Source organism: Castanea sativa, chromosome 9, assembly GCF_040712315.1.
Source record: "Castanea sativa cultivar Marrone di Chiusa Pesio chromosome 9, ASM4071231v1".
In the NCBI taxonomy this organism is placed as follows: domain Eukaryota; kingdom Viridiplantae; phylum Streptophyta; class Magnoliopsida; order Fagales; family Fagaceae; genus Castanea; species Castanea sativa.
In genome coordinates, this window is record NC_134021.1 from 37,211,736 (window position 1) to 37,275,302 (window position 63,567).

A 63,567-nucleotide genomic window follows, 5' to 3' on the forward strand; every position below is an offset into this window, starting at 1 on the left:
AAACTTACTGGCCACAGCACAAACTTCCCTGTTTAGCTCTCGATTTAGAGGAGAGTTCCTAAACACCACTTTATTTCTACGAAGCCAAAGACTCCAAATGGCAAAAGAAAAGTACATATTCCAATGCATAGACAAATCAGTCCAGATAGAGATATTGTTACTGTTTTTTTTCCAGCCACATACAAAGGTCCAGTGAATAAAATTCATGCAAAAAGGAACAAGCTTGCTAGGGAGGGTATAACCTTCTATAAAGAGAGGGTAATAGAAATTATACATGTGCTAAGTTCTTTTGATTTTTGGGCCTTCGTTTTTACCCCTAGGGAGGGTAATAGGTTAGCCCACAAACTTCCTAGTAGGGGACCTTAATGGGTTTTTTTATTTCCTGACGAGGAGATAGTGAGGTCCCCTGTGGCCCATTTTTTGTGTAAATTTTTGTCCCTTTTGCTTCAATCATATACGTCTTCCCTTCGATAAAAGAAAAAGGACATTTCTTTTCAAACTAGACATGAGATTTTAAGACTTTTTATAAACAGTGAATCAGTCTAATGAATAATGCATATGTGCAATCCCGTACAGAAGTAAGATCAATGATGAGCCAAAAAGAAATTAAAAATAAATAAATAAATCCATTGAGGGGCCTTAAGCAAGGATGCGAAAAGCCAACTAGGATCATTATTTAATACGAGTCCTGAGAAACAAAGTTCTTGCCACCAAACTAAAAACAACTTCAATGTTTCTTCGTATTCTATTTACAAATAGAGACTTGTTTGTGAAAGCTATCTAGCTAAAATGCCATGCCCATCTTGACATAATTGTGAATAGCTCATCAAGAGTTTTGTTACTCAACTAAAGTGCTTTCAATAAAAAGATTTTCCTCTCATTGTAACTATCAAATTTATCCAACAAATATAAATAAATAAATAAAAGTCATAAAGGTTGGGTTTCGTTAATAAAGATACGTTTAAGCCAAGGGTAGTGTGAATGGGTCGGGTAGGGTGGGGATGGGATGGGTTGGATGATTTTTTCAACTTTTTTTTTTCGGGTTGAGAAATTCTCAATCCAATTCACCTCATCGTATGTGTAGAAATCAAGTCAATACACTTGAGTTGGGTTGAATAAGGAAATTGTGCATACATGTTTTATTCCTTGTAAAAAAAAAGGTTTTCATAAATCATATAAGTACTTATTTTTTCAAGAATTTAATATACATCAGTTACATTTAAAAATTTTCAAATTTATTGTAACGAATTCGTAAAATAACAAAATTAATCAAACTAAAATTAAAATAAGGGTAATTTGGTAGAAGCTGCAAATGAATTGACCAATTACTACTTTTTTGTTTATCGTCTAATAATCATCTAAGCCGATGAAGCACGTGTTAGAGTTCAATTTTATCCATATATTATGGATTGTGTCAATTTAGTAATTTTAATTCATGAAGTTTGAAAAAGGTTGAATAATACCTTCGTCCTCGTTTACAATGGAAGTTGACGGTCAACATTTTAATATACTTTCTTTTGAACTCTTTGGTCTATATTCAGCAACATTTAAACCAAAAAGAAAAAAAAAAATGTATGACCACAAATAATTTCACACTTATTTTTATAACTATTTTATGCTGTAAGTTGTGATTGATTATTCATTATTTTTACATAATTTTTTTTTCACCACTTACAATTAGTCACATCGAATAATTGTAAAAATTGATATAAAATTGGTTATGGTCCTAAAATTTTTCTATTAAAAAAAAATGTTAACTTTATTTTATTTTTTTGGGTAAATTGCAAAATATATCCCTGCAATTTGTGGTTATTTAGATTTTATACCCTAAAGTTTGAAAATTTTGATTTTACATCATGATGTTTGGTTCCATTAGAAAAAACACACTCTTAGTTAATTTTTTGTGCTGACATTTTTTTTTTTTTGGCCAAATCATCTCTTAAATAACACAGTTTTGTCCAAAAATCAAAACACAAAACTCAGCTATTTACACGACACTGTTTCACTCAAATAAAAACTATTCCCAAATCCCTACTCCACGAACCCCAACTTCTAGAGAAATTATATAGTCCTCGTGGTGAATCATGTCACTTGTCCACCATTCTACTAAAAAACCCCTACTTGTTTAAAATTGTTTAGTCAATAACCAGTTTCTGTTAATTTTTTTTTTCTGACTCAGCAATTTTAAATATGTGGGATTCTTTTAGTGGAATGGTAGTTAGTGGAATGGTAGACCATGTCACTTATCTACCATAAGGACCTTATAATTTCTCCAGTTTCTCATATAGCAGAACACATAGACCATCCAAGCAGATATGGCGCTTGACAGCTCTTTGAAGTTTCAAAGGAAGACCAGGGATCAGGTTTTTCTAAATAAATGTCTTCGTCTTCATCTAATCTCTTACATATGAAATCAAATATAAGACTTCTCATTGCTCTAGGGGCCTGTTTCTTGGAAAACCACGATTTATTGTTTCCTTTGTCTTTTCCTTTGTTTTCTTGATTTCACAACTGTTTAGTACAATTTATTTTTCAAAATTTTGAAAATAGAGTGAGAATTTTAAAAGCTGGTTAGACTTCAAAAAAAAAAAATCCAATTTCAAACCCCTAAAACAAACAGACCTTTCATCTCCTTGAGTGCCTTCTTCTCTTCTTCATATTTTTCAATTGATTTTGAAGCTCTCTAGTGCATGTACATCTATCCCACTTCTATAAATAGTAAGTTCAATTCACGATATCTTATAATATATATTTAGGCATTAATAAAAATATATATTCATAAGCATACAGACTGGGATGAGCTTGAATGGGTTTGTGGGATCTGCTATCAGAAGTTGGGGTTCTTAGGAATTTGAGAATAGTTTTTATTTGGGTGAAATGGTATGGTGTAAATAGTTGAGTTTTGTGTTTTGATTTTTGGGCAAAACTGCATGATTTAATGATTTGGCAAAAGATAAAAACATGTTAACATGATAATGTGTCACTTAACAGCCAAAACTAACTGAGGGTGTGTTTTTGCTAATGGAACTAAACTTCAAGGTGTAAAATTCAAATAATCCTAAATTTCAAGGGATTTTTTTTAGATGAAAACTTGTGAACTCTTTGGTTTCATATTAATAATAGTTCAAGCTAATTACGGACTATATCATTCAATTTGTAAAAGAAGTTGACAAAAATATGTGTAGTAAAGTGAGATCGTATATGGTTGTTATTGTTATTGTATTGTGCATATTTTATATGGTACATATTGATATTTTTTATTTTAACATTAATTATTCTTGATTTTATATATTTACGCTACTTTGGTTCACTATAATTTTTAATACAACAATTCTAATTAAATACTAAAAAATGTAGAAGTTAAGGTCTTTTGAATAAGGATATAGACCGTTAGGCTGAACTTTGTAATTGTCGTAACTTTCGCTCTTTCCTAATCTATAATTAGCGTCACGTATTCTTCTATTTTTCTTCCTTTTATTTTAACCGTTAGTATATGTTAGCGCACAAAAATATAGGTAAATATTCTCTATAGACAACCTTGTTAAGAAAAAATACTCTTTTTTATTGATAATTTAGAACATTATGTCATTAAAAATATTTTATGGATTGCATTAGGGATGGTAAAAATGTTTTGCCTTGTTTGACTTATCCTATGTGACTTTTCCCTACCCCAGAGAGGTGATAAGGTGAAGATGGGCTTTGCTTCTCTGGCCTTGCGCCTGAATGTATATACACACATTTTATTTATTATATAATTAAATTATTTATACATATAATTTAATCTTTTATACACATATCCTAATTATAGTTTTTTTTAATACATATTCTATTACTATCTTCAAAACACTTGTTTCTCCTTCTCTCTTATTTCTTTCATAGTCACCCTTCCCTTTTTGTTTTATCTTTATCTCATCACTTGCTCTGTGTGAGTTTTTCACTTTCTGAACAGGGGACATGGTTGGGACAAGGGCATCCATGATCCAACCCCACCCTGCTATGTTATTATCCCTAAGGTTTTAATTGGTCGAGAGGATAGTGACTGTTAGTGTTTTTCATCCCGTGTATTTGGTAGAGAGGATGAAAAAGTAGAATGATTGAAAATAAATATAAATTTCTTTTATTTGGTTGGGGAAAAAAATTAGAGGATGAAAAAAAGTAATTTATTTGAATTTACTACTATGCCCTTATTAACAAAAAAGTCACATATGTTTAGTAGAAAAAAAAAAATCAGAACCACATATATAAAGTACTTAAAAAAAAAAAAACCCACCAAATCACTCCTCTCCTCCAAGCAAAAAAAAAACCTTGGAAAAAAAAACCTAGTAGAATCAATTGAGTTCATTAATAAAAACCGCACACCACCATCAACTAGAGGTCCATCAAGCAAGCGAGAAAGGCGTTAATTTGTGAGGGAGTTTTGCTTTGTTCTGTAGAGAATTTCTCTTCATTTGGGCCAATGAGAAGGACATCAATAGCTTTGATAAGCCCTTATGTGGCCAACATGGCCCCATCACTGACAAATCTGGTCATCTCTACCATTAAGGCCAAGTGGCTTAAGGAAACCCCAATATCTCTCTCTAAGTAAGTTTTTTCCTTCACGAAAAATAGAAGTTTTGTTTGTAAATTGTGTTTGGTTATGAAGAAATAGTGGACAAAGAAGGAAACGTAAGTTAATTCAAAGGACAATGTAGTAATTGTCTTTTCTTAGCGGGATTGAAGTTTGTGGTCTTATTGAAAATTACCCCTATTTTCTTCCTCTCAATTTTTCATCCTCCCATTTAAATATCAATATAAAAATATCTCAATTGTAATCCCAATGCAGTCTATTACCTTTGATAAAATAAAAAAATAAAAAGGCTTTTTATTATTTATTTTTATACTACATGGTTATACCTAATCAAGTTTTCTAGAATTGATTACATTGGAGGGCACAGTTTTTAAACAATCCACTAGTTTACCCGTGTAATTCTATAATGAATATAAAACGTAGCTATTCTCAGTTTTTGTCTATTACTTTTTGTTGTTTGGGAAATCAAAGCAATTGTAATGAATTGATTCTAACTAAAAGAAACCTCATGTCTAATAGTGTCCAATGAACCTTGGGGGTTAGCATAACCAAAGTCGGTGGCCTTGGCCGGCACGTCTCACCTCATGGGCTCTAGACTCCACAATAGGACGGGATTCCGATGGTGTAGTTTGTCTTATTTGTGTTGGAGCTTTCTGCTTCTTAATTTGTTATGGTTCCCTTTGTTTTCTTTTGCCTGTTATAATCTTCAGAGTTCAGACCCCAAAAACCAAAAAAGTACTAGAAAAATAATACAGTTTATTTTTCTATAATAAAAAAAAGAAAAAGAAATATGTGTGTGGGGAATAAAAATTAAACAAGTGAACCACAAAGTTGCATTTTGGGGAGGACTGCTTGAGAATCTCAAATCCCTATGAAAGCCCAACAAAGCATAATCTTTTGAACAAGGAATTGTCAGAGAATCAACCACACCGATGCTTGACATGTGTCATTGATGATTGCTCTCACACACAAGAAGAAAAAGAAAAAGAGAAAAAAAAGAAAGAAGCATAAACTGCCATAGTTTTCTCAAGTGGTACAAGGGACCCTATTGTGACAAATCCAATGATCAAATAACCCCAAATGGCTGTCCCTTTCTCTCCTTCCTCTGGTCAGAGCAATTTTTAACGAAATGGAAACTGGGTTTTGGTGGGTCACCTAACAAAATCATAATGAAGATAAAGTGGGGGCCACCGAATTATGATTATGCACATAATAATAATGACATTTCTCAAGGCATAAACATAAAATTGTTCCTAAAAATAATGACATTTCTCAAGGCATTACAGTCCCCCCACCCCCCCCACTCTCCCAAAAATAATCACATTTTTTCATCCATCTTATTTAGACTTTGTGGTTGCCAATATATATATATATATGTGTGTGTGTATGTGGGCTACACATCGTGATTACCGCTTGAATTGCCATTGGATTCTCCTAATACTCAGATGGGTTTTAACCAACATTTGACCAAGTTGGATAATAGTCTATTCTTTTAGTCAAGAAATTCTTTGCAGTGGATTGGAAACATCTGTACCCCATGTTCTTCCATGTTCAAATGCAATTTTTAATTGCACCATCTCTCTCCCATTCTAAAACTCAAAAGAAAAAAAAGAAAAAAAAGAAAACCTCTCTCTCTCTCTCCCAATGTGTGTGTATAGTGGAAGAACATATATACAAACACTTTTATTAATTACTATTTCTATACCAGCTTTATTCTGTAGAAAAGAAGGGGTACCAAGGAGGGTATCAAGGAATAAGAATTTTTTTTTGTCTAGCACAAAGCTCCACTCTGCAATAAAGTAGCATCATTGGAGTCCTTGTTTACCTTTCCCTAAATTGAGGGTATCATATATATCTAGTGGCCCAAAAAAGAGCTTACCAAATCTAATTCATATTCTTGTGTATAAGAAACTTTCTTTATTTCAAGAACTTTGTCATTGCATAGTGATGGTGTCACAAAGGTTCACATTCTTTTTATATAAAAAAAAATCTTATTTTAGTGTATTTATCTCTAGGTGACGACCTTGTTTCCTCATAGGTGCTTTAAAAGAAGGATTGGACACCATTAAATAACAAGCATTTGCTTTTCCACTTCTTGGCTTGCTTAATAATGCACCGAAGGATTGGAAGGAAGCACTTGTGATGCTTCAATGACACCCTACAATATTGAATTCATTTATATATAAAAACTCCAAAGTAATTGGTGCATGACACATGTTAAGTGCATATATTTGTTTAAGTCCTGGTTTTCGGCTAAGAATCATACAAAGTCAACCTGCTTAAAAAAAAACCTAGCTGCTTGCATCATTAATTTAAGGATTTAGGATAACAAATTTTATAGCTGTACACAAACAATAAAGAGGGAAAATGAAAAGAAAAGAAAAGAAAAGGCAAGCACAAAAGAGGAGGGGTTCAATTGGTCGGGTTTGGACCAAATATTTTCTTCTGCTTCTTCTTTTTGGTCTTCAAACATAGTCAAACCAATAAATGGCAAAGGCCCATAGTGATGGTGGTCCTTAATTTGCAAGAACACACAAAACTTCAAAAGGTCATTCATAGGATAGGAGCCTAAAACCCAGCAAGAAGTTGTTGGTTAATCAGTTAAATTTCAACATAATCAATAAATGATGCAATGTTAGTACTAAATATTTCTTTCTACTTTCCCATCCTACATTATTTGGATGCTCTCTGATTAGTTGGTGAAGACCTGTAAAGTCAACTTCAATTTAATTAAGATAGAGACTGAATTGAGATAGAGTTAATGAGTTAGATATGGGAATTGGGATGTAATTGTAAATCTTTAAATTACTTTTTTGTCATCCAAAATAAAATGAGTACTGTAAGCTCAGACTACAACATGCCAAGTCTGGATTACATGCCCTTTCCTAATCATACCTAAACTCTTTAAGCATGTATCTACAACCACATTAGATTAGAGGGAACCTTATTCACTCAATTTATTTGAAATTTGGTAGTGAACTATTCATCCTCCTCACCAGACACTTATTAGCAAAAGAGAGAGAGAGAGAGAGAGAAGGTCACTACATTATTGTAGGTTGTATTAGCTTTAGATCTAAGGTAAGATGCTAAAGAATAAAAGGGTGCACCTTTTACTTTCCTTTAATTCAAAATAAGATGGAGCACCTCACATTTGTAGTACTCACTATCTTGCATTAATGCATCAAGTGCTCTCAAGCATACAAGTATTTGAGCTCCTAAAACTTAAAAAACAAAATTTCCACCTTGCAAGAAAATTTAAATGAAAGGTAAATACAATAGTTGTTGTGATTGGTAACTGATATGATGTTCAAACCAGAGCTACTATTTGCTTTTGAATAAGTTTATGTACACAACTTCCTTTTTCCCTTTTTCTTTTTATAACTCTCCAATAGGGCAAGTGTGTGAGTGATAAGAAGTTTCATGCAGAATTATTGTCTATTGCTCATAACTTGCCATGTTAAAAAGTTGTGAACAAAGTTACAAAGAAGTGTGTATTAGTAATAATTAGTGTGTAGCCTCGTACATATATACGGATACAATTAAAGACAATCACGATTATATGGTTCAAATTAAACATTTTTTTAGAAGATGTTCAAATTATACATGGTATTAGCTTACACTTTTTTAAAACCATACATTTCTAAAATATGAAATGATTTCTCATATTATATATATATATATATATATATATATATATATATATATGATTTAGAATTTAATTGGTTTTATACTTTTTAGTTTTTGCACCTAATAATTTACTTGTCACAAAAATTAAAAACTTAGATACATAGTAGAAGATTGGACTCCAATTAAAAAAAATCACAATAATATGGTTCAAATTGTACATTTTTTAGAAGATATTCAAATTATACATAGTATTAGCTTACACTTTTTTAAGACCATACAATTTTAAAATATGAAATGATTTCTCATTTTATAGATACATGATAGAAAATTAGACTCCAATTAAAATCCAATTTAGAATTTAATTGAATTTGAACTTTTAAATTTTTACATTCAATAATTCACTTAACACAAAATTTAAAATTACATAGAACATATGGCGTAAAATTGAGAACCCAAGTAAAATCTAATTGAATTTTCTACAAGCTCTCTCTCTCTCTCTCTCTCTCTCTCTCTCTCTCTCTCTCTCTCTCTCTCTCTCTCTCTCTCTCTCTCTCTCTCTCGAAATTGTTTGCCTTTTTTTCCTCACATAATGGGAATTCTGCCCTGGTGAGGTTTAAATTCACTGAGCTCGACGTGCTATTTGACCAAAAATTGTTAGAAAGCAAAACTATTTGTTTAAGTATATATGTTTACGTAAAAAATGAGTGTCATGTGTACAAGACATGCATGCATAAAATAAAAACCGACAAAAGAATGAGACATGTGGCATGATATTATAAGTTAAAAAAAAAATAAGGAAGTTTTTAAGGAATTTGTGCAGATGACAAAGAAGATAAGTTCAAACAGTTGGAAGGAATTCAAAAGCCCAGTGATAACAAGAGAAGCTTCACAACTTTGAGAGTAAATTAGAAGAAAGTAAACTGATCCAAAATCTCTGGACAAGACCTTCGAAATAATCAAGAAAACACAATTGGAAAGGATCCCAATCTCTCAATTATAAATCTACATCGATTATTTTATTTTTTTGACAGAATTATTTCCCAGATTTAAGATTAGGCATTTCGTACTACTAAATAGTGTGATTTAGTAGTTGTCCATTGTTATCCTTTTGAAGTCTGATTAATTAAGGGCACTCACGGATCCCCATTCTGCTATTAAATTCATTTTATTATTATTATTGTTATTATTATTTTTTTAAAGATATGATAAGATTGCAATCTATGAAGTTTATTCTATGATGATTTTTTTTATTATCAGGTTAAGACATCAGTCAATTTTTGGTATATGCAAGAATCTCAAATCTCTTATTAGACAACATAAGACTCTACTAATTAAGCTAATTGAAATCCGATTATTTAATAATTTTGCCCTATCATGTGAATGCAGTTGTATCAATGACTTTAATAAGGTGCCGATGTGGTTGGTTATGAACTTGGTTTGAGTATTTGACTTCGTTTCTAAAAGGAAAATGGATCAGTTAATATATCAATTGAGATGACTTTTTAAGATCGATGAAGATGATGCTAGTAATAATAAGTAAGGATGAAGCCATGGGGTCGAGGTGCCACCTTCCTACACTATACTTTTTTTTTTGTGTTATTTAACTTATATTTCTACATTTGTATGTGTTATATATATATAGCTTTTCTATATATTAGGTTTCATTGAGAAGAAGTGAGTTCCAGTTAGCTCAATTAGTAAAATCTCTGATAGTTGAATAAAAGATCTGAGATTCAATCCCTGTCTACACCAAAAAGTAGATACTATAGGTTGAATCTCTCTCTAAAAAATAAAAAGGGTTTCATTGAAAAGAAATATTTCCTATTATAACAACTTTATAAAGGTTCAAAAGTTATAAAAGAAAAATAAGAATAGAAAAATAAATGAAAAGTATATTTTCACAATGAGAAAATTACAATATAGCTTAACATAGAGAATAAATACACTATTATGGATGTAAGGACATGATTGGCACCACAACCCAAATAGTATAGACAATGGCCCAAAAAGTCCAAAACAATGAATTTGTTAGAGAGTGAGCTTGATATTGAACGTTCAGTGAATTAAATGATGGACTAATTACTATCAGAACAAGCAAGACAAGCAGTTTGGACAAAGAAGGATGCTCCTTGGGCAAGTCCAAGGAAGGTTTGTTCTTATATTTATATATATGTGTGTGTGTGTGTGTGTGTGTTTTTTTTTTTCTTGGACTTATATAAATGCTCAAGTTCTTCATTACACAGTGCTTTTCTCTTTTTTTTAATCTCTGATGCTTACTCCTGTCATAGGGTTCTTCCCTTTTATATCTCCTTCTCTTCTTTCATCCCAGCCTTCCACGTGTAGATAAGATTACTAATTCTCTTGATACTTGTCCCGTCAGCACCTTCCTAAAATCTCTGTAGGTAGCTGTAAGACTGAAAACTACTACTTAGGTATTACTTTCACATTAATGTGGTCAAGAGGTTAGATGCAGAATATGTAATGTGGTGGTAGTAGCTTTATGCCCAGATCTTTCTCATCTCTCTAGTGACTCAGCTTTCATTGAAATTTATCATCCCGAGCATGGTTGCCCACTGCCTAGGGCTTGATGGATGGTTGGACTTTAGGCCTCTAATCTACCGCCCGAGGAGGAGTAGCTCCTCAGACAACATCACTTGTTTACTATGACTTAACCTCTTTTTTGGCTTAATAACTTACCTACCTTCGTCAACACTTATCTGTTTTTGGGGTATCTGATGTCCTCGGGTGTGGCACATGGCCCAATATCCTTATATGAGCCCTTCACCCCCTACAATGGATATGCTATCTTTAATTTTTTTTATAATCAATATGATATCTTTTATGGGTTCTCTAATATTAAAATACCATTTCATATTCACGCAAGTAACATTTTATTGTATAGATTGATCTTAAGTATGATATATATATATATATATATATATATATATATATATATATATATATATCATGTGTGTGCATTGTGTTTGTCCATAATATGTATAAATCTACATATGCCCGTGTGTATATAAAGACTAAAGTTAAATCTTGACCCTGTTATTGATAGTAAGCTATGGAAAGCAAATGCCTAAGTAATGACTTAGGTTCTAAGTTATCAAGTATCAAGACTAAAATTCTAATTAAGATTAGGTGCCATCAAATATATAAAAAACTAAGTAATTTATGTCAAGTCTCAATGTAAGCAGAACATATTGGTGCCTAAGTAAACAGTAAATACCGAATGAGTCGGTGAAGGAGAACTAAAGACCTAAGAAGACTAACTACTTATGGGCATGAATACTTTACAAAGCCTTACGAACAAAGAGAAACTACTATGGGAATACAATAGAAGGGTAATCTTATGGTCCGTTGGATTGAAGGGGAGAGAGAGAGAGAGTAGAGAGAGAGAGAGAGAGAGAGAGAGAGAGAGAGAGAGAGAGAGAGAGATAGAGTGAATTTAGCTCAAAATTAATTTATTTTCAGCCAACTCTACAGTCTCTACTTTATTCACATCTACTCCCTCCCCTCTTTCTCTTCTCCATCCAAACGGTCCAGTGGAAAGTTGTGCCCTCTCTTTAGAATGAGTTCTATTTTATTCTTGAGGCTTTTGGATGATTATTGACAATTATTCCATTCATGTGTCTGCCTTTTATTTATGACACTTATCGTGCTTCCAAGCATTGCTTGTAACTTCCATAACTACCCTGATGCCACTTGAATCTATTCTAGGCACTGTTACAAAAATTGATAACTATTACAAAAACCACCACGTTTCTTTTCTCACATTTTCTTCGTACCTATTGTTTTCCCAAATGTTGTGTCCCTATTTTGCCACTTGTTGCACTGGTGGCAAGGCTCAATTATTTTTTATCCAACATCTATTATTTGATATTTGTGTTTATTTGTTTATCACGTATTATTTGATAAATGTCCTCTTGATTAAGGCATGATTGAATCCAATCAAAATATAATCTATAAACAGTATGCAAGAAGTAACTCGTATATTATATGATAATTGTATGATTGTAGACCTAAAAAAATGAATGTAGAAATTAACATAGTAGAGAGCTCGACTAAATGATTAATGCCAAGAGTTAATAGTTCGGTTGTTAAAAACAAAATTGCCTAGAAACACGTTTGAAAATGAGGTGTGAGTTTCAGTTAAATGAACTAATAAAGTTTTTTATCGTCAATTAAAAAATTTGGAGTTTAAATTTCGCTTACACTGATTATTGCTTTGACATGATAATAAAAATTAAAAAGTAATTATCATGAAACCGACCATCATATTTTAAAATTTATCCTATCAATAGAAAATAAAAGTTGGAAAATGATATTGTTGGCTTTTCTGCAAGCATAAGTAGACATTAGAATAATGTTTAACTTAATTAATGGTATAAATGATTTGTTCCGTAGAAAAGGAAAAAGATAACGGCACAATTGACATATAACAATTAACAAACTTGGTTTTGGCAAAAAAATAAATAAAAAATAGTTGAAATGTTCTGGCGGTATCTGTACAATAATCATATCACAGTGATGACAAATTTAAGATGAATCCAATGATCACTTAGTATTTTAAGCAGATATGAAAGAGGCTTACCAACTTTTACCTCGAGTCCCTGATGGATTATTGGCGTGTACGGTTTCCATTTGGTAATAAAGAAGCTTCTACTCTGAAAACTGCTCAATTAATGGTTGCTTTTTTTTTTTTTTTTTTTTTTTAATTTTTTTTTTAATGGTTGCCTTAAGAGCTAAGAGGGTGGTCCATTGTAATTACTGGCATGGATGCCAACCTGACCCAGACTCTATGATTTTTTTAAAAATTGCACACCTAATATCATATGGATAGAGATTGAAAGCATTGGACCGTCAAAATTATGCATCAAATTTCAACCATGGGTCATGAATTTGACAGGTCTAATGCACAAGTGTATTATACTCAAGCCAAGTCTATATCATATTTATACCAGCTAATAAGTCCAACCTCTTAAAACTACTTAATCTTAAATATTACCCATATGTGTAAATGATCTATAATTTTGAGTAACTACTACCTAATCTTAAATATTACCCATATGTGTAAATGGTCTATAATTTTGGGTAACTACTACACACTCTTTCAAACTACACACTCTTTCAAAACCATCCCATCTTCCACTCTCTTAACTTGAAGCAAATGCTATGTGCATGACACATATCATGCACTAGTTTTCACCTTTTCTCTTTTCTGATTTTTTGGTTAACACTAGCTTCTAGAGTGAAGTAAAGCTGCCACATGCATAGGTCACCTACCACAAAATGTTTGCCCATTTGTGAGTGATGCTCATACGTTTTGTGTTGAGCATTATGTGCTTACTGTATTTTTGGATAAACTCATTGTAATCAATGTGTTTTATTTATTGTGCAAAAATATCATTGTACACTAAAAAAAAAAAAATCATACTTTTAAATAGAAAATTTTGTTTTAAGATGAAAAAAGGTTCATCAATTGAATTATTAACCTCCTATTTATTAACCAATGTGTCCAAAACTGTAGTAATCAATCAAGGCTACTATTCAAGTAGCAATGATGAACATATAGATCCAATTGGTGAGAATGTGTTACCCCCTTGATTAAGAATAAAGGTATTCTTAATGCTTGTAAATGATACCTGACTCTTTATTTTGGAACATAAAGTAGCTGCACCTACTTTCGAGCACAAGCCCACAAAAATCAATTGCATTATACCCTACAAATTAAGGCTACATAGTACTCTCCATGTAGATTTCCACAAATTATGCAGTTTTTGATTTCTGAAAAAAAAAACCCTCCAAAATGAGTTTAAAAGCTCTAGTTAAAAGAAGGAAAAACTGCAATTATGTACTCTACTTGTTTCTGTTCAATTATTATTGGAGTAAAAGTACATCATATATACTATTTAACGTGTTTAAATATTCTAAGAAAAGACATTTGATCTAAAACCCAAAAAGAAGAATAAACAATTCAAAAAAAAAAAGAAAAAAAAGACAGAGCCTTTCAAAGCCTACAAAAGCAGGTCAAAGCTCAAATACACACCCAGAGACAATGTTAGCTCAATTTCTTAACTTGTTACAATGTTCACAAAATAATAGAAGTGAATGCAAGCAAATGCATCTATCTTTTCTTGGTTTTATAAGATCAATAAGGACAGGCTGGAAGGATCCAAACCCAACCCCACTTCCATAGTAGTTCCATTATTATTAGTGAAGAAGAGCAAGAACACACTCTAACCTCTAATTAAAAAGTTGATATTTTTGCAACACAAACAAAAAACAAGCAGCAAGAAAAAAAAAAAAAAAAAAAAAAATTTAATAAAGCTTACATAAAGCAGAAAAAGGGAGACTTGGGTTTCCTTCCTTTTCTTGCTGCCTCTGCTAAGCATCTTTTCCTTACTTTTTCCCCTACTCTCTCTTTCTCTCTCATATTCTTTCCCTCCTCTTGTAGAAGTTTTTTTTACTGGGTTTTCTTTGCTTTGCCTTGCTTTGCTTGTTTCTACCTTCATTTCCTTGCCTTTGCCTCTGCTTCAACCAGAATTTGCTTCTTGTTTTGGTGACTCTTCTTTGTGAGTTTTCCTCTCTGGCATTGTTTGTTTAATCACAAAAGTTAGTTTGCTTTCCTTGCTATTAGTTTTCCTCACCTGGGATTCTCTTTTTTCATCTTGAATTTCCTTGGAGTTTGATCTTCTGGGAGAATTCAGGTGCTGAAATCCTTTCTGGGTTTTTGCTGATCATACTCTTTAGCCTGCATAGTAAAATTCTCTTTTCAATTTCTACTTGTTAACTGTTACAAAATTTTGTTTTTTTACTTCACTGTTCATATCTTATACACAAAAGTTTGAACCTTTAGTTAATTTTCTTGGCAATTCTGCTACTCTATTATATTGGGTTTCTGATTCCATGGGACTCTGTCATGGAAAACCCATTTCAAATCCACAAAACAAATCCGAAAACTCGTCAATTCCGGGCGAGAACGATCTTGTCCCAAATTCCCAGACCCCAAAATCCTCCAACTTTCCCTTCTACAGCCCAAGTCCTCTGCCTAGTCTCTTCAAGAACTCACCTGCAGTCAATTCTAGTGTGAGTTCAACTCCTCTGCGCATTTTTAAGCGCCCATTCCCGCCTCCTTCGCCGGCTAAGCACATCCGGGCATTGCTGGCAAGGCGGCACGGCTCTGTTAAGCCTAATGAGGCCTCAATTCCTGAAGGAGATGAGTGTGAGATTGCCTTGGATAAGAACTTTGGGTACTCCAAGCAGTTTGTGGCTCATTATGAGCTTGGAGAAGAGGTGGGGCGTGGGCATTTCGGGTTTACTTGCTCTGCTAAGGCCAAGAAAGGGAGCTTGAAAGGTCAGGATGTGGCTGTCAAGGTTATACCAAAATCGAAGGTCTGGTTTGTTACTTTGATCTTCTATATTTTTCACTATGTTCATTTGTTTGAGCAGTTATGTTCAATGCAATGTCATTATTGAATTCCTCTAGTTCTTGGATTGCTTATGTTCTTACATGTATCTATAAGACAGACTTATCTATGGAAGAATTAATTGAGGCCCATGTGAAATTTATATCCTGTTGGGGCTGTTCATAGTTCTTACTTGATACAATAAATATGAGGGGTTCTTTTTGTTCTTCTGATAAAACTAAAGTGGAAGCATGTTGCTGATTGTAAAACATATCCTGAGACTGAATGCATTTTGATAGCGGTTTGATTTTGATGTGGCTTGTTATCTGTTGGGATTTTTGAGACTTGAAAGAGTATAGGGTGTGATATGAAGGATTATTGGATATATCATTTACTCCACTCAGTTGTGTGTTGCAGGTATTCTACTTTGCGTACGGCAGTGTGCTGTCATGTTAGGCAGGTCTCAAAAGCAGTGTCAAAATTTATACTACTCTTATGTTCATAATAGATTTTTCTCTTCTTCATAGTGATGAGATTGTTTATGTGTGTATGAATATGCTTAAAGTTAAAATATCCAGTATTGTGACAAATATGATGGGGGCTCAGTTCTCTCTGTTAGACAGTTGAAGATCCTTAGATATATGGTTTGTTTTGGCTAAGGTTGAGGAAAAGTTGTCTTTTATCATGATAAAGTCATGATTGTGATATTTCAACTTATTCTCATAAAGTACTAGGTAATTTTCTCTATGATTGTAATTTCACTTTTATAGTAGAAAAGTACATTTAAAGAACCCATATTCTTCCAAATCATTGGGCATAAATACATGTATGAAAATTGTTGATAATTATCCTTGTCCCCTTGGCAATGGATTGTTGTAACAATAGAATGACTGTTGCTTTCTTATTGAAAGGGGGGTTTTGTTTTTGCAGATGACCACAGCAATTGCTATAGAGGATGTACGAAGAGAAGTGAAGATATTAAGGGCACTATCAGGACATAAAAACCTTGTGCAATTCTATGATGCCTATGAAGATGACGAAAATGTTTATATAGTCATGGAGTAAGTGTAGAATGCTTTAATTTTTCTCAGGATATATCTTATTGTATTACAATACCTTGCTTGGTCTTTTTGCTAAGATAAAATAAAAAGATATATACGGTCTATAATTGCCAAAGCAGAACTTGAATGAGTTTTTTTTGGTAATGAGAATTAGATTGCAAATTGTACATATGGCAATCATACATAGTGTCACTTCTATGTAAAGAATTCACACTTCTAATGTGCTTCTGGTTGCCATATAAATTATTGGGATATTGATGCCAGTTTTACCATGTTGCTTGTAATATCAAATGGATTTGAAATGGCTCAGTCATCCATATAATCAGCTTACAGATGCTTTATATGAGAATAATGGACTGGTTGAATAGTCTGATACTTGAAAAAAGGTTAGGCCCTTGTGTTGTATGATATTCATCTGATATACCAGGATTTCTAGGGATGCTTATCAATGTGTTGTCCTCTTGCCTTTCATGTTATACATTTTCTCTGTTATTATTTATTCCCAAAACAGTGATAGGAGTTCAATATTTGTTTTTAAGTTTCTAAATTGTCTTGATGAAAGCTATATCCTTTAAAATTTTTAGCTCACCCTCTTTATATATGTTGCATTCTTCAGGTTATGCAATGGAGGTGAACTGTTAGATAGGATACTTTCAAGGTACTCTTATTCTCACTAAATATTTTCTTGCATACCATAAAGTGGGAAAAAGATACGCCATATCTGCCTGTTATATAGCATTTTGACTGGCTGAGTTTCCATTTTTGTTTTCTAGGGGTGGAAAATACTCAGAAGAAGATGCCAGAGTGGTTATGGTTCAGATTTTAAGTGTAGTTGCCTACTGTCACCTTCAAGGTGTGGTTCACCGTGATCTGAAGCCGGAGGTAATTGACTCAAAAAGATTGTAAGTTATTTAAACCGTTACATTAGGGAGAAAAAAGAAAACAAAAGATGTCCTCTTTTTTGGAGTTTTCTCAGCTACGGATGCTTTGAATTCCTTGTTTCGCACTTACCAAAAAAGGAAAATGTGTCACTTTTAGTCTTAAATGCGCGAACATGATGACACCCTGGTTTTACTACTAAACAATTTCTTCATTGGAAAGTTAACATTTGAATTTTTTTTTTTCTTTTTAATACTTTTGAGTTTTTACTTTATACAATATTAATTTAAACTGGTACAGTGTACTCTATGTGATTGTGGGTTTTCATTTAATGTCTCAACATAAGAGCCGAATATGTAGTGCTGTACTGCCTCTATTAGTGACTTGCCTTAAGCTAGTTCTTATATTGCACATTATCAATTTCCCACTACCAAGTAAGGGAGTCAGAAGAAGCCTTTTCTGACCACATTCATGAATCTTAGATACTGATTCTATGGTTGTTTATATTATAGCACCAGTCTGTCAACTATTTATCATTGGTCTTTTGAGATGAATATTTTCAGCATAATATATTTATATACTCAAATTATTCTATATCCTCTTTTCTGAATGCGTGTTTTTCTGCTGCAGAATTTTCTTTTTACTTCCAAGGATGAAAATTCCCCGCTCAAGGCCATTGATTTTGGACTCTCTGACTATGTAAAGCCAGGTCAGGACTACTACCTGAGATTTATCTCTCTGATTACTTTAAAAAAGCTGAGTTATGGTCTGATAATGAGAAGTTTCTGCAGATGAGAGGTTGAATGATATAGTAGGAAGTGCCTATTATGTGGCTCCTGAAGTTTTACATAGATCATATCAGACCGAAGCGGACATGTGGAGTATTGGTGTTATTGCTTATATTCTTTTATGTGGAAGCCGGCCTTTTTGGGCCCGGACAGAATCTGGCATCTTCCGAGCTGTCCTCAAGGCAGATCCAAGCTTTGATGAAGCCCCTTGGCCATCTTTGTCTCCTGATGCAATTGACTTTGTAAAGAGGCTTTTGAACAAGGATTATCGTAAGAGATTAACTGCTGCTCAGGCTCTAAGTAAGTCACTGATGCCATCTAATTTTCTATCATGATTTGTTTATCCACCATGGAATTATATAGGACTATTAGTAAGCGTCTGCAGGTGATGAAAATAGAATTACATGGGTGTGCAAACAACCTAAATGCGAGGGATGTGACAGTGTAAAACCATATCTTTTCTCCAATTAAGAATAAGATTCCCCTGGTTACCTTTGTCAAAAGGATTCTGTTTTTGCGGCTCCACTGGTGGACTTGAATTAACTACTAAGGCTGCGATAAATCTGGATTATATAGGGATGAAGACCAAATTTTATGCTTTTCTTTGTTTGCAATATGGTTTAACAATGGAGTTTGGATGAGCTGCTATCTATTGCTTTCTATTGGTAATGAAGTTAGCTATCATTACTGTGAATTTCTCCTAGTTTTTAAAATTTTGCAACCCTTCTTTCAGGAAAAATGCAAATCATGCGTAATTGTTTAAAGTCCTGGACTTCACCCCTGGTTTATAAAAATTAAAACCATATTGGAAACTTGTTTCGTGGTTTCCTCTTCAAGTTTGTCTCTGGTGAAGCAAGTTAATAATAAGGGACATGGGAGGCAATTACACTGAGACTGAGTGTACTTTTTCCACATGCCTCAGTTTTTGATGTCCAGCATGCTATGTTTCATATTCTTATTCCTTAGTGTTTGTTTAAAGTTCTATTGCTTACAGCAAAAATTTTTGCCCAGGTCATCCATGGCTGGCCAATCATCATGATGTCAAGATACCGATGGATATGATAGTGTACAAGCTTGTTAAAGCTTATATATGCTCATCTTCTCTACGCAAATCAGCATTAGGGGTATGTAATCGTACTTATCTTTTTCCCCCCTTTTCTTTTTACTTTTGCTTCATTTTATGTCTTGATTTTGACAGAAGACAATCTTTTCTGATCTAGCAATGTAGTGGTTTCTAATGTTAGTCCATGATTTATGCTTTGTACATTACTTTTTCTTTGGTCAAAACCTTCCCAGTCAACCCAACCAAATTGTAATAGGTCTAAGAAAGCAGACATTAAGTACTAGTGTGGTAGTAGAGCTGACCTAAAATGAACATAGCAGCCAGCAGCTTTATTGAAACTGTTGAAATTTTAAAAAATGAACATATTGGTTTCATGTCCATAATTTAATTGTCATGTGAGTTATCTGGATGACATAATAAGTCATATGACTAAAATATACTTGGATGGTCATTTGAATTGCCACATAATGAGTTGGAGGAAATTCTTCCAAAAACAACTTTGTCCAAAAGAAAAAAGAAGTCTGAGATATCTCTTAGATGTGGCAATGGATTGATCAATACAATTAGTACCTAATTAATTTGTTTTATTATCTTCCTTTTTTTTTGTTGCCTTTTGGCATTACCTATTTGTATCCAAGGTTTTGGCAGTAGGTCTGATTGTGCCCTGGTTCCAAAACTACCCAGTCAGAAGCTTTCAAATTAGTCTAGTAACCTTGGCTATAGTGCTGGTATATCAAGGCTGACCTAGATTGAGCCTACCAGCCTGCTTATCTTATAGGCTTGAAGCTTCCAAGATTATTCAAAATAGACAGTGTTGTAAAATACACGCAAAATAATAAAATAGCAAGCACCACAACACAAAAATTAATGTGGTTTAGCTAATTCCAAGCCTCATCTACAGGCATTTCAACCACACCTAAACTTTCACAAAAGCTCTCAAACATAGACTAACCCAAAACCCTAATGGACTCAAGGTGCTCTTGCACGAACACACTAGATGAAGCTTAGTTTCTAACTCTCTCTCTAGACAAAGCTTGTCTTTTAACTCTCTCACACTCAACAAACTTAACTAGCAAACCTTCTTACTTCTTTTCTTTTCAATGTGGGAACTACCACTTTTTAATGGAATTAGTGCACTTCATTATTTTTTAGTTGATGTGGGATTCCAAGAACAATAAGGAATTCTCTATACTTCTATCATTGGCTGGACTTAACGGATGGTCATTATAATTTGATTGGTTGGCCAAACCAATTTATTGTAAGGTTGGGCAGGATGAGCCTAAAATATACATCTGTTGTCCCAACCAATTAAATTAATGAGCAACATGCGCCCCTTCATCTGGAATTTGTGATTAAATTATATATTCATACATGGAGCCATGAATGGAGTTAATACTGTTTATATAATGTACTTGATATGAACATTGGATACGTTGGGAGTAGTAAATATGTGAAGTTTTGCCATCATGACAGGCTCTTGCAAAGACATTAACTGTAGCTCAGCTTGCTTATCTGCGGGAACAATTCACATTATTAGGTCCTAACAAAAATGGATTCATCTCTATGCAGAACTTTAAGACGGTCAGCTCTTTTCCTAATCTTATCTTTTCTTATTTTAATACTCTATGGAGCCATTATAAATATTGGTGGATTTAGCAGGGTATGATAAAGAACTCCACTGATGCAATGAAGGATTCACGGGCCCTAGATTATGCCAACATGGTAATGCTGTAAAAAAATCATAAGTTTGTTACTACTGATTTCCTTAATTTAATTAATGTATTTCCTAAAAAAATATGTAACGATAAGAGTGGTGGCTGATTGTCTACTAGTGTATGTTACAGATTAGTTCTATTCAGTACAGAAAAATGGATTTTGAAGAATTTTGTTCGGCTGCCATAAGTGTGCATCAGCTGGAAGGAATGGAGAGCTGGGAACAACATGCAAGGCGTGCATATGAGCTGTTTGAGAAGGCTGGGAACAGACCAATTATGATAGAGGAACTTGCTTCTGTATGCTCTCTTTCTCTCTCCTACATGTATTTCTAGTATGTATAGAACAATGTGTGTAGAGTTGCCATCTGGTCCCCACCACCAATCGCGACTTTCCCTTTTTATTTAGCCCAAATAGTTTTTTGGGGCTGAAATTTTTATTTTATTTTAATTATGACTGTTTCAAAGAGCACGAAAACAATTTTATTTTAGTTTAGTTTCATATAGAAGTCACTTGCATTTTAACTGTTGGTCAATTGTATTTTGTTCTAGATCTTATTACCTAATTAGGTTAATAGTATTTTACTATTTTTGTAATTCAATATATTGGGCTTGGCCCAAGTCAATTAGAGTTAGGGTTTATTGCTAGTAGTTTATATAAGCTTGCTATTTTACTCCAATGGGGACAAACTGACTTGATTAATGAAATTTGTATTGGAATTTTCCGATAGCTTGGTGGTGATTCCAAGCAAACCTAGCTGGAGAAGCCTATAATTTAGGTAGCTCTAGGTGGTGAAGTCTAGGGTTTGTCTTGTTATTTTTCTTGAACCCCTACACATATATGTTTTGCAAACCTTGTGTTGCTTCAATGACTTGACTTGATAACTACTTCAGTTTCTCATTCAAATGTTGTTCAACTCCTCACCAACTGATCCAAACTTAGTAAAACTAAGAAACATTTTTTCCTTCCAAAATCATCACACTAATACATTGTCTTCAATTTTTTTTTTCCAGGAACTTGGACTTAGCCCATCAGTACCTGTTCATGTGGTTCTCCAGGACTGGATAAGACACTCAGATGGCAAGCTTAGTTTCTTGGGGTTTGTTAGACTTCTCCACGGGGTCTCTTCCCGCTCATTTCAGAAGGCTTGAAATTGAACTGTGCTACACGTAATTTTTCCTATACTCACTTTTCTTGACCTGAAGTGTCTCAAGGTGACAAACTGCAAGCTTGAATTCTGAGAACTGCCCTAAATGAGCCAGTGATTTGCATTAGTCGAGTGGTGGGATGCTGCAAGCCATAAAAACTGTAGCTGCTGTTGCATTTGATGCTGGTGAAACCATGTGCAACATGTTTCTCATATAATTTTTTTTCCTTCCCACTTATATAAGGCCTCCTTTTTTTTTTTTTTAATGATTGGTGCTGTTGAAATTTAGAGAAATGTACAGATGAGGATAGATTTAAGAATGTATGTAGAATTAGCAGACTGCTTAATAACTGATGTGAGTTTTGTTGTCTTCAGGGTTTATCCCTCGAGTACCCAATGCACTTGATTTCCAAATAAGTTCTTCCTGTGATTTACTTGCAACTTTTAGTTTAACCATGTCATTCATCGTGGTGACAGCAGGGTGACCAGTTAATTGATATCAATTATGTACTAATAAGAAAGAAAATATTGCTTATTTTCCTTCGGTCTTTTAACTGTAAAACTGATGAAAAACAAAAGGAATTATTGTGGCATTAAAGTGTAGCTCGAATTGTTATATTTAAAGGAACTTGTCATTTGAAATCCTCCAATAGTTTGTGTTCACATTCTCTTGTTCTAAGTTCCTTATATTAGGGACAACTTTGGGAGGTAGTTTAGTGGTTGGAAGCCCTTATAACTCATCACACCTACAAAATCTAGAGTTATGGGTTCGTGTAGTAGCATGTACCATTAGTCATGAAAATAAGCAAGCCTAAATTCATTTATCCCTTAAAAGATGAAGATTTGGTTTCATGTATTGGCGTGTCAAATTTCGTGGGGGAGCTTTGTATCATTGCCTTTAAAGACTTTCACCTAGCTTAAATATAAAAATTACAAACCCCTTTTTTTCTTTTTTTTTTATAGATAAAATAGGAGATGATATATTATAGAAACCAAAAACAGATCAAGTTTAATTACATCATAAGAGGTGTATAGCCCTCAGGATTATCTACAACAAAAGGAGGACAAACATTACAGCATGTTGAACAAAAGCAAGGCTTTGAGTATATTCTCTTATTCTTTCTACTTGATTTGTTCCCCTCTTAGCCAAAAGATCTGCAACCCCATTAGCTTCACGGTAGATATGTTCCAGCTTAACGTCCCATTGTCTGCCTAGCGGGTCCCTGCTGCAATAAAAAACAACCATGGACATTCCAACAGAGGATTTGGATTGAGATTTGAGAAGTTAGTAGCTGAATAACAAGGGTAGAATCAGTTTCCAAGTAAATAAATCTAAAACCCAATTCCCAAGCCATGAGAAGACCATATCTAACTACCCAAAGTTGTGCAATGTTGTTGGATGTAATGCCCAAATTAATAGAAAAACCTTTTAACCACTTACCATTATGATCTCGAATGACACCACCAGCTCATGCTTTACCTGGGTTAGTCTTAGAACTATCATCCGTTTTTTAAACTGACGTAACAGAAAAATCCATAAATTCATGGAGAACAAGTATTTATGAAAAATCCATAAGTATAGAAAAATCCATAATTCATTAAAATGAAAGCAAGCTTACAGCAATCTTTAATTGCATAACAGAAGGCTATAACAAAACATTAAAGTTCACAAAGAATAGAAAATATCTCAAAGAACATCAATACATCACAAAGCTCTCTTAAATTCACAAAGAACAAACAAGCACCACCTAAAAGTACGACTCTCCTTTTTTATTTTTATTATTTATTTATTTATTTATTTTTTAATGATAATCGAATACGATTCTCCTTAAAATTTAAAACCAATGCCTACTTCCATCACATCAGAGAAGCTATTCAATTAATTGGAAACAGGTGACGAATTTGCAGACACATTCAACACGCCAAGCATAGGGGAAATGTTGCAACTTGCAAGCATTTTCTACCAAATTATATGCAACCATTTTCGTTGTAACAATTATAAGAGTTGGGTCAATAATGAGAGTAATATTGGGACAGTAGGACCGTAATTTTTTTTTTTAAAAACCAGTTTGTAAAGTTTTTGATTACAAAATACTAGTTAAATTAGCCTGAAATACAGAAAGAGCAAGCGGGGGAACAGACTCCATCCACACTCTTAGTCTAAAACTTGAATAGCATACCTAACTAAACTAGAGCAACTTTATTACCTTCACTCTTTGTATGAGATTAAAGTAATTTATTACATCCGGTAAAAGACTTAACATCCTCAATCAGTAAACCAATAGGAGACAAGGACTGCACTTCAGCGGATAAGGCTTGAAAGATCAACCATGAATCCCCTTCCAACACTACATTAGCAATCCCAATTTCTGCCGCAAATTCCAGCGCCCTGGTTGCTTCAAAAGCTTCAATTTCTGCTGCTTGATACACCCATGGCACCCGTTGAGAAAGAGATGCAATAGCCAAGGCACGTGAGTCCCGAATAACAAATCCAATCCCAGACTTATTCTCCGAATCAAATGTGGCACCATCGTAGTTGATTTTAAACGAATCAGTAGAGGGAGGCTTCCAGGATACATGAGAACGAGGTTGTGGTGGAATTGCAGCGGGCTGGACTGCACTAAATTCGTTGTTTCTGTACTTTTTCATTGGTGCAATTTGTGATACGTCGCAGTGGGGTTGATTGAGTCGAACTTAGTTTCGCTGTGTCCAGATCGACCAAGCCACCATGGAGAAGAGTTCTGGATTTTGGTGATGTTGAAGTATCCAGGACAACAGCTCTTTGAAGTCTAAAAAGCGATGATTTCGATGGAAGCCCCACAACTCCGATTCCTGGCTTCATCCAGCTTTGAGCACGACCACATTGCATGTAAGGGAGATTCGGCATGTTCTTGACAACGATCACAGGTGGAGCTTGTGATAATAGTTCGCCGCAACAGATTTTCTATAGTAGGCAGAGAGTTGCGGCATGCTCTCTATATGTGGTTCTTAATCTTGCTGGGAGTATGTAAGGACCACAATCCTTTCCACAGCTGAGTTTCTTGGGATGATGGTGTCCTCTGTGATACAAGCTCAATAGAGTTTGTCTTCTGCTTCAACACGAGATATGGGGATGCTCCTGATGATGTCGGCCTCTTGGGGAACAAAGAGTCCATCCAGCAAGTCATTGTTCTATTGTCTTGTCTCAGTATCCAACAGAACATCAACAGTGGCTGTGCTCATAGAAACAACAACCGGTGAGGAGATCATGGGTGGATGTTTAACAGGCAGCCACCTGTGACTCCATATTTGAATGGATTTTCCATTACCAACACGCCACCTTGCTCCCCTTAAAATAACATCATGACCATGTAGGATGCTTTTCCATGCGTAAGAGCCCGACCTTGATTCTGCTGCTTCCATAATGGTGCATTGAGGGAAAAATAGAGCTTTGAAAATTCTGTAGAATAAAGAATTTTTATCATTTAGGAGCCGCCATGCCTGTTTTGCCAAGAGTGAGTCATTGAGCATTGCCAAATCTCTAAAACTCATTCGTCCAACCATTTTTGATTTCGTCATCTCATCCCACTTGAGCCAATGGATTTTATGCCTATTGCCTCGTTCTCACCGCCAAAATTTTTTGATCAAAACTTCAATATCATTACACAAACCCAATGGGATTTTGAAACAACCCATAGCAAAAGAGGGGATAGCTTGAATGACAAATTTATTCAACACCTCACGTCCTGCTTGAGATAAAAGTCTTCCTTCCCACTCTTGCAATTTCTTCCACACTCTTTTCTTTATATAGTTGAAACTCGCTTTTTTCCTTTCCTTACCAAAGAGGGAAGGCCCAAATGCTTCTCATAATGTTGGATCTCCTGCACCCTAAGTAAATCTTTAATGAGTTCTTTTATATCATCTAGAGTGGATTTGCTGAAAAATAGTGCAGTTTTGCTTCTGTTTACTTGTTGGACCGATGCACTCTCATAGGAAGACAAGATGCTCAATATTTTATTGCATTCATCTGGATTGGCTCTACAAAAAAGGAGGCATATGCAAAAAATAAATGTGTTAGTTTTGACCCTTTTCTGCACAAGGAGAAACCCTTAATTTCCCCCTTTCTAGCTGCATTCTTGATGAGCCCATGTAGTCCTTCTGTGCATATAAGGAAAAGGAATGGAGATAAGGGATTGCCTTGTTTGATGCCGCTACTAGGATGAATTAGCCCCTTTAGTTAACCATTAACTATAATTGAATAAGTAACAGTTTTAACATAAATCATGATGAGGTCAATCCACCTCTCGTCAAACCCCATTTTTCGCATCAAAACTTTCATACCACTCCACCCTATCATATGCCTTGTTCATATCCAATTTGAGTGCCATAAATCCTGAATTTTCTGATTTGTGATTTTTCATGCAGTGCATGGTTTCGAAAGTGACTAAAATATTATTTGAAATTAGACGATCCTTGACAAAAGCTGATTGATGTTCAGTAATAATATCTGGAAGCACTTTTTTCAATTTGTTTGCAAGTACTTTAGAAAAAATTTTATACAATACATTGCATAAACTGATTGGCTGATACTCATGAGCATGTTTAGGATTTGGTGTTTTGGGGATGAGAGTGAGAAACGTATTGTTAATCGGTTCAGGGTGAATACCTATTTTTAACCACAAGAGGACAACCTGAGTAACATTAGAATCAACAATGTTCCAGAAGTGCTGGTAGAACAACGGTGGCATCTGTGGGCACAAGGGGGGAGTTGCCATTTAGTTTTTTTGCAATGGTTTAGGAACCATATATATATCGTCCTTTCAAGAAAGGACCTTTGATCTTACTACTAGAGTATGGGTTCGGATTTTAGTTACATTCTTGGGAAGTGTTAGGCACCCAAGATTGCCCAACCATAAGTTTAGCCTCCAATCGTTGTGCCTTATGTCTTAACCCTATTAAAAATTAATTCAACATTTGCATTCTAAACTCACACACACACTAGCATGCATCTAACATACAATCATGGTATTTTTCATTCCAAAACACACACTTATCATCCTAAAGCAAGAGAGAGCCAAACCACACATATCTAAGAACCTAAACATTCATTTAGCATTTGAGAACCCTATTATATCTAAAACAAGGTAGTAAGCATATCATGGAAATCACAAGATCATGTAAAGCATATAATTGGACATAACACAAACATTCAAACGACATAAATCATCAAATACATGTTCATACTTATGCATGGTTTACCTTCGCTTACCTTTCAGTAACACATCATCTATGACATCATGAATGGGCATGTGAATGCATGTTCATGGCATCAAAGCAAGAAACAAGCATGAAACCCTAATTTAAGCATGTTAAAGACAAAAAAGCATACAAGGCAGAGGCTTAAATATGTATAAACATGTGAAAAAGGCTTAAACAGAGTCTAAACATGTGAAACAGGCAAACCAAACAACATAAGGAATCTAGATTAGGGTTTCTGGGAAAGTACTTGCGTACGCAGCCATGCTTATGGCATGCATGTGTGGGACTTGTTTAAAACCCTAACCCAGAAACATGAAACATAAAAACAGAGCACAAACAAAAAAAACCCTAATTCTAACAACCTAGCATGCTCAGAACATAAACAAAACTATAAAACATATACTAAGAAAAAACAAGATTAAAACATAGAAAGAAAAATAGAAAATAAAAAAGCAAGAGTTAAAGCTTGATACCTCTAAAAGGAGTTCCCAAGCTTTGATTATGATCGTTCCCCTCAGTCAAATCTGTCACAGTTAATAAACACATGATTAGTGATTTTAAACTCAAAGGATTAAGGCCAAAAAATGTCCCAAAAGAATAAAATTGACTAAAGGGTATTTTGTGAAAAACTCCTTTTTAATTTACTATTTTCTAGTGAATCTTAGGTTTTTTCCATGAGATTTTTGTATTTTGAAAATGTACCACGTAAGGCTTTATATAGTAGAAAAAATGGGGTTTGGAATGGCTCCTAGATGATGTGAGATTCGTTCCAAACTTCAGCCATTATTGCAAAAAACTTGAATTTTCATACTTTTGAAACCCTAGCAACGTACGCAAGAATGTGCTTGCTTACGCATGCTTTGGCCCATGTACACAGGCCGCTGCTCACGTACGTGGCCAAGGGCCACTTTGGTAATTTATTTTCAAAAAATAGGATTTTTGCTCATTTAAAAGGTTATATTTTCTATTTTAACACTTCTCAAGTCAATTTGATATCTGATTGGACTCTAAACTAGCCTTGGGTCTTAAAGTTTAAGCATCATTAGGGAATGGGGACTCGAGTCGTAAGGAGTACAAAATGTGGTGTCTACAGCATCCCATCTGGTCCAGGGGCATTAAGGGGGGCCATGTCCTTAAGTGTTGTTTCCATTTCACACTCATGAAATTCAGCACATAAAACTTGATTCATCTCAATTGTAATACATGGTGAGACTTAAGAAAGGACCTTAATAGCAAGATTCGAATCTGATGTGGAAAACAAACCTTGATATTAGCTAGTCAGAACCGAAGCAATATCACTTGGATCAACTCACCATTGGTTTGTCTCATTTAGGATTCCCTAAATTGTATTTTTTAGGTGTCTTTTGGTGGCTCGACTATGAAAAATTTTTGTATTGTTGTCTCCTTTGCTAGCCCATAAAACCCATAATCTTTGGCTCCACATTTGTGCCTCCCTCTCCAAAAGAATACTAATTTCATCTTTCAACTCTTGAACATGATGATTACACTTCTTTGTGCCTGTATCTCAGCTTGAGAAAGGAGATGTTTTTTTCTTTTCTAGTTCTCTTCGTACATTGCCAAAGCATTTTCAATTCCACCAATCCAAATCTTTTCCACATTGTTCGATTTTTGTAAGGATTGTGTTACCCAAAATTCCACTTTCACTAGACTTCCAAGATGCCTCCACTGTTTCCCCACATCTCAAATTAGACAGCTACATATCACTAAAGAGGAATTTTTTTTTCTTTGTATGAGGAACCAAACCTAGGGGATTAATTAGAAGGGGAGAGTGATCTAAAGTATCACAGCAGAGATGATGAACACGAGTACTAGGGAATTTTAGGAAAAAAGAATTTGTTGCCAAACTGATGTCCAATCCCTCCCAAATAGACCGTCCATCTTGAAAGTGTTTGCTCCTAGTGAAGCGCTATCCAATGAACCCCAAATCCATAAATCCACACTCATAAATTACTTCCCTAAAATGTTGCTCCTGATTATGACTTCGCAGAGCTCCGCCTAACTTTTCACTTTACTAAGTAATTTCATTAAAATACCCCGCACAAATCCATGGGGGTATTTGAATGATGGATGAGAACCCGGAGATCATTGCAAGCTTCACAATGCTTTGCAGTTTTTGGTTCACCATAAAGCCCTGTAAAACGCCAAGCGGTCTCAGAATTTTTATTGATGTAGGAATCAATGTCATACTTTGAAGAGCCCTCCGTAGAAAGATTAACTGATGATTTCTAGAAAAGTACTGGGCCACCTCCTCTTCCATTACTCGGAACCACCCATCCATTCTCAAAATCTATGTCTTGTTGAATGCGATCAAGCCTTGCTTCATCTATTCATGTTTCGGCTATAAACACAACAGAGGGATCTTTTGCCCGTATGATTTCTACAAGCTCCTTCCCTTTACATAGGTTCCCAAGCCCATGAAAGTTCCAAATTGAACATCAGCCTCCACCAAATCCTAAGGTATAACTTCTCCATTATTCAAAACCTGTTGATGTTTGCACGGTAAATTAGAATGAGTTTTAATTTGTCCCAGGCATCTTTTTCCATTATAGTGAATAAAGTTTGTTTCTTGGGTGGCTTCTTTGCTTGCAAGTTTTGTTAGCCGAGTCCACTTTGGTAAGACACGCAGCTGAGGTGCATGTGGAGAAACCCTAGCTTCCTTCGAATATTTTGATTTCTCAATATGTTCGGTAATAACTGGCTTGGGATAATGATTTTGTACCATTAATGGGATATTAAATGTTTGAGGGGGACACAAGTTATCAAAGGTAGTTAATTCCTTATTAATCTCCCTTAATTGATCTTCAAAACAACCTAGAGAGGAAGTGTGTACGTTATCATCAGGATGGTTATTGTGCGCTGATAAAGGAGGAGCCATTCCATAGTCTTGAATATCATCCCGGATATCGCGTGCTTCTTTATTAGCCCCCCATAAAAGTAACGTCTTTCCTTATCTAGGAAGGAGGCTACGATTTTTGTTGTTCTATAACTATCACCGGTGGGTGGTGAGTTGGTTCATGGTCCATCGAAAACTGCTGCTCGACATTCCCAGACGTTGTGGATTTCGAAATTTGACTGCTTTTGGCTTTGTAAAAACCTGGAACGACGACCACATTTTTTCTGGTTGGCATAAAAGCTGGGGCATGCAAGTGAGAGCCGAATTGTTGCTGCTTTACCGAAAGGGAACCTTTACTCTTAATCCATACGTCATGGTCTTTGTCATCATAATCAAAGCATCCAAACCATAAGCAAATATTAGGTAGTTGTTTGTATTTGAAGTTAACCCATACTTGCTTGCCATTTTCAAGAGAAATTAAACAATGTCGAGAGAGAGAGGAACAAAGATAGCAATCATTACCCTGACTTGAATAAAATTTCTGCCCTCATTGACTGTAGTTTCTGAACTTCATAAAACATCACTGAGTATAGCACAAATCTTTTCTACTATTGCAACATTCATATAGCATATTTGGATATTGTGGACCTAAACCCAGAAAGCAGTTTTTTTGAAATTTAAATCCGTGAGAGGGGCTTGTATCATAGCATGACAATAAGATGATTATCAAAACTCCATGGCTCACTCATAAGTACTCAGTCCATATCTGCACTGTCTTCAAAGATGAAGATGACCTTGTGTTCCCTTTGATTTTGTACCTTAAGGCCGTTCCTCGTCCTCCACAAAGGGTTGAAAGTTTTGGCGATAGCATCAATATTCAAGGCTCGTTTTGTTGAAAATTTTGCTGTAGTGATGTAGTCTTGAGACTAGAGATCATCAGTGAGACAACATCCTAGGCCCTCTCTATCAGACAGAGTGAGGCAGTCCCAGTTCTTTGTTAAGTCATCCATGGACAAAAAAAAGAGAATCAAGAGAGAGGAAAGAGTGAAGAAGAGCACACTAATATTTCCCACTAACTCTGGAAAAAAAAAACCCCACTACCCAAGGACTAAACTTGTTATTCCAAGGAAGACAAAACACACATTTGCGAAGAAGGGAATCTAATTCTACTACCGAAGAGAAGACACAACTTTCTTTGTTAGCGGCAAAAGTTGTGGTTCTAGCATTTTCCTAATAATGACTGTGATTAACAATGTTGCGCAAAATAAGTATGTTTGTATCATTTAGGCCTTAAACTGTAAAGATTTTGTGTTCATTTATTAGCACGTTAAGTTATACTGGGAGGGCTCTTTTTTATTTTTTTATTTTTTCCAATTGCATACTTTTTTCACCCATTTTTTTTACTATGCTACCCTTCCTTTTTTTTTCCACCTTAAAATACTAAGAAATTCATGATAAAAGTAAGATTTTTAGAAGAGTCCGATATTAATGACAAGAGATAGAATAGGAAAAACTCCTATTGAGCCACACATGTGAAGGCAAGTTTCATATGGAGAAAAAAGTTAGGAAGTTGACAAATTAATGTAACATAGTAAGGCCCAAATTTCTAGACTTAATTTTTTGGATTAGGTGTTTTGATACCGTATTTTGTCCGGTCCCGTTTCACACGTCAAACAATGATAAAAATCCCAAAAAATTCAAAAAGGTGAAAATCATGATTTTTAAAGCAAAAAATGAGCAATAAATAAATGCAACATGATCGGATGGTGAATCAAAACATTGCAACAATTAATACCTTATGATAAGAATTAAGACCAAAAACTTTAATCGGAGATGGTCAAAAAGTTCACTATTTTTATCCAATTGATCGATCGGGCTAAACTTTGGACCATCTTGCAGGTCATATTTTTCCCTTCGAAATGAAATTCCACAGCCCATTATCAAAGGTAAAATGGATTAGATATCAATAAAACTCTGAAACCTTAATTAAATATTTCACCTTTTTCAGGTAAAAATTTCTGTTTTTAGACCGATTTTGTGCTAAAAACTGTACAAAATGAGCAACAATTGGAGAGAACCATCCAAACTAGATTGAAGTATGATATCTCAAATACCTCTCACAAAAAGGGCTAGATGATATTTGATATAGATTGGAAGAAATGAATTTTTCAAGAAAAAGTGTCGCAAAATTTCCTACACTGCATCACCTCTCTTCCAGAGAGATATCTTAGTGACCATAGCTCCAAAATCAATCAAGACCAGAGTTTATGGAAACTATACATTCAGAGCTTCCAAGGATATCAAGTTTGAAGAAATCAGATCTTGGAAAGGCCTCCAAATAGCAGCATGATAATCATATCAGAAATTAGGAAAAAGACAAGATAGCCAAAACTTGGAGAAAAAAATAGGAGGCTATGTGATGGTATTCCAAAACACCATCACATAGTCGCCTATGGACATGGCAAACGGTTGGGTCGGGTTCAGGTAGGATTAATTGGGTTGCGGGCTAAACGATCTAGGTTAAAATACGGGTCATTTTGAATGGGTTGAAAACGGGTTGGGCCAATCGGGTTGTGGGCGGTTAGCACAGATCCGTATTTTCACATGAAAAAAAACTTTTTAAAAAAAAATGTCAAATTTTTAGAAAGAATGAATCAAATCAATCAAAGAAACGAATTGTACATAATACCCTTTTTTTTTTGTTTTGTTTTGTTTTTTTCCAGTTAAGTGGGCACCTACTATTATTAAACTATTTGTGTTATTACTATACTTGTAAAGGGAAAAAAACAAAAAACTTTCCACATCTTTCCAATTCTGATAGTTTTGTGCATAACTAAAATTCTTTACGCTCATAATAACAAAATCTTCCATGTTAAAGCATCCCCATTAGCATGTGCATAATTGTGCAAAATGGAAAAAGTAACTACTTTTACACAACTTGAGCAAAAAAACACCCATATCAGTGGGTGTAAAATTGTGTATAAATACACAATTGCTATAGTAACTATGCAAATATGCACGATTACTGTAGCGTGTGGATATAATATCTTAATAATTTTTTCTCTCTCCTTTCCACCTGACTCTCACCTCCCTCTCTTTTTCTCATTTCATCAGACTCTCTTAGGCATAACTCTCTCTTTCTCTAATCTCATCAATCTTTCTTCCTCTAGCTTTTGCCGATCGCCACCGCTGCCGATCACCGCCACCGCTGCCACCGCCACCGCTCTCTCTTTCTTCCTTTGTTTCTCGTTGTTTTTGGGTTGAATGGGGTTGATCAGTGGGTTTTGGGTTGAATGGGGGTTGATTAGTGAGTTTCTCATTGTTTGATCGTGTTGCTCAAGGTGAGGCATCGATCTTGTTGCTCGGGGTTGCCGTGATAGTGATTGTGGGTGTGAGTTGGTGGTATCGGTGATTGTGGGTGTGGGTCAGTGGTTTGGTGATTGTGGATCTAGTTTTTTGGTTGATCTTTGGGTTTTTTTGTTTTTTGTTTTACTGGGTTTGTTTCTTGGCTTGTGTGGATTCCAGTGTCGATGAGAGAAAGAGAGATGGTGGCTTGTGTGGATTCCGGTGTGATGGTGGCTGATGATGGTGGCTGTGTGGGTTTTGTTGGGTCTGTGAGAGAGATGAGAGTGTTAAAGAAATGAATATTTTATTAGAATAAATGTGTACAATAGATAAACTGATGTAAGTGTTTTGTAAAAATGGGAGTGTAAAATAGAAAAAGTAGATTTTAAATGTGCAAAATGGAAAATTTTTTGCATATACTGATGGGAATGCTCTTAATAACTTATAGGCATAATGATTATAATTATAAATTTACAACTTGAGAGATGTTAGGACATATGTGATTCAATGTTAGGACATATGTGATTCAATGTTAGGAACATATGTCACTATTTTATGTAATTGGCTAATTTTTTGACAAAACGCACTTTACTTGTAATTGGGTAGATCTAGGATGTGTTTAATACTTCAAGAAACCTTGTTTCAAGTCCAAGTATTGAAGCCATGCAAGTTTGTCCAAGATTCAAGTGTGAAAAGTGTTGTTCATTAAAGCTCGACAGCTAGTATCTATTAAGGATTAAAAGAGATGTTTAAGCCCGAGGCTCAATAGCTGCTCGACAGCTAGGGTATCTGTCGAGGTTTATGAAACTCAGAATTTCTGGTCTATTTTTCACCAAATCCGTGATTGTATGTTTGGGTTTTTTTTTCTCACAACCCTAAACATATAAAAGGATAATTTTAAGGGCCGTCAAAGGTGGCACAGCCAAGACACAAGTTGCACAAGTGTTGAGCAAAGTTTGTTCATACAAATTGTGACTGGAGACAAAATTTGCCCTAGTTCATCTTTCTTGTAAAAAAGCTGCTGTGTTTGTGCACTGTAGGGTTTTGTAATCAAGGAGCTTCTCGATCTTCCTCGTGTGATGAACTGAAGAACTTTGCAACCAACAATCTTCTCTAGTTGGTGATTGAAGTTGTGTACTAGGATCCGCGCAATTAGTTAGTCAAGTACTGGGAGTCGTGTATTAAAAAGAGAGATTGTCACTATAGAACAAGTCTAATTGGGTATTGGGGTAAGGGTTTAACTGTAGGTTGGTATAGGTACTGAGAGTTTTTTACTTGTAACCGCTTGTTGTGATAATAGTGAATTCTTAGGAGTGGTGACCTTAAAATCACCCAGTGGGGTTTTTGCCTTGGAGGTTTTCCCCATTCGTACACAAATCACCGTATCAATTTATTTTTCGTTGCATACTTTTGTTAATTAGTGATTTGTTTGTGCTACCACGCGTTTTCATGTTAATTTGATTAATTAATAAACTTGGCTAATTCATCACAAGGAGTCAATACATTCTTGGCCTATCAAGAGAGAGATAGATTAGAAGCAGCACAAAAGGTATATATATGAAGTTTACATACTTCTTATTCAAAGTTCACTAATGATATGGACTTATGGACTTTTTCTTTTACTTTAGTTTTGTATTGTGCTAGTTAGACTTAGTGTTAGTAACTTAGTCTTAGTATTTAATTCTATTACTTAGTATTTAACTTAGTGTTAGACATTTAGTATCGTGGAAGTGTACTTGTAAATGATTTTTCCTTTTGTATTTTTTCCTCTACTACTTAGTATTTGACTTAGTGTTAGATGTTTAGTAGTGTAGACGTGTAGTTGTAAATGCTTTTGCCTTTTATGTTTATTTTCTCTTCTACTTAGTATTTAACTTTGTGTTAGACGTTTAGTAGTGTAGATGTGTAACTATAGATGCTTTTGCCTTTGTATTTATTTCTTTTTAATTAATTAATTTTTAATTAAAGGGGGGCATGAACACTGCCATTGGTGGCTACTAAATGGCTAAATAGTGTCCCTGTGCAGACTCTATGCATTTATGTCTATACACCTAGCACATTGGTATGTAGTCTAAATATTTTTTAGAAAAAAAAAGGTTTAAAAATAGGCCAGCGGGTTGGTCTGGTCAGGTCGAAGTGTCTTGCAAAAATATGTGCAGGCCGCGGGTTGGCTCATTTTCAATTCAAGATAAAATGGGCGGGTTTGGACTAAGTCAAAACGGGTGGGTTCGGTTCCGGTCAGCAAATTTTGGCCCATTCCAAGACACCATCACACCAGGCAGCTGTGTGATGGTGTCTTGGAACACCACCACATAGCCTCCTACTTTCCACTATAAATAATTCCTCCCATCTTGTAAAAAATATGAAAAAATTGGCCTAGAAACACTAGAAAAAGATTGGAAATAGACTAGAAACCTTAGAAAAATTTTAAAAATGTCTCTCTCTTTTCTTTAGGAAAATCCTCCCAAAATATTAAGCCTCTCTTTTCCTTCGAAAAAAAAAATCTTTTTGGGTAGGTGGGTAAGTTGTAAGGGAATAGGTTAGCTTCCATATAGCTATACCCATTCCCCATTTCTCTTTTCTTTGTAACATCATATATACGAAAATGCTATTTTTGTTCATTGTCTCTGTATATTCTTGCTTTTAAATTCCTAGTTCTATATTGATGTTGTTGTTTATATTTATCTATTTATTTCCTTGTTCATGTTTACTTATTTGTGTATATGTTGTTATATTACTGTTGTGGGTTTCCTAGATGGTAATATATTTACCTAGACATTATATGAGAAGTATCCATAGGGCAAAGAGATCTCACCACTTCTAGACATCTAGGAACATTGTTTATTGTTCCATTTATTTTGTTTTTCATTTGTTTACCTTGTTCATATATACTTGTTTATTTATTCCTTGTTCTTATATTTTGTTCATCCTCATCCCCTTTATTTATTGCACTCTTTATTATTTTCTCTATTGTTCTATATATATATATATATACACACATATATTGTGATATATCGTTCTCTCCTCTCTCATCATCCAAAAAATATTTTCTACCCAATTTTTCTAGTGGGCTCTAAACCTTGCTTCAAGCACAATATGGGTATGTTGCCTTAGAGATTGGTGATGGCTTGTACTCCCATTTTTTCTTTTGGTAAAGGACCCATAAGGCTTGGGCAAAATTAGAACTTATTTAGGAGAAATCCAAAAAAAAAAAAAATTCTAATTTTTCCAATGAACCTTTAAATTCCTAGTTATTTACTTTCCTTGTCATTTAAATTCCAAGTCATTTATTTTTCTTGTCCTTTAAATTCCAAGCAATTTATTTTTATGTCTTGTATTTACATTCCTCTACTTTTATGCACTTTGGTTTCTTCCCTTTTAATTTCTAGCACTTATTTATACTTATTACTCTTTATTCTTTCTCATATACATTGTTGCCATAAAATAATAGCTTGTGATGATGCTGAAAATCGTCAATAAGTCACATAGTTCTCACGAGCTCACGACAACACTTGCATAACACCAAGAAAGAAAAAGACCTCAAAAGAGTACCGGTATGGTACTGGCCTAATACCCTCTGAAGGTCAAGTTAGAGAGATTGTCACAACTCTAGAGTGCCAGAGCTGGGGTCAATTGTGCGTATCTGTTTTTCGTGGGTTACGACCTTTTTATAGTGATGAGGGACCAACCTTGGTTCCTTGGAGAAGAGGAATATTTCCTTGTAGAGAAGATCTTTATAAACGCACGTGATTTAAGAGACCTTTTCCATATAAGGGTTTTATTGACTAGGGTTAAGTATGGTTCACAAGTTATTATTATTTGAAATGTCCTTGGAAATCACGTAAGCCACGTGTGCTTGGTCCCGTCGACCTCAATGTCTGTCCAGGGGACTATCCGTCCGTTTCAGGCGATCCATCCTTCTAGGAACCTTCCGTAAACTGGAGGTGATCCGTCCTAACACACTGTCCGTCCACTGCTTATGAGACTCATTATCGCATGACTTGATCCGTTGTCCAATTGTAGGTTTTGCAAGTTTTGACCGTCCACTCCACTTTTACCCTTTTCAGTTGCCCCCTTACTCCATGGATCCGTGAGAAGTAAGCGACGGACCCATGGAGTGACGGTATGCCTCTATCCTTGAGAAGCGTGTGTTGATTGATAGACTAGTCTAGGGTCATTAATGTGGTAGGGACATGTGTCGAGTTTTTAATGGTTGTTTGTTCAAACCGAAGCGTCCCTTCATTTTTCGTGTTGTTCCCTCTATATATATGTTGCTAGTTCCTTTCATTTTCACATTTTGGAGAAATTATTGTTGACCAGAGTGCTTCCATTCACTCTTTTATGACCGTCGCCCTGTTGACTTTGGCCTACAGTGCTTCTCAGACTCCCGTCGTCCTTTTCATTCTGTCAATTTGTGAGTATTCTTTCCTTTACTCGAGTTTCCCTTTGTTTATTTCGTTCGTTTGTTCGTCGTCAATGTAGACTTAGAGTCTTAGGGCTTTTATCTGTCATTTGTAGGTTAGATGTCTAGTGAGGTGTCAAGTGGTCAATTGTTTGTCCGCAATGGAGCGGGCTACGATGAGGTATTTCCGTCAGGTCAAGCAGACCCCCGAACCTTCTGTAAGGAGAGGGAATCGTCAGCTAACTCACCTTCAAATGTGGAGGATGAGGTGCAGGATGAGGACAGGTCAGAATATGACTCAAATGATGACCTAGATGGCATAGACCCTCCCATCCAGTCCGTCATACGTCCTGATGGGTTCAGGGAATTCATCATGTGTCCCTTGTGGACGGTGAATGACTTTGTCTCTTCCATCAAGCCACCACACTTCAACACACTTAGGGAGAAGTACCAGATACCCAACAACATATCTATCCATCTACCTTTTAAGTCAGAGAAGTGCTATTATAAGGGTCTTGAAGACGATGGGATGTACGAGTAGATGCTGAAAGTTGGGCTTCGCTTTCCGTTGAATGCTTTTCACCGTCGTCTTCTCCAATATTTGGGTTTGTCCGTCTCCCAGATTTCTCCGAACGCCTAGATGGTTTTTCTAGGTGTAGAAATCTTGTACAGAGTGATGTCAAATGGGGTACGACGGTTGACAGTGGAAGAATTTTTCCATTGTTACCATCCTTCTGAGATTGCCCGATCCAGGGGGATGTATAGTTTTCTCCCATGGAGTTCGGTACTTAGGCTAGTGTGCGAGACCTTGGACTCTAACAGGAACTAGAAGGGTCATTACTTTTTTCTTTGTAGGGACAACTGGATGGGTCGTCCAGATGATCATAAGTGTATGCCTGTCGATACGACATGGGGTATAATGCCCCCGTTTGGTATGTGTCCGTCCTTATTAGATTTTATCCTTATATTTTTGATTGGTGGTTCTAATCTCTTTTTTTAGCTCGCGGCTGTCCACTGGTTACCACCAAGCAGTTCGGTTTTCTGGAGAAAATGTTTAAGACCACTAGGCTGTCAAAGAGGACTTGGATAAAGCTTTTCACCTTGGATAACCTTCATTGGTATTGTAACAGTCCAAAACCCACCATTGCTGCCTGTCGATATGACACAAGAATACGCAGACGTAAGTCCATTGCCTATTGCGTGCTTGATTTTAATTAACATTCTTACCCAGTCCCCTTTTTTGTAGAAATGGAAGAAGCTAGGAGAAGGGCGTTCATTAAGCAGCAGGATGATGCTAAGAAGAAGCAAGAAGGGAGTCTTTCCCCCAAGACGGGTTCAGCCCATCCGTCCATGGAAAGGCCCCCGCCGGAAAAACTTGTTCGTCACAGTAAGAAGCAAAAAGTGGTGACGAGTTTAGCTGTTGGTCAAGGATCCGACAGGTTTAAGTTGCCCCCTAAGCTTGGGTTAGGTAGGGGTAAGGGTCTGATGGTTAATCCAAACCCCGTCAAGGAGAAACCTCCCGTCTTGCTTCGGGAGGATTCCTAGTATACCCTCTAACAAATCACCTCCATCATCAAAGATGAAGACTACGAGGATCAAGGTAATCATGCTACTGAAGTGATGGGGGAGACGACACTGTTCAACCTTACCCAGGTTTGTATCCATCATCCATTTTTCCGTCGTGCTTTCATCAGCTTGTATTTATTATTTGTTTTTGGTGTAGAGGGTCTTGATGGTGAAGGGATTGATGGACCGTTGTCTTTCTCACAAGAAGACGTTGGAACGCGTCTGTTCGAGGGCAAGTGCAACGGAGGAAGAGCTGGCGGAGCTGAAGGCCTGAAGCTCCGTCATGAAGAGAAGCTGAAGCTATCCGAGCAGGTTCGTGGTGAATTGGAGAAGCAGGTAGAGTCGCTGAAAGAAGCCTTAGAGGAAAAAGATGATATCCTCCGTCATGCAAAAACTGATGCTATTAAAGAGTATTGGGATTCTAAGACCCTTCTAAGTGAGCTAGACACCTCTTTTGCTGACGACTTTGACGACTGCATCCGTCAAGTCAAGGCTTATTTTCCAGACTTGAACCTTTCACACATCACCATTGATCCTGAGGGTCAGACTCCAACTCACCCTGTTGACACTGAGGGGACAGACGAGCTTTTTGGTGAAGACCAAAGTGACGGCGAAGCCCAAAAGGTTGATGTGAAGGGGTCCATCAAAGGTGATACCCGTCAACCTTCAACTTAGGTACCTGATGGCAAGGAGAAAACCAATGTAGTCCCGGAGTAGTTTATGTCCTGTTTTTTGTTTTGTTTTGTTTTGTTTTTTTTTGTTTTGTTTTGTTTAAGTTTTAAAATGTATGGGAGGACAACATATTTAACTTGTTTCAACCGTTGTCTTTGGTTGGTTTATTTATTTATTTATTTATTTATTTTTATGTAGACATTCATCATATGTATAAGGTAGGCTCATTTGTTTTTCATATGAATTTGAGCAAATTTTGCCCTTCTTATACTGATCCGTCTATTCAAACTCACTCTTCATACAATTAACCATCCAATTTATGGATGACATATAAATTTCATCCTTCTCAGGATGGCCGTCCAAATTTATGGACTTAGTGAGTATATCTCTTCCTCTTAGGATGATATGTCCAACTTTGTGGACTTAATGAATATATCTCATCCTCTTAGGATGATCCGTCTAACTTTATTGACTTAGTGAAGGAATCTCTTGCTTTTTAGGATGATCCGTCCAACTTTATGGACTTGGTGAATAAACCACCCTTAGGAGGATCCGTCCAGTTTATGGACTTGTAAATGAATCTCACCCTTGTTAGGATGAACCGTCCAATTTATGGACTTCGTGAATAAACCACCATTCTTAGGATGATTCGTCCAGTTTATGGATTTGTAAGTGAATCTCACCCTTCTTAGGGTGAATCGTCTAGTTTATGGACTTCGTGAATAAACCACCCTTCTTAGGATGATCCGTCCAGTTTATGAATTTGTAAGTGAATCTCACCCTTCTTAGGATGAACCGTCCATATTATGGACTTTGTCGATGAATTTCATCCTCCCCGGGATAACCCGTCCACATTATGGACAGTGAGTAAATTTCATCCTTCATGGGATTATCCGTCCATTTCATGGACTTTGTAAATAAATCTCAGCGATAATCATTCAATATGTTATGAATAAACTCCTCTTATTATGATGGATAAGCAAGTAGAATATTGTTCACAAAAATAAGAAAATTTCCCTTTGGGCTCTAAAAGTACCGTAGAGAATAATAAAAACTAAAACTATCTGTTGAAAAAATAAATTGGAAATGAGGAGTGCCGGCATCCGCGCCTCTATCTACTGGTAGTATCTCTTCAGGTGTTCTGCATTCTAGGGATGTTGTGGCTTTTTTCCATCCATCGTCTCGAGATAGTATGTGCCCTTCCTATTCCACGACGTGATCCTGTATGGCCTTTCCTAGTTGGGACCTAGCTTCCCGTGTGACTAGTCTTTGATGGCGCCCGTTATCTTTCTCAAGACAAGGTCTCCTTTCTCGAAGTCCCTGTGTTTAACTCAAGAGTTATAGTGCCTAACCATCAGGTTTTGATTCTGCGCTAACCTCTGTTCAGCCGTCGCTCTAATTTCATCCACTAAATCACCTTGTCATTCTTTTGCATGTCGTGGTTTGCTACCCTATAACTGGTGAGATCTATCTCAGTTGGAATGACTGCTTCACTGCCATACGCAAGTCGAAATGGTGTCCCTCCTGTAGGTGTCCTCGCCGTCATCCTGTAAGCCTATAGTACACTGGGTAACTCTTCAAGCCAGATACCCTTTACCCCCTCGGGCCGAGTCTTGATGATTTTCAACAAGGTTCGGTTCGTGACCTCGACCTGGCTGTTAACTTGTGGGTGGGAAGGAGATGAATAATGGTTCTTGATCCCGAGTTGTGAACAGAAGTCCCTGAATGCGTCGTTATTGAATTGCTTTCTATTGTCTGAGACCAAGACCCTAGGAATTCCGTATCTGCAAACGATGTTTCTCCATACAAAACTGCGCACATTTTTCTATGTGATGTTGGCCAAGGCTTCGGTCTCTACCCATTTAGTAAAGTAGTCTATGCCAACCAGTAGAAATTTTAGCTGCTTGACCGCTGTAGGGAACAGGCCCATGATGTCAAGACCTCATTGAGCAAACGGCCATGGGGTTGTCATCGAAGAGAGTTCTTCCGTCGGTTGCCATATAGGGTTGTCGAACCTCTAACATTTGTCACACTTCCTGACGTATGTTTGGGCATTTTTCTGTATAGTGGGCTAGTAGTATCCGGCCTTAATCAGCTTATGGACTAAGGATCTTGACCCCGAGCAATTCCCTCATACTCCTTCGTGTACTTCCCTCATGACGTAGTCCGCTTCTTCAAGGACGAGGCACCTCAGATAGGGGCTGGAGAAACCTCTTTTGTATAAGACATTTTTAATCAATACAAATCGTGTAGCATATACCCTTAACTTCCTTGCAGCTCCCTTATCGCCAGGCAACAATCCATCCTTCATGTAGGAGATGATCGGTGTTGTCCAGTTTTCCTCGATTCCTATTTCCTGCACGTTGACTGAGTTTATTATGGGTGAGTTCTGAATGAAGAGGAGTACCTGGCTTGAGGAAGGCATGTTATTAGTTGATGCTGCCTTGGCAAGTCGGTCAGCCTGTTCGTTCTCTTCCCTTGGGATTTAAACGAACTCTATCTTCATGTTGCGCATCCTACCCTTTACATGTTCGAGGTATTTCTTCATTTGTTCTCCTCTGCACTCGTAACAACTAGTGATCTGAATAGTAACTACTTGGGAGTCGCAACGTATCATTGCATTTGTGGCTCCTGTTGCTTGTGCGAGATCTAGTCCCGTTGTTAGAGCTTTGTACTCAGCTTTGTTGTTTGTTATGGGGAAGTTGAGTCTGATCATGCACTGAACCTTGTCTCCTTCGGGGCTGAGGAGTACTATACCGGCTCCTCCCGCATGTTTAACCGCTGACCTGTTCGTATATATCACCCACTGGGGGTTTCCTTCTGCTTCCTGTTCATCTGGTCAGGTTAATTCGGCAATGACTAGACCTTTAGTGGCCATGCGTGGTCGATACTACATATAAAACTCACTTAGCTCGATCACCCATAAAGCCATTCGTCCAGTTGCCTCTGGACTGCTCATTGCTCTTCGCAACGATTTTTCCGTCAAGACGACTATAGTGTGGGCCTGAAAGTACGGTTTGAGCTTGTGCGTTGCAGTCACTAATGCGAAGGCGAGCTTTTCCATAGGTGGGTACCTTTCTTCTGCCCCTCGTAGTGCTTGGCTTGTAAAGTATACAGGCTTCTGGGTTCCATCCTCCTGTATGCTTTTTACCAGCATATCATTCATGTAAACCTCAACGTTCCTCCCAATCTGGTGTGCAAACATTCGGTTCATAAGCCTCTAATACATTGCGCTTGCATTCTTGAGGCCAAATGGCATCACCTTATAACAGAAGAGTCTCTGGCTTGTGACGAAAGAGGTCTTCTCTTGATCAGCTTCATCCAGCTTTATTTGGTTGTACCTCGAGAATGCGTCCATGAAGCTTAGCAATTGGTGTCTTGCCGTTTAATCTACCAAGATATCAATCCTCGGTAGCGGGTAGCTATCCTTAGGGCATGCTTTGTTCAAATCCGTGAAGTCATCGCACATCCTCCACTTTCCATTGGCCTTCTTCACCATTACTACGTTAGCCAGCCAGTAGGGTAGTACACTTCTCGTATGAACCTTGCTTCTTGCAACTTGTGTACTTCCTCAGCTATGGCCTTATCCCTTTCTTGGGCGAATACTCACTTTTTTTGTCGGACGGGAGGGAAAGAGGGTGAAATGTTTAGCTTGTGAACTATGACGGAGGGGTCAATCCCTGGCATGTCTTCATGGCTCCATGCAAAGACGTCCTGGTTATTTCTTATGAATGACTTCAAGGCCTGACGAACTGGTAGGCTAGCAAGAGTACCTATTTTTGCCATCCGTTCTAGCTTGGCGTCATTAAGATGTACCTCTTCAATCCCTTATATTGGTTCCACTGTCGCCCGCCTTTCCTCTATACACAGCTGGCAAATGGTCGTCCATTTCGAGCATGGCAATGTAGCACTCGCGTGCTACTATCTGATCACCACGTACTTCCCCCACCCCGTATTCGGTTGGAAACTTGACCATCAGGTGGTAGGTAGAAGTCACAGCCTTCCATGAATTGAGGGCAGGGCGGCCCAAAATAGCATTGTAAGCGGATGAGCAGTCTACTACCAGGAATGTAACATCCTTGGTTATTTGCTGGTGGTAATCGCCAACTGTAACGGATAAGGTGACCGTGCCTAGTAGGTATGCCTTTGTTCCTCCAAAGCCAACAAGTGGCGCATCAGTTGGGATCAGTTGTTCTCTCCCAATCCTTATTTGTTGAAACGCTAGGTAGTAAAGTATATCAGCAGAGCTACCGTTATCTATCAAGACCCTGTGAGTGTTGAAATCACCAATCCGTATGCTTACGACAAGTGCGTCGTCATGTGCAAGAATCCAATCACTGGGTCGTCCATGCACGCCATCCTTGAGACCAATCCTGTTAGTTGGACATTTTGGACTAGTCTGAGGTACATCTTGCACGCCCTTTTGGTTGAGCAGGGAGCTACTGTGCCCCCTACAATCATTCTTATGTCCCCGACGGGTGGCTTGGGGCGCTCGCTTTCCCTCCTGGGGCCTTGCTTTTGTTGCAGGTTTGTATTTTCTTTGCTTACGAACCTCTGTAACTTCCCCTACCTGATCAGGGCTTCTATCTGCTGCTTTAAGTTGTAACACTTAGAAGTATCATGACCATGGTCACGACGGAAGCGTCAGTATTTGTCCCCAGACCTCTTGTTGGGATCACCCTTCAACTTGCCAGGAAACGTTAGCGATCCTTTGTCCTTTATCTACATCGGTACCTGATCGATCAGAATATTTCAGGGGGTGAAATTGGTAAATCTTGCTGAAGGGATTTTGGAGCGTCTATCTTCTCGCCCATCGCCTATCTTTAAGATATTCCGTCCTTTATCCTGTTTCGCATCTTCCTATCTTTCTCTCTTTCTAGGCTTTTCTTCCCGCGCAAGTAACGCGTCCTCCATATTCATGTATTTGGTAACCCAGTAAAGCACGTCCGACATAGTTTTTGGATCGTTCTTGTATAGAGAAAACAAAAACTTACCCTTCCGTAGTTTGTTAGTGAATGCTGCCACGAGTATCTTGTCATTGGCCTCATCAATTGAGAGCGCTTCCTTGTTGAAACGAGTGATGTAAGATCTTAGCGTTTCATCCTCTCGTTGCCTAATGTTCATCAGGCATGCGGTTGACTTCTTGTACCTGTGTCCGCCGATAAAGTGCGAGGTGAACTGGGCACTTAACTCCATGAAAGTGCTGATGGAGTTTGGTGTCAACCTACTAAACCACACTCTTGCAGGACCCCTCAAGGTGGTGGGAAAGGCCCTCTACATAATTTCTTCCGCTACACCTTGCAGATGCATGGGGGTCTTGAATGTCTCTAGGTGGTCTAAGGGGTCTTTTGACCCGTCGTAGGGCTCTATCTGTGGCATACGAAACTTTGGAGGCAGAGGGAACGAAGTAACAAGTGCGATGAAAGGCGAATCCGTCCTGTGTACCAGATCGTCAAGATCGCTTGACACCCTGCCTTTGAGAGCGTGCATCATCAAGTCCATCTGCTCTCTCATCATCTGCATATCTGCGACCAGGTTTGGTGGGCAACATCCGTGGCTGTTGGCCTGCTCATAACATTACTGCCTTTCGGCCCTTCTCGATTCTGCCTGGTGTAATTGCGCTGGCGGTTGTTTCCTTCCTGGTCCTCTTCTTGGTCTCGAGGCTCAGAGTCCCTTTGGCGCAGTTGTTCCTCCAAGTCATGATTTTGCTTGGTAAGGCGTTCAACCGCCGCTGCCAGTGTCTAGATCTGTTTCTCAAGAACCGCGGGGCATGGTTTGTCTCCTTGGGCATTGTTGTTGGTTGCCATCGAACGGGTAAGCACCATGCAACCTTTTCATCCGGGAACAGTAGCTAGACTTATCTACTCGAGCTTTCTCTTAAAGTTCCACAGACGACGCCAACTGATGATGCCGAAAATCGTCAGTAGATCACACAATTCTCACAAGCTCATGACAACACCTGCACAACACCAAGAAAGAAAAAGACCTCAAAAGAGTACTGGTGTGGTTCCGGTCGAATACCCTCCGAAGGTTAACTTAGAAAGATTGTCACAACTCTAGAGTGTCAGAGCTGGGGTCAATTGTGCGTACTTGTTTTTTGTGGGTTACGGCCTTTTTATAGTGATGAGGGACCAACCTTGGTTCCTTGGAGAAGAGGAATATTTCCTTGTAGAGAAGATCTTCATAAACGCGTGTGATTTAAGGGACCCTTTCCATATAAGGGTTTTATAGACTAGGGTTAAGCGTGGTTCACAAGTTATTATTATTCGAAACGTCCTTGGAAATCACGTAAGCCACGTCATCACCACGTGTGCTTAGTCCCGTCGACCTCAATGTCCGTCCAGGGGACTATCCGTTCGTTTCAGGCGATCCATCCATCTAGGAACCTTCCGTAAACTAGAGGTGATCTGTCCTAACACACTGTCCGTTCACTACTTATGAGACTCGTCGTCGCATGACTTGACTCGTCGTCGCATGACTTGATCCATTGTCCAATTGTAGGTTTTGCAAGTTTTGACCGTCCACTCCACTTTTACCCTCTTCAACTTAGGTAAACAAATCTCTAAAGGTACTTTTTAAAAGAAAATAGTTTTCAAAAACTCTCTTCTTTTCAAAAATTTCTTTACTTCCTTTTCTTCTAAAACCTTGAAAAAAATGTATTTTTAAAATTTTCTTCTTGTTTTAAAAAAAATGATTTCCTTTTTCTTTCATTAAAATTCCCCTTTAAAAAAAGAAAAAGAAAGAAGAAGTCTTTTAAATGAGCAAAGTTTCTAAAGGGAATAATCTTTTCTTTAAAAACCATGGGATTTTGGGGATCCAAACCTTTTTTCTTTAAAAGTAAAACCCATGGATACTCCTTTTTTTGTTAAAAAACTTCTTTCTTCAAAGCTCTTTTTGTTCAAATTCATTTTCCTTACAAAAAATATTTCAACACAAGTTCTCTTTTTTACTACAAAAATCATGGGATTTTTAATTCAAGTCTTTCCTCCTTCTTAAAAAATAAAACCCATGAAACATTTCAAAAAAAAAAAAAAAATTCTTTTAACTCATTTTTTTGAATTAACAAAACCCATTTCTTAAAACTTTATCAAAAATCATGGATTCCTAAATTAAACCCCTTTCCTTAAAAATAAAAACTCATGAATCTTTTTTTCCAAAATCCCCTTTTCCTTTGTTTTCTCAAAATTGGCATTCTTGCAAAAAAAAAAAAAACATTTTCAAAACAAATTCCAAGTGCCATAGAATTTTCAAGCCCTCTCTTAAAAAAAAAAAAAAAAAAAAACTATTGCTACTTCTTTTCTCTAAATAAACTTTCCTCAAAAAAAATTTGAAAACTTGTTTTCATAAAGAAACTTCCCATCTCAAATTTTGCTTATTCAAAAGAAATATTTTTCTCTAAAAGAAAATTGAAAAAAGTTTTCAAAAACTTCTACATTTTTATAATAATAATAATAATCTTTCCCTCACCAAAAAATGTTTTTTCAAAACTTTCTTTTCTCAAAAAATTATTGCATTCAAAAGCAAAGAAAAGGAGCGTAATTCATAAGGGGTACAAATAAGGTGTCTATAGTCATATTAAGGCCTCAATTGGTGTATCATCAAGGAACTATCTTCCTAACAAGTGATGTTAGAACCTAGGATCATATACAACAAGATGGAAAGATTATAAAGGTCATTTTCGCATTTAAAATAGGGGCATGTGCATGTACTTAGAGCCCAGACAAATGAGCTTTGCACTTGACAAGCCCACACAACCCATACAAATGATCTTGAAAAAATTCCCAATAAAGTAGTGAGGTTTACATGGCCATGGGATGTGCAAAGTTCACATGGTTTAGCATGTAGGGTTGACATGTGATCCCTTGGATGGTGTAAGAGAGCCTGTGGATTGCATGCAGTGAAGTAAAGATAGTTAGTAGTACTTGTTCGTAGCCCAACGAAAAGGAAATCACTCACACAAAGGGGTAGATTTTTTTTTTATTTTTTGAGGAAGGTTGTAGATTTTTAAGTATACATGAGTGACAGTGGAATTCCTATATATAGAAAAATTAAAAGAGTTGAGAATTTCATATAACATTATTGGAACCAAACTCGTAAGATAAGCTTTTGGGCTAAGTGTGTCCCCTATATGTTAATTTAAGGCTTCATTTAGAGTCTCCCAAATTGTTATATACCTAACAATTCCCTCCACTCCTAGCCTTTAACATTCGATTTGAGGAATCTAAAAGAATTTCAATTAAAATTTTATGAACTATAAAGGAATAATTTTTTATTTTCATTTTTAACTAAAATCAAAACACTCTTAAAGAGAGAAAATAACATTTAAGAAATAAAAGAAAATTTTTAAGAAAGAGAATAAAATAAATTCGCATGAACTTAACATAATATTCAACAAATCTAATCTATCACCTTTAGAGCATATCCTTCTCTACTAGGAGTTGAACTAAAAACATGCATTTTTCTTTGACATGGATGAAATCTACTTTACCTTCATAGAATTTTCAAATTTTAATTTCCTTAGAATTTATCATGTGGTTGGGTTTATTTTTTATTTTCAAAATATAAATTTTTTTCTCTATTTTCAAATACTATTTATTAATTTATGCATTGCAGCATCATGAGGTGCGAATATTGATAATAAACATAAACAACATAACAATAAACATATAACAATAAACATCAACATAATATAAATACTAATAATGATGAAGTAAAGGCACATCTTAATTGTAGACTTCTGATTTTATGATGAAGTTTGGTTGCACCTCATTGGATGATACATCAATTGACTGAAAGCTTTTTTTTTTTTTTTTTTTTTCTTTTTTGAGAAACACACACACACAGGGCAATTGACTAAAAGATTCAGACTTCTTATTAGCTAGGGAAACAAGTCTTAATGCCTCTATTGCCATTGCTGCTCTTTTTACATTTTATTATAATAGACAAAACTAATGGAATTGTATTAAGATTAGTAGTTTGAAAGTAAAAATGGTCATTATGAAGATTACTTCAAAAGAAAAATTTTATTCAAGGACAGATTTAATATAAAATATTTTGGGAAATATTTTGTATTTTTTGGAACAAAAAAATTAAAACAAGATTTTGGTTGGTTAAATGATGGCGAGCTTTAGAGAGTGTTTCTATTAATTGACCAGTCGTTCATACGTTGATTGGATTATTCCTTTGCTCTGGCTTGGTTCTTACCTTCCTTTGTCTATCGGTGTAATTTTCAGTAATTGCCGTCATCTTCATTTAATTAAAAACAATTTCTATAAACCTTAAGTACAAATATGAAAGTCTGTTTTATTTAAATTTTAAACAGATAATTTTTTTTAGACTAAAACATTTAAAATTTTAATTTTACGTATTAGCTTATTTAATTATAGTTTAGGTTTTGTATGGATTTTTTTTTTTCCAGATTTCCTTTTAAACTATAAAAAAAATTTCTCCAATTTTTGTCGCTATCCTTTCACATTTCATCCCTAACCAAACTATCGAATACCCACCGTGGAAGAATTATCTTATTTACTAGAAGTCAAAGTAAAAGCAAGTTTTTTATTTCCATGAGGTGGAAGTCTTTTAAAATAATAATAATAATAATAATTGTATAGAGATGAAATTTACCCAATCTTTATAGAATTTTAAATATTGTTGCCAATTTTTTAGGTAGTTAGCTCTATTTTTCACTCTTATAATCTTTTAATTGCTCAATTGAAAAAAATTCTTGAAAATTTTCCTCTTCATTTAATATTTTTTGTTAGCCCATGCATTTGAATGGGGCATAATACATTTTTTTTTTTTGGATAAACAAATGGGGCATAATAGCAAGTATTGATAATAAGCATAAATACTATAGCAATAAACATAAACATTATAACAATAACAATTAACATTATAGTAACAATAATAATGTTAAAGTGAAGGCACATCTTGATTAAAGGCTTCGAATTTTACAATAACGTTCTACCGAACCTCACCAAATATACTCAAATACAATAATTGATTGAAATATCTTATCTTAGCCATTTTTCCAAAATATGTTTGTGAATTATTGCAACTTTAGTCTTCCACAAAAGTAGAATAATCCTAATAATCTTAAGTTTTCTTAGAACATGAGTTCATAATAAACATCGGATATTTTGGTTGCTTCTTTCTTAAACGCTTGTCTTGAAATAAATAGTGGATTTCTCTTTGGTTGTCTCTAAAGAAACTAGTATCCTCCCATGTGGGTGAAATAAGGTAGATATTAGCCCTTCCTCACGCAAAGAAACACCATTTGATACAACAAACAACACTATAAAAGAATTGTCTAATTTAGGGGTCGTTTAGTAATATTGTTTGCATCTTTTGAAAATACGTGTGGGTGAAAAAGTGTGTTGAAATACGTGTAATGTTATTTAAAAACTGAAAAATATTGCTTAAACTATGGTACCAAACGGCCCCTTAATATCTTCATTGTCAACCATTTTTTGAATGACTTAGAAATATATCATTCTCTTTATCCCATTTTCTTTTTACAACTACTTGAAGGAAGGAGCAATGTGCCTTTTTTTTTTTTAAATTTTCTAGTGCAATGCGTGTTACAGTTGCCTGTATATATGTACATACCTCTTTCCCCTCACTATTTTTCCTATCATTATTAATAAAGGCAACTGTTGCTTCTCCTTTCATTTGTGATTTTTCCCTTCCATATTCATTTCTTTAGAATTACACACCTTTTGCATTGTAGCCTCTTTTTTCTTTTTTTCTTTTTTTCTTTTTTGAGCAATTTATGCCTCTCAACATTACTTGCCTTCGATAATAGCGTGTCAAAATTTTGATATTCTACGAGTCTCATTAAAGTTGCTATCTTTGGCAAGAGATTAATTGAGCACATTTGTACAACAAATTGTTCAGTTAACTTGCTTAAACATTAAACATAAGTTTCCTCCATCTTGTAATGACATCGCTACACTTTCTTTTGTTTTTTTTGCTGGGAATTCTCTAAATCAATTATTAAGATCTTTTTCATTGAACTTATAAATTGAGCAAGAGAAGCCCATTGTTAATTATCCCACGTATGAAGTGAACCATGCTACAACAAAGTATACCAGGTAAATGTTGAGCCCTTAAGGTATTGGACAAGTTTTCTTATCTATAAGGACCAAAACTTTAGGCGCATCTAAGGTTTGATGGAATCTAATTACCTTGATCTGACACAAAATATTGAGAGTTTCACAAATTTGTTGTTAAACTCTAAATTTGACCAAGCTTTAACAATATAACTGAGTTTGATTAAGATTTTACGAAACATCTGGCTGCTTGATCATAGTAAATATGATCTTATGGTAAAGTACATGATACTACCTTCGATTTGACTATCAGTGGGCAAAGATCAGTCTTGAATTGAATGACATATCACCAAAATACAAATTATCTAATACTTAGGTGGTGACTGCAGGATGCGAGCCTGAATTATGCCTCATGCATGGTGCCAATCTTTACTGACGAGGGGTTGATCAAAGAAATGCCCATCCGTCGATATTAGGTCGTGTACCGGTATAGCTCTCATCACTACTTAGGTGAGCATTTTCTCTCTTTTCATGCATTTGGCTACTCTGTATTGTTGTTGAATCACTTTGTCTTCTATTCTTGCAACATACTTAAAAGGAGACAAAGGTTCTCATCTGGGTGGTTAAAAAATCTAAAGTTTGAGGTGACATGCTTAGCATTTATCGGGTGGAAGGGCCAGCTTATTTAGCACCACAAGTGTAAAGGGGATCCCAAAGAGCTAGGCATAGGCAGGGCCATTATACTTCCAATTTTCATGTTTCTTTTATATTGAAATATTTTTCTTTCCTTGTATTTATTTTCAGAATGCTTAGAACAAATTTTTGTGTGTGTGTGTGTGTGTGTGTGTGTGTGTGTGTGTGTGTGTTCTTTTTAGTGACATTTAGGGTTGTATTTCATAACATTTGGTTATCTTCATGGTAATTTAGATGAAAATGTTTATTTATTTATTTATTTATTTATGCTTTGCTTTGCAATTTGGTTAATATGCTCATTTACATACTATTTGTTGGACACACATCTAAAGCTGGGTGGCATGATCTCCACACTTTCCTTATGGTTATTTCTTTCTTTTGATGGGCTTGTGTTTGAGAATTTTAAAACACCTATTGAGAGAATTAAAAAACCAATAAATAATACAATAGCAGTGGTATCAAATGAAAATGATTTTGAACAATAAAAAAAAAAAAAAAAAAAAAACACAAGTAGCCAAAACAATTTATACATCAAAAGGTGAGTGACACTTTTTAAAAAATGGAGAAAATTGTTCTAAAACCCTGATTCTACCTCTTTCCTACGAACATTGTCATAAGCTTATGTACGCAAGGTCCTTAATTGTGCACAACCTTGAATTTGCATATGCAGTCTGGGTCAATAATGGCTAAAAAGACCTTTGATAACATTAAATAGACATCTCAGGCTCCTTAAAACCTTTAACTCATGTGGTAAGGTGTAGGAACACTCTAGAACACAGTCACGGAGCCTTTCTTAATAGTTAACATTGCATCTTGGGTGAAGAAGCTTTACTCTAAAGCCAAGGAAGAGCTTAACTCATTCGAACTGTCTTGCATTCCTCACTATTGCCAGGTGAAGCTTTCTGAACCTCTTTTACATGTTATTGCAGAGTTTTGGTTTCCCTCGAGACGTGTGTTTTGCTTCAACAATGTGGAGTTTTGTCCGGACCATGGAAGAGTTTGGACTTTGGAGATCATGAGGCTCCATAACTTTGGTCACGTTTTACTATCTTTGTCTTAACCTGACTTCATCAACACATTGACTAGTGTCAACGCCAAAATCTTAACAATGAAGTACCTCAATACACCTGTGGGGGCCCGAAATGTGGTTACTAGGCTTGAACTCAATTTGGGCTCACAATTTATTTACTTTGTGGGCTTTTGGATTTCCTACAATGGGTGGTCCTATATTTGGCAACTCAGATCCCCTTGTTCCCTAAGTTCTCAAAACTACTCTCCCTACTTTCCCAGAATGATCATCCTCTTTCTTCAGTATTTCCTCTCTAAAATTGCCAACCCTTGTATTGAATTTTCCTTGCAAATTTATAGCTAAAGTTAGTGGGAATGCTATGATTATTTTCTTGGTGGGTGGAAGGAGAGGTCCAATACTGTTTCCTTTAAGTGAATGCTTAATTGTGAGTGGGAGAAGGTGACAGTGGCATTGGAACTAATTCCACCGTTTGACGTGCTGCTCGGTAGCGGCATTCCCTAGGTAATAGAATAAAGGTCTAATACTATTACTCTTAAGTGGATGTTTAACGGTGAGTGGGAGAAAGTGACAGTGGCATTGGAACTAGCTCCACCGTTAAAGGAACTGCTCGGCAAAGATGCTCCCTGGGCGATGTTGTGTACTCTGAGTTCCACCTGCCCAGGGAATGTATCCATCGAAGGTGAGGAGACCACACTTTCGCCGTTCATGTCATAAACGTTTTCATCCTAAGGCCTCGGGTTTTAGATGATCATCAAAACTTGCCTAGAATGAGCCCGTAGGTCTGATCGGTGTTAGGTTCTACACATGGCATCATTAAAATGGGCTTTTATGAACAAATGGGTCTGAGGGAGGGTAACGCCTATACAACATCTATTGAGGTATTGTTCATTTTTAAGATTTTATGATGAATTGTTGAGGCAAATGGAGGATGAATCAGGATCTTCTAAAGTTTTTTAGGGTACTTTACTTAATAAACTTCTTTGAATCCAAATTGTCCTATAAAATAAAAGGCGAAGGTTATGCCACAACATCAATCTACTAACAAAAACATAAAATAAAAAAAATAAATAAATAAAAAAAATCATTTTCTGTAAAAAAAAAAAAAAAAAAAAAAACTCAAAACTCACAATAAAACCAAAAATTGCCTTCTCTACCCGGCCTCTCACTGCCCCTCTAGTGTCAAAATCCACGAAAAACCCAGGCGATTGAGATAGACCCATGGCTCGTGCCCCACGGTGAACTCCAATCAAACACTACTTCTTAACTCACAAAAGCAAAACCACCGCTTCCCCTTGGTGCAGTGGTCACTCCACAAATATAAATGCTTGTGGGGTGTGGGGGGCAAGGGCCGAGGTTCATGTCTCCAGGAGGGAGCCTTATACACATATACACTTAGATTAGGTTAGAGTAGAAATTCTATATTGTAAAAAAAAAAAAAAACCTCACAAAAGCAATACTATAATTAGATAATATGGATATTAGACTTTGTTGTCGTAACTGACTGCTTAACTTTTTCAATAATTTATCTGCCTTCACCCATGGTAACAAAATGCAAAACCAATTAATTAATCTTATTCATTATTGATTTAATTAATAACATAAAGCAAAACAAATTTATTAAAACTTTTTCAATGTTTTAGGCTTTTAGCTCTATGAAAACATAAAGCAAAACCAATTAATTAGACAGTATGACAAGACTTGCTACACCGAGTAAGACTTAGATACGATACTTAGGTGTTGTTCCTTAGGATTCTCTTTTTAAGATTCTGCCATGCGAAATTTTTCTTATGAGATTAAATTGTATTTTTTAATTAAGTAGTTACATGGCTAAATTTTAAGAGGAGAACCTAAGGAACAGTACCTAAGATAGTGTACTTAAGTTCTGTCCTTTAAGTATAAATTTGCTGAAACATTAAAATAACTACATTGACGTGAATGCTTTAACAACTCTAGATAACCTTGATGGTTTTGGTCAAATTTAAGCCAAATTAGCACCCCAAAACTCTAGTTGCCAATTGTAAGCAGACATGTAAACATGTGGGACCCCTAATGTAGTGGGCCTATATGTTGTCATGGATGACGATGAGGCAAGAAAAGAGAGCTTCATACATGAATATAGTATACACATAAATTAGGTTAAGTAGAATTTATATTTTTTTATTAAAAAAAAAGTCAAATTAGCACCCCAAAACTCTAGTTGCAAAATGTAAGCAAACATGTAAACATGCAAGACCCCTAACATAGTGGGCCTATATGCTGTCATGGATGACGATGAGGCAAGAAAAGAGCATTGCAGTCAATTTAATCAGTATCTAAAAGAGAGCTTCATACACGTATATAGTATACACATAAATTAGGTTGAAGTAGAATTTATATCTTTTATTAAAAAAAAAGTCAATTTAATTTAAATGGGTTTTGCTAATGAGCTAGTATCTCGCGTGCCTTGTGAGATAGGTCATGTAGGGCCCACCTGCCTATGAAAGGCAAGTCTCATGCGCTTGCTAATATATAGTCGTTCATATATATATATAACCGTAATTTTCGAAATTTTCACAATTTTCCACATCAGTACAATATTTAAATAAAATTATTTTTGATTAGTTTAAACTTAACAAATAATAAAACTCTATCTCTCTAACAAGTTCAACTTAAACTCAAACTCAAACATTGGTAATTTATCTCCAAATTTGTGAGATTAATCATGAACACTATAAAAATAAAGTAAACCTCAATTTTTTTTAAGCCGAGTAGAGGTATGAGCTCTTCTAAGATTGTTTTCTTCTCCGACCTCTAGTTTGTTAAAATAAAAATTTATGGTTTTTCATGTATTTTTTAAAAGTAATTTTCATACGTGAACTACCAAACTCTTTTTAGCTCTTTTTTATAAGATAAAAAAACTTGTAATAATTGAAATTATTATCTTGAATGACCTCATCTTTCTCTTATATTTCTCTATTGTTTAGTCACACACACACACACACATATATATATATATATATATATATATATATATATTTTGTTTTGCTTCAATAATTTCTAAACAGTGAATTATCTGATTCTTTAATATTTTTTGGTATTTCAAAAGTTTTAATATCTGAATTTTTGAGTTATTTTTTTTGCAAAAACTGTCTAATAAATTTTTTGTAATTATTACACGTTCAAACAATGACTTTTTCATCAAATTGTAATACAAATTAAAGTCATATTAGAGCAAATCAAGTAATGATGTAGTTTCTTAAATTTTTTATAAAATTATTTTAGTTTACCTCATAAATAGATAAGTTTCCGTGCATAACTGCAGCTAGTTTTCAAAATTTTTATTAAAAACTGAAAAAAATTATCTAAAAAAAGTTTTTTATTTTTTTAGAAATATCTAAAAAAAAGTTAATTACTTTTTCACTATCTTATAAAAAAATTTCCTAAAATATATTCCTAAACATAATTAAAACCCACTTCCGCAAAAAACACAGAACACTTGTTGTGCTTTTCAGTGTTCGCTTCATCCATCTTCGTCTTCTCTCTTTCTCTGCAAATCCAATGCCAATGGCATTTCACAGACCCACAAATCCCAAACCAAAACCCAGATCCCAAATCCTCTTTTTCACCCTCGCCATAGCCGCCATTGCCCTTTTGTACCTCTTCTCTACTCTGATGTCCACAAATGGTTTCTCATTTTCCTCCTCCTCTAAAACTTTGAATATCTTTTTCAATCCCAACGACCTTAACGGCCACGAAAGAATTCACAAAGGAAACGAGAAGTACTTGTACTGGGGTGACAGAATCGACTGCCCAGGGAAGCATTGTGACACCTGCGAAGGTCTGGGTCACCAGGAGTCCAGCCTCAGATGCGCCCTTGAGGAAGCCATGTTTCTTAAAAGGTGTGTGCTTTTGAGTGTTTTGGTTCTTGGGTTTGTCTTTGTTTTGTGTTTTATTGCTGGGTTTGGGGTTTTATGACCTGTTTGATTCCTGAGAAAATGTGGCAAAAGAGACTGTTAATGAGAAGTGTTCTTATGATGTGGGAAAACACACTTTTTGCTAGTATTTTCTTTTTAGTATATAAGTATGTTAGCTTTGCCGTGGTAAATTGTTCATCTTTAGGTAAATTAATAGTAAAAAGTGTGTGAGCCTTTGTAATTTGGATGAGTTCAATGTGTTTAGAATATAATTTGAACAGAGTCAATTTTGGTTAGGATAAATCTTAGTTACAGTTGCATAGGTTCTCCAATTTAATTCAACCATGTAGTTGCTTTGGCAAAGATAATATTGATTTTTTTTTTTCTTTGTATTGTTCAATACAACCATGTGATTGAATTCAATTCGGGAACCTAAGGTACTGCAACTAAAAAACTGTTCCTACGTTTTGCCTGGTTGGTTAGTTAAATCATGTAAATGAATCTACTTTAGCCATCCAAATTGAGTTTCGTATAGTTGCAGACTTTGTCTTAGCTGGTTTTACAAGATTTGATGTCATTATGGTTAATTAGGATGGAGTTTTTCTGGGAATTTCATTCTTGGAATTTGGTAGTGTTGAGTGTCCTGCAAATGGCTGCATATATTATCATAGTTGTTATTCTGATTTTAATAGTTTGTTGCAATTTTGTACATTCCTATGCTATGTAGTTCTCGTTGTACTGAGTTGTTTATCATGGAATTCATCACTAACTTGATATTTATGATGTGGGAATGTAGTAATTTTATGTAATGTTGCCCAATTGTTCACCTCGGTTTCTTGTTGCAGAACTTTTGTCATGCCTTCTAGGATGTGCATCAATCCTATACATAACAAGAAAGGAATCCTTCATCATTCCAATAACATAAGTTCGGAGGAAAGGTGAGTTCAATGAGACTTATTTTGTCTTTTGTTTTCAGAAGAAAATGCTTTGCTGTTATCAAAATGTTATCTTCCTTGCTGCCAAGAGCCTTGTAGCTTAGAGGCATTGTCTGGTCTTCTTTATGAGGAGGATCCTCCTGCCCCCGCTTTTTGTAACAAATGAATTATAAAAAGAATGTTATTGTCCCTGCTTTTTTTTTTTCTTTTTTTTTTTATCTGCTTTGAATTTGGAAGGTTCTGGAAAAGATGCCTTCTAGGTTTGGTTTTGTACATGCAGTTTGCCTTTACTTTCTATTAATGTATGTGGTAATTATCAATCAGAAAAGTAAATTGATCTACAATCTGAACTGGCTTCCTTTAATTTGGTAGGTGGGCAGCAAGCTCTTGTGCCATGGACTCTTTGTATGATATGGACCTCATATCTGATACTGTACCTGTAATTTTAGACAATTCAAAACTATGGTATCAAGTACTATCTACGAGTATGAAGCTAGGACCTAGGGGAGTTGCCCACGTCGAAGGAATTAATCGTGTTGAACTTAAAGAGGACATTCATTACTCAAATCTCTTGCTCATAAACCGAACTGCAAGCCTTCTTTCATGGTGAGTTGACCTTTTTCCCCCTTTGATGGAAATTTTTTTCCTTTTCTTCTCAAACATTGTCTGGGTATTAAATATCGAACTTGATTGGGTCTTCCTTGAACCTCCATACCTATGATTTAGTTCAGTCGATTTTGATCGAAAGAAACATTGAATCATCAACGATAGGGTTTCATGTCTTTCATGCAATCAAATATCAGTAATCAGTGAGGTTTTTGAAAAATTTTGTCATGTTCAGTTGGATTTCATATGTTATAATTATTATTATCTGTTAGAAAAGAATCCGGGATATGTTTCTGCTAAGTCTACCTGTTGTACATCATGTAGTACTTGCAAATCCCTGCAAATCAGTCATGATTTTAAATGTCTGTTGTTTTTGTCAAGGACTCGGCATTCTGATAATGATAGCTCTTCAGGTTTATGGAGTGCAAGGATCGAAACAACCGTAGTGCTATAATGTTGTCATATTCTTTTCTCCCTTCTATGGCATCAAAGGAATTAAGAGATGCAGCTGATAAGGTATGTATTATATGAAATCCTGTTGAAAATTTCACTCTGCATTCTTTTTCAAGGCTTGATTGGTATAATTTTCAAGATGTCAATTTCCTTTCTTGCTGTGGGGACCAAACAACATGAATATCTATACTCTCTACGTTTTGTTGATCATATATTGAATTAGACTGAATTAATTTCACAGTTTATAACTTAATGATATTTAAGCCAATTTAAGCTGTCTGTCACTTAATTAGCACTCAAACTTTCAATTTTTATATTATTTTGATTTTGATTGGTTCAACATATCAGTCTTGAAATGTGCTATGCATGCATTTATACTGCACATGCATTTATTATTAAGTTTTTTGCCAAGAGCCTTGTAGCTAAACTGGTTGGCACCTCCTAGTGTGTCCATGACATCTAGGGTTCAAATCCTCCTCTCCTATTGAAACTATCGAATTATCAAAAAATATGTATATGTGTAGGATGTTCTTGTAGGTATTATTTAATCATCAAACATGTCATTATTCAAGATAACTCTTGAGTAAAAGAAATGCCATAAGCTCCTGTAAACGTTGTAACTAGAAAATAATGCAATGAAAAGTGTAAAGAACCTCTTGGGGCCAATCAATAGTGATTATATTATGAATGACTTCTACTTTTAGGAGAAGATTGATGCATTACGATTTACGTGCTTGGGGAAAGCAAGAAAATAAGAAAAAAAAAGGAAAACCCTAGGCTTCACCACCCAAGGGTGCTAAGAATCACCGCCAAGTGAAACAATTCTAATCAGATTTTTTTTTTTCATTCAAAATGCAATGCCATCCAGTTTAATTGATGGGTATATTAAGGCCAATAATGAGTGGGAAACGCTTTATTATACCTGGTTAATCAGAATTAAGATCAATAATGAACTGAAAGGCTTTATTCTGGACCACAAAATGTCACTTCCCAAACCAAAAACACCTTTTCCACATCTATGAAAGGTGAAACATTAAGGTCCACTACAAATAATATAATTGAAGTCCATTTTTTATACAAGCTGTTGAGGATTGGAGGTCGTATTATCTCAAGGGCTTTGTAAAATCTTTTGAAGTTTTTGTTCTCTGAGTGTGCATTATGAATTGTACTAGTGAGCTCCAGCTCAATGGCACCTCCCCATTGTTGTAAGGTGGAGGTTGAGGTTGTGGGTTCAAAACCCCTGGGTGTGAAACTTACCGATAAAAGTATAAATTGTGTCAAAATTTTCAGTGCCTTGAAAATTGATATCCAACCCTACATCCAAAAAATCTTTTGCAGCATTTGAGTTATATGCTTATATTATTATCTAATCTAGTCAATGAAGAAGAAATGGTGGGTAAATTTTGCCTATCTCAAATATCTCGAGGCCTGAAATGTCCTCCAAGTTCAATTGAACTGTCAATTTAGTCTGACTTTTTTTTTATTTGGTCAGTTTGGCCCCTAAATTGTCAGACGGGTCAATATGATCCTTCCATCAGGGAGCAAATTGATAGCTTTCATAAACCATATATATAAAAAATACAATTTCATTGAAACAAAAAGGCATATACAGTACATGGGATGCATACAAGAATAAAGCCCATATTGTGCAAACTTTAAGGGACCAATTAGTACTTAAAGGACTCGTTGTAAGGCTACTGTAACTCAGTAAAATTGTAATTTGAGAATTTCAGGTTGATTTAACTGAATCAAATTTTAATTTTAGATCAAAGCAGGAGGTTGGTAATTAAGAGTTTGTTTTCCTGAAGAGACAGATATCAATGGAATGAAGACTGGCTAAAGTGGATATGTGATTCCAAATTGTTAGATATTATGTGTACCCTGTTTTGGTGGTGGTGGTATCAATACCTTGCTCAAATCTCCTAAAGAACTAGAATAAAAATACTGTTTCAGAGTAGTGGAAGGGATGGATAGGTCAAGGGTGAGTTGTAGCAGGGACGTACATTGAATTCTGTGTCAAGATATGAAATGTTTGTCAGGGAGTAAAAATCAATTTGAACATGTGCATCTTGAGAAAATTGGTGGTCTCAATAGATTTATGAAATATGGAACAGCTAATTGAGTCATTTTAGTATCTACTTCGAAGATTGATGGCTGTGTTCTGTATGTGTATTTACGATATTGAAGGATCTATTTTTCTTGGTTGTCTATCCAACTTTAAATAACTAAAAAACCAATTATTATTCATTGTCTATCCAATTATAAAATGCAGTATAAGTTTGAAAGCATGTTCAGCGTGTTCAATCTCTGTCAATATTCTGGTGCTTATTTCTTCCTACATTCCTGAAGTCATAAAATTAATTAAAGATGTTTACATGTAGCATGTGAAATGGGTACCAGGCTGCAAAACACAAGTGGTTTTGGCTCTCAAAAATCACCACTTCATGTCAAAGTGCCAAACATTAAGACATCCAGATCATCTTTCATAAAACCTCAATTGTGCAGGATGAGCACTGGGTAGTGGCCTATATTATAGCTATATGCAAACAATGCAATGGAAACTTTGTTGAAAGACCTTGGTATGAATTGCAGTCACCCTTTAAAAAGGCTCTTATGGTGATGAACCTCCTATCCTAGATATAGCTAGGACAAGGTAGTGTAGGTATCTAGATTATAATTCAGAATTGTTGTTGATTCTATTTTGTTAAGTTTGTATCATAGTCTTCCAAAAAAAAAAGAGTTTGTATCATATAGCATTAATACTACTTCTAGGAGATTTATTTTTTCATTTTTATATAAAAAAAATAATAATATAAATTAAGAGAGGTTTAGGACAGGAGTTTTGTTATTAAATAATTAATTATCAAACTAATTTAGGCTAATCAGTTTCTCCTTGCTCCAGTTGCTGCATTAATGCTTTTTCTAAAATACATTTATTTGCATATTTGGATCAAGCTCTGACCAAATTCATGTCCACAGATTAAGGCACTCCTTGGTGATTATGATGCCATCCATGTTCGTCGTGGTGATAAAATAAAAAACAGGAAGGACAGATTTGGAGTTGAAAGAAGCCTGCATCCCCATCTGGATAGGGATACACGTCCTGAGTTTATCTTACGTAGAATTAAAAAGTGGATCCCACCTGGACGTACTATTTTTATTGCTTCCAATGAGAGGACTCCTGGATTTTTTTCCCCACTCTCTGTCAGGTAAACACTGTAACCCCCATTCTGTCTCTCAAGCACATTAAGGTCTTGAAGAGTTTTCACTGCAGAGAATATGTTCTGTCCTAAACATAAATCCAATCATTGCTGCGCTATTATGTGATATCTTGATGGCAGTTTATCTCGGAGGATCTGGCAGAGTTGTGGCAGTGGAAATAAATCACAATATATGATAACTTTGTAGGTGGATAAGATTGACTAGGCTTTCATTACACAAATGTGATAACTCTTTCCTTTTTTGAGATGGAACACCTTTAAGCCTGCCCTGGTGTTCTAGAAACCATGTATTATGCACCTTTCATCATAATTTTGTCTTATACATTAAAATCACATATATTTTCTCCCTGTGAATTCGTGGTCCAACCTTAACTATATATCTGAGATTGGCCATGTAAAATCATGCTCAGTAATTCTTCTATTGACAGCATATATTCATAAGGTGCCACCTAATCCAGTTTGGAGGAATTCCTCAAAACTGGTTTGCATATAAACGTTGTCCTATATATTAAAAAAAAAAAATTAAAAACCTATCAATATATATATGTCAAGGAAAAAGTATGTTCTATTTTTATTTTTAACTGAATTTTGGGGTTTCAGATTCTTTTTTCTTTATTGTCATGGGGGAAAATAGTGAAGTTTGGGGGGGGGGGGGGGTTGTCAATTTTACGTTTTGTTATCCTGTACTATTAGTCTTTGTCTGAAGTTATTTGGCAGTACTTTTGGCTCAAAATCAGATGTCTTGAGTCTTCAAATTGTCATGTCAAGACCTTCTCACCTTGATTCCTGTTGATCCATGCCTGCAGTTACAAATTGGCATATTCATCAAACTATAGCCGAATCCTGGATCCTTTGATTAAGAACAACTACCAGTTGTTCATTGTTGAGAGGGTTATCATAATGGGAGCCAAAACATCCATCAAAACATTCAAGGAGGATGAAACTACACTCAGCCTCACTGATGACCCAAAGAAGAACACCAAATCGTGGCAAATACCTGTTTATACCATGGATGAAGAGGGAAGGTGACAAGGCTTGCATAAAGAGTTTTCTGATTTATCTACCACCAAGCTCATTATTTCCACTCATTCCCATACAACACAAGCACACTAGTTGCATGTCAGAAAGCTAACAGAGAAAAAACTACATTGGGACGAAATGAGAGGCTGACCACTTAAAATTGATGCTGTAAATTGTGATACAAGTTAAAGATAGGCTTGTATGTGTTCACGATAAATATGTATATCTTTACAGAACATGCTCATTTTTGTTCCTTTTTACATATTTCTGCACATGCAAGTGTTCACTAGCAATATATTAATTCATGCAATCTTTTCTCTCATTCTAT

General features: G+C 35.7%; 4 protein-coding genes across 5 annotated transcripts in view; 2 read left to right on the forward strand and 2 right to left on the reverse strand.

Annotated features, from left to right (window-relative positions):
• Nucleotides 1-14,553: 14,553 nt before the first annotated feature.
• Nucleotides 14,554-22,677, forward strand: LOC142610467 (CDPK-related kinase 1-like). Of its 2 annotated transcripts, none has more exons than XM_075782277.1 (11): nt 14,554-15,595; nt 16,540-16,670; nt 17,287-17,328; nt 17,444-17,552; nt 18,180-18,258; nt 18,341-18,637; nt 19,349-19,461; nt 20,874-20,981; nt 21,060-21,122; nt 21,245-21,412; nt 22,127-22,677. In XM_075782277.1, the coding sequence occupies exons 1-11, from the start codon at nt 15,110-15,112 to the stop codon at nt 22,262-22,264; spliced, it is 1,734 nt and encodes a 577-aa protein (XP_075638392.1). In that variant the 5' UTR covers nt 14,554-15,109; the 3' UTR covers nt 22,265-22,677. The 2 variants fall into 2 exon arrangements, with proteins under 2 accessions (XP_075638392.1, XP_075638391.1); XM_075782276.1 differs by having other exon boundaries at nt 14,565-15,595; nt 21,233-21,412.
• A 1,686-nt stretch (nt 22,678-24,363) lies between these two features.
• Nucleotides 24,364-24,909, reverse strand: LOC142609153 (uncharacterized). The gene is made up of 2 exons (XM_075780771.1): nt 24,504-24,909; nt 24,364-24,368 (listed from the first exon to the last, which is right to left on the reverse strand). The coding sequence occupies exons 1-2, from the start codon at nt 24,907-24,909 to the stop codon at nt 24,364-24,366; spliced, it is 411 nt and encodes a 136-aa protein (XP_075636886.1).
• A 17,913-nt stretch (nt 24,910-42,822) lies between these two features.
• On the reverse strand, nt 42,823-43,542 carry LOC142609154 (uncharacterized). Its single transcript, XM_075780772.1, has 2 exons — nt 43,245-43,542; nt 42,823-43,172 (listed from the first exon to the last, which is right to left on the reverse strand). The coding sequence occupies exons 1-2, from the start codon at nt 43,540-43,542 to the stop codon at nt 42,823-42,825; spliced, it is 648 nt and encodes a 215-aa protein (XP_075636887.1).
• Nucleotides 43,543-56,563: 13,021 nt separating this feature from the next.
• Nucleotides 56,564-63,567, forward strand: part of LOC142609432 (uncharacterized) — a 7,022-nt gene continuing 18 nt past the window's right edge. Inside the window, exons 1-6 of the mRNA XM_075781017.1 lie at nt 56,564-56,989; nt 57,850-57,942; nt 58,312-58,545; nt 58,959-59,061; nt 61,978-62,207; nt 63,026-63,567. The exon at nt 63,026-63,567 is cut by the window's right edge and continues 18 nt beyond it. Coding sequence (XP_075637132.1) covers nt 56,649-56,989; nt 57,850-57,942; nt 58,312-58,545; nt 58,959-59,061; nt 61,978-62,207; nt 63,026-63,248 — 1,224 coding nt within the window. The 5' untranslated portion in view covers nt 56,564-56,648 and the 3' untranslated portion in view covers nt 63,249-63,567. The remainder of the gene's footprint in view (nt 56,990-57,849; nt 57,943-58,311; nt 58,546-58,958; nt 59,062-61,977; nt 62,208-63,025) is intronic.

Excerpts from the sequence above, each read along its gene's own strand:
- LOC142610467 (XM_075782276.1), top strand. The coding sequence starts at position 15,110 with ATGGGACTCTGTCATGGAAAACCCATTTCAAATCCACAAAACAAATCC. Across the intron at positions 18,638-19,348 it reads AACTGCTGCTCAGGCTCTAA|GTCATCCATGGCTGGCCAAT; the intron begins GTAAGTCACTGA and ends ATTTTTGCCCAG. Across the intron at positions 21,413-22,126 it reads TGATAGAGGAACTTGCTTCT|GAACTTGGACTTAGCCCATC; the intron begins GTATGCTCTCTT and ends TTTTTTTTCCAG.
- LOC142609153 (XM_075780771.1), bottom strand. The coding sequence starts at position 24,909 with ATGAAAAAGTACAGAAACAACGAATTTAGTGCAGTCCAGCCCGCTGCA.
- LOC142609154 (XM_075780772.1), bottom strand. The coding sequence starts at position 43,542 with ATGTTTGCACACCAGATTGGGAGGAACGTTGAGGTTTACATGAATGAT. Across the intron at positions 43,173-43,244 it reads TTTATGGGTGATCGAGCTAA|ATGAACAGGAAGCAGAAGGA; the intron begins GTGAGTTTTATA and ends TAACCTGACCAG.